General features: G+C 47.5%; 1 protein-coding gene and 1 pseudogene across 2 annotated transcripts; one reads left to right on the top strand and one right to left on the bottom strand.

Annotated features, from left to right (window-relative positions):
- The first annotated feature begins 31,643 nt into the window (after positions 1–31,643).
- On the top strand, positions 31,644–34,689 carry LOC125509375 (ethylene-responsive transcription factor 1-like). The gene is made up of 3 exons (XM_048674343.2): positions 31,644–32,046; positions 33,458–34,348; positions 34,457–34,689. The coding sequence occupies exons 1-2, from the start codon at positions 31,758–31,760 to the stop codon at positions 34,309–34,311; spliced, it is 1,143 nt and encodes a 380-aa protein (XP_048530300.1). The 5' UTR covers positions 31,644–31,757; the 3' UTR covers positions 34,312–34,348; positions 34,457–34,689.
- A 4,183-nt stretch (positions 34,690–38,872) lies between these two features.
- LOC125507072 (uncharacterized) lies at positions 38,873–40,883 on the bottom strand (annotated as a pseudogene). The gene is made up of 4 exons (XR_015603331.1): positions 40,446–40,883; positions 40,243–40,363; positions 39,983–40,141; positions 38,873–39,102 (listed from the first exon to the last, which is right to left on the bottom strand). The product of XR_015603331.1 is annotated as an uncharacterized LOC125507072 (transcript).
- Positions 40,884–72,089: the final 31,206 nt, after the last annotated feature.

The raw sequence follows: 72,089 nt of genomic DNA, 5'->3' as shown, positions 1-72,089 counted from the left end.
AACCCAACAGACACTTTCGGAGATACCTGTAGTGTACCTTTATAGTCACCCAGTTACGTTGTGACGTTTGGCACACCCAAAGCACTCCTATGGTATCCGGGAGTTGCACAATCTCATGGTCTAAGGAAATGATACTTGACATTCAGAAAAGCTACAACAAACGAACTACACGATCTTTGAGCTATGCTTAGGATTGGGTCTTGTCCATCACATCATTCTCCTAATGATGTGATCCCGTTATCAATGACATCCAATGTCCATAGTCAGGAAACCATGACTATCTTTTGATCAACGAGCTAGTCAACTAGAGGCTCACTAGGGACGTGTTGTGGTCTATGTATTCACACATGTATTATGATTTCCGGATAACACAATTATAGCATGAACAATAGACAATTATCATGAACAAAGAAATATAATAATAACCATTTTATTATTGCCTCTAGGGCATATTTCCAACAATGAAACCTTCGGGAACGCGATGTTCTCATCAGATAAGACCCATGAGACTTGGACCCTCCATCAAGAAAGCCACGAGGCGGTCACGAGGGTGGAGGGCGCCCCCCCTAGGGCGCGCCCCCTGCCTCATGGGCCCCTCAAAGCTCCACCGACGTACTTCTTCCTCCTATATATGTCCACGTACCCCCAAACAATCAGAACAGGAGCCAAAAACCTAATTCCACCGTCGCAACTTTCTGTATCCACGAGATCCCATCTTGGGGCCTGTTCCGGAGCTCCGTCGGAGGGGGCATCAATCACGGAGGGCTTCTACATCATCATCCAAGCCTCTCCGATGAAGTGTGAGTAGTTTACTTCTCTCTTTTTGGATCTCAATACAATGTTCTCCCCCTCTCTTGTGGAGATCTATTCGATGTAATCTTCTTTTTTTGCGGTGTGTTTGTTGAGACTGATGAATTGTGGGTTTATGATCCAGTCAATCTATGAATAATATTTGAATCTTCTCTGAATTCTTTTATGTATGATTGGTTATCTTTGCAAGTCTCTTCGAATTATCAGTTTGGTTTGGCCTACTAGATTGGTTGTTCTTGCCATGGGAGAAGTGCTTAGCTTTGGGTTCGATCTTGCGGTGTCCTTTCCCAGTGACAGAAGGGGCAGCAAGGCACGTATTGTATCGTTGCCATCGAGGATAACAAGATGGGTGTTTTATCATATTGCATGAAACTATCCCTCTACATCATGTCATCTTGCTTAAGGCGTTACTCTGTTTTTAACTTAATACTCTAGATGCATGCTAGATAGCGGTCGATGAGTGGAGTAATAGTAGTAGATGCAGAATCATTCCGGTCTAATTGTGACGTGATGCCTATATACATGATCATACCTAGATATTCTCATAACTATGCTCAATTCTGTCAATTGCTCAACAGTAATTTGTTCACCCACCGTAGAATACTTATGCTCTTGAGAGAAGCCACTAGTGAAACCTATGCCCCCCCGGGTCTCTTTATCATCATATTAATCTCCATCACTTTATCATTACTTTGCTTTTACTTTTTACTTTGCATCTATATACCAAAATACCAAAAATATTATTTATCATCTCTATCAGATCTCACTTTCGTAAGTGATCGTGAAGGGACTGACAACCCCTAAGCGCGTTGGTTGCGTTGAGCTATTGTTTTTGTGTAGGTACGAGGGACTCGAGCGTGGCCTCCTACTAGATTGATACCTTGGTTCTCAAAACTGAGGGAAATACTTACGCTACTTTGCTGCATCATCCCTTCCTCTTCGGGGAAATCCAACGCAGTGCTCAAGAGGTAGCAAGAAGAATTTCTGGCGCCGTTGCCGGGGAGTCTGCGCAAAAGTCAACATACCAAGTACCCATCACAATCCCTATCTCCCGCATTACACTATTTGCCATTTGCCTCTCATTTTCCTCTCCCCCACTTCACCCTTGCCATTTTATTCGCCCTCTCTCTCTATCCTCCCTCTCTATTTGCCTTTTTTGCCCGTTTGCTTTTTGTTTGCTTGTGTGTTAGTTTGTTTGCTTGTCATTATGGCTAGTCTCTTATCTTCTCCGTTGTCTCCCGAGAATGAAGTTCTAAATTTTAAATAAAAGGGAGGGAGAAAATCTAAAATATGCTTGGTATAGAATTTGCAATGCTCAAAATAGATCTACCAGGAAGCAATCTACTTCAGTTCTTCTCCGCAATTTTTATGTAGGTGCTAATCCTTGGTATGGATATATCCTTGATACCATTATCGGAGGTAATTTTTTGGGTAGCCATAATTTTGATTCTTATAATGCTATGTTAGATTTATTTGGCTCACCACCTCTTTTGGTTAATGGAACTATGTTAACTTTGGAGCATGTTATGCAAAGACTTGAAATTATTGAAAATAATGTTGCTACCATTGAATTAATTGAAAATCTAGATAAAAAGATCCACAATCAAATTACCCAATATGGATCTAAGGTAGGAATGACTTTGAAAAATATTAAGGAAAAGGAACCCATAGTTAATGAGAAAATAAATCTAGATTCCACTAGAATCGATAAGCTTGAGGGCATCATTACGAACTTGGGAACAACTTTTTCTTCCGTAAAGAATACTCCAAGTCCTCCTACTAAAATTTCCAAGCTTATGTATGTTCCTAAAAATAAGGGTGAATCATCTAGTAAGGAAACTGCGGATCTTAAATCTATAAGTATTCATCCCAATCTTTTTGCTATCATTAAGGTACCAATTGCTACTAATGAATTTTTTGATCTTGTGCCTAAGAGTTTGATAATAACTATAAAGAAAGAATTCCTAAGGTAGATAGATGCCTCATTGAAGAATTGCCTACCAAAGATGGCAATACCTAAATCTATTCTTGCTTGTTATGCCTAGCTAGGGGCGTTAAACGATGGCGCTTGTCGGGAGGCAACCCAATTTTATTTTTATTCCTTGCTTTTTGCTCCTGTTTAGTAATAAATAAATTATTTAGCCTCTGTTTTTGTTGTGTTTTTTGTGTTCAATTAGTGTTTGTGCCAAGTAGAACCGTTGGGAAGACTTGGGAAAAGTCTTGTTGAACTTGCTGTAAAAAACAGAAACTTTAGCGCTCACGAGAACTGCTGTCATTTTTATTTGAAAAGTGATATTTAGTTAATTCTTTTTGCAGATGATTAATAGATAAATTACTCATGTCCAGAATTTTATTTTAGAATTTTTGGGGTTCCAGATATTGCGCTAGCTACAGATTACTACAGACTGTTCTGGTTTTGACATATTCTGTTTTTCGTGTGTTGTTTGCTTATTTTGATGAATCTATGGCTAGTAAAATAGTTTATAATCCATAGAGAAGTTGGAATACAGTAGGTTTAACACCAATATAAATAAAGAATTAGTTCATTACAGTACCTTGAAGTGGTCTTTTGTTTTCTTTCGCTAACGGAGGTCACGAGTTTTCTTCTTTTAGTTTTGTGTTGTGAAGTTTTCAAGTTTTGGGTAAAGATTTGATGGATTATGGAACAAGGAGTGGCAAGAGCCAAAGCTTGGGTATGCCCCGGAAGGAATCCCCTCTTTTTCGTCTACTTCTATCGGTAACTTTACTTGGAGCTATATTTTTATTCACCACATGATATGTGTTTTGCTTGGAGCGTCTTTTATGATTTGAGTCTTTGCTTGTTAGTCTACCACAATCATCCTTGCTGTACACACCTTTTGAGAGAGCCATACATGATTTAGAATTTGATAGAATACTCTATGTGCTTCATTTATATCTTTTGAGCTTTATAATTTTGCTCTAGTGCTTCACTTATATCTTTTAGAGCACGGTGGTGGATTTGTTTTATAGAAACTATTGATCTCTCATGCTTCACTTAGATTATTTTGAGAGTCTTATTAGCATGGTAATTTGCTTAAAATCCTAATATGCTTGGTATGCAAGATTAATAATAAAACTTTCGTATGAGTGTGTTGAATACTAAGAAAAGTTTGATGCTTGATGATTGTTTTGAGATATGGAGGTAATAATATCAAAGTCATGCTAGTTGAGTAGTTGTGAAATTGAGAAATACTTGTGTTGAAGTTTGCAAGTCCCGTAGCATGCACGTATAGTAAACATTATGCAACAAATTTGAAACATGAGGTGTTATTTGATTGTCTTCCTTATGAGTGGCGGTCGGGGACGAGCGATGGTCTTTTCCTACCAATCTATCCCCCTAGGAGCATGCGCGTAGTGCCGAGGTTTTTGATGACTTGTAGATTTTTGCAATAAGTATGTTAGTTCTTTATGACTAATGTTGAGTCCATGGATTATACGCACTCTCAGCCTTCCATCCTTGCTAGCCTCTTCGGTACCGTGCATTGCCCTTTCTCACACTGAGAGTTGGCGCAAACTTCGCCGGTGCGTCCAAACCCCGTGATATGATACGATCTTTCACACATAAACCTCCTTATATCTTCATCAAAACAGCCACCATACCTACCTATTATGGCAATTCCATAGCCATTCTGAGATATATTGCCATGCAACTTTCCATCATTCCATTCATCATGACACATTCATCATTGTCATATTGCTTAGCATGATCATGTAGTTGACATATTATTTGTGGCAAAGCCACCGTTCATAATTCTTTCATACATGTCACTCTTGGTTCATTGCATATCCCAGTACACCGCCAGAGGCATTGATATAGAGTCATCTTTGTTCTAGTATCGAGTTGTAATCATTGAGTTGTAAATAAATAGAAGTGTGATGATCATCATTATTAGAGCATTGTCCCAAGTGAGGAATAAAAAAAAGAGAAAGGCCATTAAAAAAGGCCCAAAATGAGAGAAAAAGAGAGATGGGACAATGTTACTATCCTTTTACCACACTTGTTCTTCAAAGTAGCACCATGATCTTCATAGTAGAGAGTCTCTCATGTTATCACTTTCATATACTAGTGGGAATTTTTCATTATAAGAACTTGGCTTGTATATTCCAACAATGGGCCTCCTCAAGTGCCCTAGGTCTTCGTGAGCAAGCAAGTTGGATGCAGACCCACTAGTTCCTTTTGTTGAGCTTTCATACATTTATAGCTCTAGTGCATCCGTTGCATGGCAATCCCTACTCCTTGCATTAACATCAATCAGTGGGCATCTACATAGCCCATTGATTAGCCTCGTTGATGTGAGACTTTCTCCTTTTTTGTCTTCTCCACATAGCCCCCCTCATTATATTCTATTCCACCCATAGTGATATGTCCATGGCTCGCGCTCATATATTGCGTGAAAGTTTATAGGTTTGAGATTACTTAAGTATGAAACAATTGCTTGGCTTGTCATCGGGGTTGTGCATGATGAAAGCATTCTTGTGTGACGAAAATGAAACATGACTAAACTATATGATTTTGTAGGGATGAACTTTCTTTGGCCATGTTATTTTGAGAAGACATAATTGCTTAGTTAGTATGCTTGAAGTATTATCATTTTTATGCCAATATGAACTTTTGTCTTGAATCTTTCGGATCTGAATATTCATACCACAATTAAGAAGAATTACATTAAAATTTTGCCAAGTAGCACTCCTATAACGCCCTCGATGCGGCTATATCTCCCACGTGACGAAGCACGACTTAGAGGCATAACCGCATTGAAAGCAATGTCGCAAGTGAGGTAATCTTCACACAACCCATGTAATACATAAGGGAAAAAGATACATAGTTGGCTTACAATCGCCACTTCACACAATACATGAATAAATCATTACATCAACCAGATACAATCAAGGACCGACTACGGATCCAAAATCAAAGAAGACTACCCCAAAAGCTACACAGATCCCCGATTGTCCCGACTGGGCTCCACTACTGATCAACTAGAACGAACCAACACAAAGGACAAGATCTTCATCGAGCTCCTCCTTGAGCTTGGTTGCGTCACCTGCTCGGCACATCGGCACCTGCAAACTGGTTTTGGAAGTATCTGTGAGTCACAGGGACTCAGCAATCTCGCACCCTCGCGATCAAGACTATTTAAGCTTATAGGTAGGGGTAAAAGGTTTGAGGTGGAGCTGCAGCAAGCGACTAGCATATTTGGTGGCTAACATATACGCAAATGAGAGCGAGAAGAGAAGGCAAAAGCACGGTCGAGAAACTATGATCAAGAAGTGATCCTAGAACAACCTACGTCAAGCATAACTCCAACACCGTGTTCACTTCCCGGACCCCACCGAGAAGAGACCATCACGGCTACACACACGGTTGATGTATTTTAATTAAGATAAACTTCAGGTTTTCTACAACCGGACATTAACAAATTCTCATCTGCCCATAACCACGGGCACGACTTTCGAAAGTTTGAATCCCTGCAGGGGAGTCCCAACTTAGCCCATCACAAGCTCTCACGGTCAACGAAGGATATTCCTTCTCCCAAGACAATCTGATCAGGCTCGGCATCCAGGTTACAAGACATCCTCGACAATGGTAAAACAAGTCCAGCAAGACCGCCCGAATGTGCCGACAAATCCCGATAGGAGCTGCACATATCTCGTTCTCAGGGCACACTCAGATAGGTCAAGCTACGAGTAAAACCAACCCTCGAGTTGCCCCGAGGTGGCCTCGCAGGCTGCCCATTTCGGACCAACACTCAGAGGAGCACTGGCCCAGGGGGTTAAAATAAAGATGACCCTTGAGTCTGCAGAACCCAAGGGAAAAAGAGGCTAGGTGGCGAATGGTAAAACCAATGTTGAGCATTGCTGGAGGAGTTTTATTCAAGGTGAACTGTCAAGGGGTTCCCATTATAACCCAACCGCGTAAGGAACGCAAAATCCGAGAACATAACACCGATATGACGGAAACTAGGGCGACAAGAGTGGAACAAAACACCAGGCATAAGGCCGAGCCTTCCACCATTTACCAAGTATATAGATGCATTAATTAAATAAGAGATATTGTGATATCCCAACAAAATATCCATGTTCCAACATGGAACAAACTCCAATCTTCACCTGCAACTAGCAACGCTATAAGAGGGGCTGAGCAAAGCGGTAACATAGCCAAAAAACAGTTTGCTAGGACAAGGTGGGTTAGAGGCTTGGTTCAACAATATGGGAGGCATGATAAGCAAGTGGTAGGTATCGCAGCATAGGCTTAGCAAAAGAGCGAGCAACTAGCAAGCAAAGATAGAAGTGATTTCGAGGGTATGGTCATCTTGCCTGAGATCCCGCAAGGAAGAAGAACGAGTCCATGAAGAAGACAAACAGACGTAGTCGAACGAATCCTCACAACACGACGTTATCGGAACCAACCCGAAGAAGCAACACCGGAAAGAAGCAAACAATCATGGTAAACAACCATCACATAAGCATGACTTGATGCACAATCAAGTATGATGCATGTCCGGTTTAATGAGGCATGGCACGGCAAAGTGCACAAGCAATTCTACAAATTAAGTGGAGCTCAATATGCAACGAGTTACATATTGATGGAACACCACATTAATTATTTAGTTCGGTCTCGTTTATGTACCCAACAATATTAAATGTAGTTAAACATGGCAAGAGGAGAAGCATAAAGAAATTAAACCTCTATATAAACAAGTTTAAATAAGGCCGGAACAAACAACAATTCCGGTAAATCCCCATATGCATTTAGCAAATTAATGCAAACAACAATTTAAACATACTTGGTGTTGTTATCATGATGCGGATGACATATGCAAGTTTTAAGCAATTTTTATGAAAATGTTGATAAGAGCATATTATGAAGCATTAGTCATCGTGGCGAGGGGTGCCACGGCAACGAATCCGAAAATGGTGCCACGGCAACATATCGGTTCCGGTAGCTCATGGAGATACCGGTGCAAAGGAAGCAAGGGTGCGGATGTTCGGAACATGCTAGAGATGGTGGGGTGATCCCGGATTCCGGGTGTCCCACGAGTTGGCGACAAGGAAACGAGTGACAATTTGGACACGGTGCAAACACGAGCATCTCAAACATCGCAAGCGTTCGTTCACGGACGTCGTCTCGGGGTTATACCTTCGAAGTGTGCAAACGAGACGGTTCAGGTTCGATGGGACGTAGTGGTACTTTCGGTCCTCGGCGACGGAAGAGGTACAAACGTTCTCAAGGCACTTGTCGGTCCGGACTTGGTGTAGTTGTACATGGCAAACGTAGTGGTACTCGGAGTCTTGTCAAACCCAAGCGACGGTAGTCGTACACGACGCGTTGTGGAAGTAGTTGTACTCGCGGACTTCGGCGGCGGTAGTCGTTCAGGGTCTTGGCGGTTCATTGTGTAGCCGTACATGGTCGACGTGGTACACGGTTCGAAGGTCGTGCATGTCCCGAAGATGTTCAGGGTCACCGTGAGGAACTTGTCGAATCCAGGGTCTCAGTCGTCGGTAGTGGCACACGTTTCAAAGGTGAACTTGACGAACTCGACTTCCTTCGGGGTTGTCGTGGTATTTGGGGTCTTCGGATCCGCCGGTCTCCTTCTTGCGACAACAGTTGAACTTGAAGTTATTGGTTCATGGGTCTTTGGCGACGTAGTCGTTCCAGGCATGGACGTCGAGGTACTTGGCAACAACCGGGGTTTTTGACGATCCGGCGAGACGAAATGGTCCGGGGCAGTCTTGAACTTGATGGTCTCGATCTCCAAAGTGGCACAAGGAGAGATGCACGGTCGTGGTCATCTTCGGCCCTAGGGCTCAATGATGGCGCCGTGGTGGTCTTGTAGCAGCAGCCATGGCGTCGGGGAGGAGATGGTCGTGGCGAGGTGATCAGAGGCATGAGGAGGTGGTCCTGGTCACGTCAAGAGAGGCAGCGGGGCGACGCCCTTGCCGGACGGCGCTGGAGCAAGAGAACCCTGGCGAGGCCGAAGGTGCTTGCAGGAGGTGCCCACGGCTGGAGCAGAGGAGGGTTCAACGCCCGACGACGAGGTGCAGCGGCAGGAGCTTCGAGCTCTGCCGGCTGCGGCCATGGAGGACGGCGACGCGGAGGCGGGGCCCTTGAGGGCGCGGCGCTCTGGGTCATCGGTGTCCGGCAGGGTCGCGGTAGCGGCCTCCGGCGAGGGAGCCGAACGGAGGCGGGGCGATGGCGGCACTGGAGGGACGGGGAGAGGGAGCGAGGCGGCGGAGATGGTTGCGGGCGTGGGTGCCATGGGGAGGCGACAACACAGAGGAGGGGAGGCTGCAGGGGCAGCGATGGTCGACGACGAGGGCGACGGGGAGGTCGGGTGGCGCGGCACCAGGGGCAGCAAGGAGGAGGTCGGGCGCGGGGGTCTCGCGGTGGAGGCGGCGACGCGGACTGGAGGTGCGCGCAGGCTGTGAGGGAGGGAGAGGGGATCGAGCGGTTCTAGGTCTGCGGGGTTGGAGGGAAGGAGATGGAGGAGATGGGATCGAACGTGGCTCTCTGGCGGCGGGGTGGAGACGAGGGAGAGGGAGAGATCGACAGGAGGGGGTCGGGCTAGGTTTCGGCAGCATATGAGCCTAGTGGATGCGGCTACAGGAGGCCCAAGTGGCCTAGGGAGGCTGGCCTGGGAGGTTGCGGTAGTTGGGAGGCCCAGCTGGCTCATGGGCTTTCTTCCCCCTTTCTTCCTCTTTTCAAAACAGAAGATAAAGAGAAAGAAAAGGGAAGAAAACAAAAGGGTATAGAAAGAGTTTGGGCACGGGGATAATTTTCCCGGACTCGCAAAAATGCGCTGGTTCCAAGAAAATTGGAGTGGGCAAGATTGCAAGGTTAAATTCAAATTCATTTGAATACAATTCAAATGATTTTGAATTGGGACTAGGTTTTCGAAGTGCCCGAAAATATTGAGACTTTAAGAGGAGCCTCAAAAAAAAGATAAGAATTGTTGGCAAAGTTTGAGGCAAGGAATTGAGATAGAAAAAGCATGGAACTTAAACTGCAGGTGTGTTATGGTTGATTCCACCTCAATGGAATATTTAATAGTAGCTCCCTAAAATATTGGGAGAATATGTTTTAAAGAGAAATCACCATAGTGAATATCCCTCGATTTAAATGGACCGAAGATCCATGCAATTTAATTGGTTGAGTTTAAAAAAAATTAAATGACATGATGCAAAGATGAATGCAATCAAACCAACAACTCACACGACGAAACTCGGAAAACATGGAAGGCGTCTGAAGCTCCAGTCTTGGGGCGTCACAACACTCCACCACTACGAGAGGATCTCGTCCCGAGATCTAGAATGGCACCGGGGGAAAACGAAAGAGGAAGATAAGCGGTAAAACTAAGTTGCTTCTTTGACAAACAAGTGAAACCAAAGAACCTTGCGAGGTTAAACAATTGGAAAGAAGAATACAACGGAGATGAACAAAGTTGAAAACACTCCGCTAGAGTTGAGGAACAAAGAACATTACTAGAACGTTGTAGGTTGAAAGACATAAGAAAAGGTTGCAATGGACGAGAAGTACATGCAAGCACTCCGGTAGAAACGAGATGCAAGACTTGATAAGATGAAAAGAACTTGAGCAGAGGACACAACACTCCGGTTAAAACAAGGTAGAGAAGGAACAAGACTGATATAATTTGGGCAGCACTTGGGCTGTAAATGGAAGGAATTGAACATGAACTTGACAAAAATGGGATGATGGGTGAAGAGAGCAACATCACAAAGCCTCCGGAAGAAATGAAAGAATGAAATGGAATGAACGGAGGAGAAAACAAGATCTTGAGAGAGCACGCTTACAACATATGCTAAAATGAAGTTGCTGGATTAACAAGGAAAAGGATAAGCTTGTTGTGGGCTTATGGAAAACATCTCAAAACTATGAGGTGAAATTCTGCCGCTAACGAAAAATAATAGATTGGATTGATATGAACAAGGAGACGAGAAGCTTATCTCACCGGAAGGATAAATGAAGAACTTGAGTCATTTATAAGCACCATAATTAGCAACAATCCTTAGGGAAAGTTTTAGGTGAAGTATAACCCAAGATAAATCCAATGAAGAGGTTGATTTGTTGAAAAGATGTCTTGAGCGAAGAGAAAATGATGGATTTAGATATGTCACTCTTGAAAAACTTGTGATCCATGAAACACGAAGGGAAATTATCAACAATGACATAACACCACCTCAAAAGATGAGATATGAAAGAATTGCACTTCGAAATGCAAGATGAAGAAAACTTGATCTCCTCTGAAAAGAATCTCGATGAACACTTCGAGAAGGAATTAAATCCTTGATGAACCATCATGTAGAGTCTCCATGAAGAACTCCGGTAATAAAAGAATGATCAAACGAAAGGGAAAATTGAAAAGAACTCCGGGAGAAGCGTTGTAGTGACTTAGATGAAGCTCTAAAATGATATAACCGAGAAAACTTGGAACTCCGGAAAGAAAAGATAAAGCATCTCGAACCGAGAATGTGATATGATGAACTTCCGGAATAAGGAATTGAATTTACTCGATGAAACAAGAATAAGGAATTACATTATGCTTATCCTTCACCAATTTAAATTGATGACAAGCAACGGATTTGGCATACTACTTACTCTCGTTGATAAATATTAAGAGAGATATAACATAACTTGAGAAAGTCTTCAACGGAACACCGTTAGGATTTGAAAGAACGAATAAATTGATATGATAAAGAAGGAAGAGAAAACTCTTGAACGAACCACCGTAATAATTGAAAACGCATGAAGTAAAGGAATGAATCACCGGTAAGAATTAGCAAATGAACGAAGATACATAAGAGATTTTAGATACAAAAGAATGAAGAGATCAAGAACTGATTAGAGAATACTTGAACGGTGCACCGGTAAGATTGGAGAATGATAACCGAAAGCTGAGAATGAATAATTATGAGATGATGGGCTCCGGAGAATCAAAATGAAAATACCCTGAATTACTCTGGCTGGGTGAAAAGAATATCTCACAATCGAAAATAATTATGGAAGGATGGCAACAAGCTAGAATCACGAATCTTGAAGAGAATGGAGCAAGATTGAGAGAAAAATCTTCTTCGGTCTTCCAATCTGAGAATGACGACGAGAAACACCACCATGATTTATTGAGGTACTCCGGAATTAAAATTGGAAAGGTTGAGCCAATGATGAAAAGAATTTGAAAGATCTTGGAGAAAAACATTTGACTGATGACAGTTCATTCTTACGTCAAACTTTGGAGAGAATTTGAGAAGCTCCGATAAAATAAGAAGAGTCAGGTAATATCCTGGGAAAAGACCCGTGGGTTAGGGCCCACTCAAAAGAAACACCGTTGAAATGATTACTTGAAAAAGGAGAATGCACCGGTTGAATTAAATGACTTGAATGAGATAACAACCTCGAAACATCTTGAATGAATGCAGAGTGGAAAACATGAATCTTCGAGGTATCTTGAGCACTCCAGAACAATTAAATAGCGACAAGTGAATGAATTCGAGGTGCACCGGCATGAGAAGGTATTTGAAACGAGGAAAAAGGATATGATCAACACCAAAGCTTGATTTGAATACATTGGAGAAGAAAAGAATGAAGAATGATGAACTTGAGGTTCCGTTAGTATCTTCTTGAGAATCACCGGATAAGAACATTGACGGAAAAGGAGTAGAGAGGCTTCACACGAATAAGATGGATACTTGATTAAGAAATCTGAATCCTTGAAGAAAAAGGGGTGGGTGGGTGGGAAAAACAAAGTCAACTTGGAACGGATGAAGACAACACCGTTGAGAAGAACTAGTAATAGATCTTGCTGATGTTGAAATGATCAGATCCACTTGAAGAGAAACACACCGGTTGAAAAGAAATTTAGATGACAAGCTCGATGATCAAGAAGGATTTGTATTCACATCGGAGTATGAGAACACCGTTTAGGAAAGGTATGGAATCAACATTTGACTTTGAAGCAACTCGAATACCACAACTCAAAACAAAACAAAGGATTGGCTTGCAGAATAAGCCGGAAAAAACATATGGTAGAGATTTCGCCCGAAGTTTTTGTGGTGGGGCCTACACGGGCTCGATCATACAACAACATCATGTACAAGGCAGTGCACATGACATACGAAGCATCCCCGAGTCGGCATAGCCAAGGACTCTTTAAGACACAACGAGACCACTGTAAAACCAACTGTGGATAGGCGGACCACTAGACGTCGAACCCCAATTTCATATCATACATCGTTCGGAAAGATATTCTAAGAGCTACTTGAATTCCCACTTATAAACTCCTAAAATTTTCCGGTTATGCAATCAGGTGTTGGGGATACAGGGGAAGCATAATATCTCACCCAATTCTAGCAAATCCTACATCCAGCTGTATCCATCCTTCAACACATAACCAAGAAACCTTCGGAAATCGTTTACCTCAACCTTCAGAAAGCATCCGTTATACGAGTTATGGCAATACTCCCGAACTCCCGCCCCAGTACTGGGTGGCGTCGAGGTTATCTCACCAACAACTGCATAAAAGAGATTTTCGATGTCGGCGAAACTAAACTCAGGTATTCCAGAACTGCAACGATAAAATTGTGACGACAACACCTCGGAGCTCAACTCCCCAGGACACTGCCACAACCCCTAAATGTCAGGAGGCACCAAGAACAATGTTCTCGTCACAAAACCATCGGAACGACTCCAAGATACCCGCGTGATCCTAATTTTTTTTAGTGAAATTTGAGAAGAGAAAAGTCAAAACTCTATGTCAGGATGCCTCACTAGAGCGACGAAGGGACTGAGGAGTAAAAATAATTCCTAAATATCTGATATATATAATCCTAAATGACTCAAAACATTTTTCTAGACTCATCAACGCCAACGATTCGATCAAGCAGGGGGCTCCTAGGTCGGGGAAGGCTCTGATTACCAACATATAACGCCCTCGATGCGGCTATATCTCCCACGTGTCGAAGCACGACTTAGAGGCATAACCGCATTGAAAGCAATGTCGCAAGTGAGGTAATCTTCACACAACCCATGTAATACATAAGGGAAAGAGATACATAGTTGGCTTACAATCGCCACTTCACACAATACATGAATAAATCATTACATCAACCAGATACAATCAAGGACCGACTACGGATCCAAAATAAAAGAAGACTACCCCAAAAGCTACACAGATCCCCGATCGTCCCGACTGGGCTCCACTACTGATCAACTAGAACGAACCAACAAAAAATACAAGATCTTCATCGAGCTCCTCCTTGAGCTTGGTTGCGTCACCTGCTCGGAACATCGGCACCTGCAAACTGGTTTTGGAAGTATCTGTGAGTCACAGGGACTCAGCAATCTCGCACCCTCGCAATCAAGACTATTTAAGTTTATAGGTAGGGGTAAAAGGTATGAGGTGGAGCTGCAGCAAGCGACTAGCATATTTGGTGGCTAACATATACGCAAATGAGAGCGAGAAGAGAAGGCAAAAGAACGGTCGAGAAACTATGATCAAGAAGTGATCCTAGAACAGCCTACGCCAAGCATAACTCCAACACCGTGTTCACTTCCCGGACCCCGCCGAGAAGAGACCATCACGGCTACACACACGGTTGATGTATTTTAGTTAAGATAACATTAACAAATTCCCATCTGCCCATAACCGCGGGCATGGCTTTCGAAAGTTCAAATCCTTGCAGGGGAGTCCCAACTTAGCCCATCACAAGCTCTCATGGTCAACGAAGGATATTCCTTCTCCCAAGACAATCCGATCAGGCTCGGCATCCAGGTTACAAGACATCCTCAACAATGGTAAAACAAGTCCAGCAACACCGCTCGAATGTGCCGATAAATCCCGATAGGAGCTGCACATATCTCGTTCTCAGGGCACACTCAGATAGGTCAAGCTACGAGTAAAACCAACCCTCGAGTTGCCCCGAGGTGGCCCCGCAGGCTGCCCATTTCGGACCAACACTCAGAGGAGCACTGGCCCGGGGGGGGGTTAAAATAAAGATGACCCTTGAGTCTGCAGAACCCAAGGGAAAAAGAGGCTAGGTGGCGAATGGTAAAACCAATGTTGGGCATTGCTGGAGGAGTTTTATTCAAGGCGAACTGTCAAGGGGTTCCCATTATAACCCAACCGCGTAAGGAACGCAAAATCCGGGAACATAACACCGATATGACGGAAACTAGGGCGGCAAGAGTGGAACAAAACACCAGGCATAAGGCCGAGCCTTCCACCCTTTACCGAGTATATAGATGCATTAATTAAATAAGAGATATTGTGATATCCCAACAAAATATCCATGTTCCAACATGGAACAAACTCCAATCTTCACCTGCAACTAGCAACGCTATAAGAGGGGCTGAGCAAAGCGGTAACATAGCCAAACAACGGTTTGCTAGGACAAGGTGGGTTAGAGGCTTGGTTCAACAATATGGGAGGCATGATAAGCAAGTGGTAGGTATCGCAGCATAGGCTTAGCAAAAGAGCGAGCAACTAGCAAGCAAAGATAGAAGTGATTTCGAGGGTATGATCATCTTGCCTGAGATCCCGCAAGGAAGAAGAACGAGTCCATGAAGAAGACAAACAGACGTAGTCGAACGAATCCTCACAACACGACGTTATCGGAACCAACCCGAAGAAGCAACACCGGAAAGAAGCAAACAATCATGGTAAACAACCATCACATAAGCATGACTTGATGCACAATCAAGTATGATGCATGTCCGGTTTAATGAGGCATGGCATGGCAAAGTGCACAAGCAATTCTACAAATTAAGTGGAGCTCAATATGTAACGAGTTGCATATTGATGGAACACCACATTAATTATTTAGTTCGGTCTCGTTTATGTACCCAACAATATTAAATGTAGTTAAACATGGCAAGAGGAGAAGCATAAAGAAATTAAACCTCTATATAAACAAGTTTAAATGAGGCCGGAACAAACAACAATTCCGGTAAATCCCCATATGCATTTAGCAAATTAATGCAAACAATAATTTAAACATACTTGGTGTTGTTATCATGATGCGGATGACATATGCAAGTTTAAGCAATTTTTATGAAAATATTGATAAGAGCATATTATGAAGCATTAGTCATCGTGGCGGAAACGAAAGGGGTGCCACGGCAACGAATCCAAAAATGGTGCCACGACAACATATCGGTTCCGGTAGCTCATGGAGATACCGGTGCAAAGGAAGCAAGGGTGCGGATGTTCGGAACATGCTAGAGATGGTGGGGTGATCCCGGATTCCGGGTGTCCCACGAGTTGGCGACAAGGAAACGAGTGACAATTTGGACACGGTGCAAACACGAGCATCTCAAACATCGCAAGCATTCGTTCACGGACGTCGTCTCGGGGTTATACCTTCGAAGTGTGCAAACGAGATGGTTCAGGTTCGATGGGACGTAGTGGTACTTTCGGTCCTCGGCGACGGAAGAGGTACAAACGTTCTCAAGGCACTTGTCGGTCCGGACTTGGTGTAGTTGTACATGGAAAACGTAGTAGTACTCGGAGTCTCGTCAAACCCAAGCGACGGTAGTCGTACACGACGCGTTGTGGAAGTAGTTGTACTCGCGGACTTCGGCGGCGGTAGTCGTTCAGGGTCTTGGCGGTTCATCGTGTAGCCGTACATGGTCGACGTGGTACACGGTTCGAAGTCATGCATGTCCCGAAGATGTTCAGGGTCACCGTGAGGAACTTGTCGAATCCAGGGTCTCAGTCGTCGGTAGTGGTACATGTTTCGAAGGTGAACTTGACGAACTTGACTCCCTTCGAGGTTGTAGTGGTATTTGGGGTCTTCGGATCTGCCGGTCTCCTTCTTGCGACAACAGTTGAACTTGAAGTTATTGGTTCATGGGTCTTCGGCGACGGTAGTCTTTCCAGGCATGGGCGTCGAGGTACTTGGAAACAACCGGGGTTTTTGACGATCCGGCGAGACGACATGGTCCGGGGCAGTCTTGAACTTGATGGTCTCGATCTCCAAAGTGGCACAAGGAGAGATGCACGGTCATGGTCATCTTCGGCCCTAGGGCTCCATGATGGCGCTGTGGTGGTCTTGTAGCAGCAGCCAGGGCGTCGGGGAGGAGATGGTCGTGGCGAGGTGATCAGAGGCGTGAGGAGGTGGTCCTGGTCACGTCAAGAGAGGCAGCGGGGCGACGCCGTTGCCGGATGGCGCTGGAGCAAGAGAACCCTGGCGAGGCCAAAGGTGCTTGCAGGAGGTGCCCACGGCTGGAGCAGAGGAGGGGTCAACGCCTGATGACGAGGTGCAGCGGCAGGAGCTTCGAGCTCTGCCGGCTGCGGCCATGGAGGATGGCGACGCGGAGGCGGGGCCCTTGAGGGCGCGGCGCTCCGGGTCGTCGGTGTCCGGCAGGGTCGCGGTAGCAGCCTCCGGCGAGGGAGCCGAACGGAGGCGGGGCGATGGCGGCACTGGAGGGACGGGGAGAGGGAGCGAGGCGGCGGAGATGGTTGCGGGCGCGGGTGCCATGGGGAGGCGACAACACGGAGGAGGGTAGGCTGCAGGGGCAGCGATGGTCGACGACGAGAGCGACGGGGAGGTTCGGTGGCGCGGCACCAGGGGCAGCAAGGAGGAGGTCGGGCGCGGGGGTCTCGCGGTGGAGGCGGCGACGTGGACTGGAGGTGCGCGCAGGCTGCGAGGGAGGGAGAGGGGATCGAGCGGTTCTGGGTCTGCGGGGTTGGAGGGAAGGAGATGGAGGAGATGGGATCGAACGTGGCTCTCTGGCGGCGGGGTGGAAACGAGGGAGAGGGAGAGATCGACAGGAGGGGGTCGGGCTAGGTTTCGGCAGCATATGGGCCTAGTGGATGCGGCTGCAGGAGGCCCAAGTGGCGTAGGGAGGCTGGCCTGGGAGGTTGCAGTAGTTGGGAGGCCCAGCTGGCTCATGGGCTTTCTTCCCCCTCTCTTACTCTTTTCAAAACAGAAGATAAAGAGAAAGAAAAGGGAAGAAAAGAAAAGGGTATAGAAAGAGTTTGGGCACGGGGATAATTTTCCCGGACTCGCAAAAATGCGCTGGTTCCATGAAAATTGGAGTGAGTAAGATTGCAAGGTTAAATTCAAATTCATTTGAATACAATTCAAATGCTTTTGAATTGGGACTAGGTTTTCGAAGTGCCCAAAAATATTGAGACTTTAAGAGGAGCCTAAAAAAAAGATAAGAATTGTTGGCAAAGTTTGAGGCAAGGAATTGAGATAGAAAAAGCATGGAACTTAAACTGCAGGTGTGTTATGGTTGATTCCACCTCAATGGAATATTTAATAGTAGCTCCCTAAAATATTGGGAGAATATGTTTTAAAGAGAAATTACCATAGTGAATATCCCTCGATTTAAATGGACCGAAGATCCATGCAATTTAATTGGTTGAGTTTTAAAAAAATTAAATGACATGATGCAAAGCTCATGATGCAAAGATGGATGCAATCAAACCAACAACTCACACGACGAAACTCAGAAAACATGGAAGGCGTCTGAAGCTCCGGTCTTGGGGCGTCACAACTCCGCATCAAAAATTCTGCTTTTATCATTTACCTACTCGAGGACGAGCAGGAATTAAGCTTGGGGATGCTCGATACGTCTCCAACATATCTATAATTTTTGAATGCTCCATGCTATATTATCTACTGTTTTGGACTATATTGGGCTTTATTTTCCACTTTTATATTATTTTTGGGACTAACCTATTAACCGGAGGCCCATCCCAGAATTGTTGTTTTTTGCCTGTTTTAGGGTTTCGAAGAAAAGGAATATCAAACGGAGTCCAAACGGAATGAAACCTTTGGGAACGTGATTTTCTCATCAGATAAGACCTAGGAGACTTGGACCCTCCGTCAAGAAAGTCATGAGGCGGTCACGAGGGTGGAGGGAGCCCCCCTAGGGCGCCCCCCTGCCTCATGGGCCCCTCCAAGCTCCACCGACGTACTTCTTCCTCCTATATATATCCACGTACCCCCAAACGATCAGAACAGGAGCCAAAAACCTAATTCTGTCGCCGCAACTTTCTGTATCCACGAGATCCCATCTTGGGGCCTGTTCTGGAGCTCCGCCGGAGGGGGCATCAATCACGGAGGGCTTCTACATCATCATCCAAGCCTCTTCGATGAAGTGTGAGTATTTTACTTCAGACCTAGGGGTCCATAGCTAGTAGCTAGATGGCTTCTTCTCTCTTTTTGGATCTCAATACAATGTTCTCCCCCTCTCTTATGGAGATCTATTCGATGTAATCTTCTTTTTTGCGGTGTGTTTGTTGAGACCGATGAATTGTGGGTTTATGATCCAGTCTATCTATGAATAATATTTGAATCTTCTCTGAATTCTTTTATGTATGATTGGTTATCTTTGCAAGTCTCTTCGAATTATCAGTTTGGTTTGGCCTACTAGATTGGTTGTTCTTGCCATGGGAGAAGTGCTTAGCTTTGGGTTCGATCTTGCGGTGTCCTTTCCCAGTGACAGAAGGGGCAGCAAGGCACGTATTGTATCATTGCCATCGAGGATAACATGATGGTTTTTTTTTATCATATTGCATTAAACTATCCCTCTACATCATGCCATCTTGCTTAAGGCGTTACTCTATTTTTAACTTAATACTCTAGATGCATGCTGGATAGCGGTCGATGAGTGGAGTAATAGTAGTAGATGCAGAATTGTTTCGGTCTACTTGTCTCGGACGTGATGCCTATATACATGATCATACCTAGATATTCTCATAACTATGCTCAATTCTGCCAATTGCTCAACAGTAATTTGTTCACCCACCATAGAATACTTATGCTCTTGAGAGAAGCCACTAGTGAAACCTATGGCCCCCGGGTCTCTTTATCATCATATTAATCTCCATCACTTTATTATTACTTTGCTTTTACTTTTTACTTTGCATCTCTATACCAAAAATACCAAAAATATTATTTATCATCTCTATCAGATCTCACTTTCGTAAGTGACCGTGAAGGGACTGACAACCCTAAGCACGTTGGTTGCGTTGAGCTATTTTTTTTTGTAGGTACGAGGGACTCGAGCATGGCCTACTACTAGATTGATACATTGGTTCTCAAAAACTGAGGGAAATACTTACGGTACTTTGCTGCATCATCCCTTCCTCTTCGGGGAAATCCAACGCAGTGCTCAATAGGTAGCAGCCCCCACCCTCGTTGGCAGGCCGGGACTCTCCTGGTCCAACTCCGATACTCTGTGGGCTTCTTCTGGTCCAAAAATAAGTTCCGTGAAGTTTCAGGTCAATTGGACTATTTGATTTTCCTTTTCTGCGATACTGTAAAACAAGGAAAAAACAGAAACTGACACTAGGCTCTAGGTTAATAGGTTAGTCCCAAAAATCATATAAAATAGCATATAAATGCATATAAAACATCCAAGGTTGATAATATAATAGCATGGAACAATCAAAAATTATATATACGTTGGAGACGTATCATCTCTTTACTTGTTCCGTAACGCGTGATTCCGTGACCAACTCCTTAGTCACATTGAGCTCATTATGATGATGCATTACCGAGTGGGCCCAGATATACCTCTCCGTCATACGGAGTGACAAATCCCAGTCTCGATTCATGCCAACCCAACAGACACTTTCGGAGATACCTGTAGTGCACCTCTATAGCCACCCAGTTACGTTGTGATGTTTGGTACACCCAAAGCATTCCTACGGTATCCGGGAGTTGCACAATCTCATGGTCTAAGGAAATGATACTTGACATTAGAAAAGCTTTAGCAAACGAACTTCACGATCTTGTGCTACGCTTAAGATTGGGTCTTGTCCATCACATCATTCTCCTAATGATGTGATCCCGTTATCAATGACATCCAATGTCCATGGTCAGGAAACCATGACCATCTATTGATCAACGAGCTAGTCAACTAGAGGCTTACTAGGGACATGTTGTGGTCTATCTATTCACACATGTATTATGGTTTCCAGTTAATACAATTATAGCATGAACAATAGACAATTATCATGAACAAGGAAATATAATAATAACCATTTTATTATTGCCTCTAGGGTATATTTCCAACAGTCTCCCACTTGCACTAGAGTCAATAATCTAGTTCACATCTCCATGTGATCAACAATTATAGTTCACATTGCCATGTGACTAACACCCAAAGAGTTCACTAGAGTCAATAATCTAGTTCACATCACCATGTGATTAACACTCAATGAGTTCTAGGGTTTGATCATGTTATGCTTACGAGAGAGGTGTTAGTCAACGGGTCTGCAACATTCAGATTCGTGTGTTCTTAGCAAATCTCTGTTTCATATTGTAGGTGTTGCTACTATGCTCCACTTGGAGCTATTCCAAATGGTTGCTCCACTATACATATCCGGTTTGCTACTCACAGTCATCCGGATAGGTGTTAAAGCTTGCATCGACGTAACCCTTTACGCCGAACTCTTTATCACCTCCATAACCGAGAACATTTCCTCATTCCTAAGGACAATTTTGACCGATGTCCAATGATCCACTCCTGGATCACTCTTGTACCCCCCTTGCTAGACACGTGACAAGGCACACCATGGTACACAGCATGGCATATCGTATAGAGCCTATGGCTAAGGCATAGGGGACGACTTTCATCCTTTCTCTTTCTTCTGCCGTGGTCGAGCTTCAAGTCTTAACTTCACACCTCACAACTCAGGCAAGAACTCCTTCTTTGACTGATCCATCTTGAAATCCTTCAAGATCATGTCAAGGTATGTGCTCTGTGAAAGTCTTGTCAGGCGTGTTGATCTATCTCTATAGATCTTGATACCTAACATGTAAGCAGTTTTACACAGGTCTTCCTTTGAAAACTCCATTCAAACAACCCTTTATGCTTTCTAGAAATTCTACATCATTTCCGATCAACAATATGTCATCCATATATACCTATCAGAAATGTTGTAGTGCTCCCACTCACTTTCTTGCAAATACAAGTTCCTTGCAAACTTTGTATAAACCCAAATGCTTTGATCGCCTCGTCAAAGCATATGTTCCAACTCCGAGATGCTTGCTCCAGTCCATAGAAGGATCGCTGGAGTTTGCATACCTTTTAGCATCCTTAGGATTGACAAAAACCTTTTGGTTGTATCGCATACAACCTTTCCTCATGGAAACCGGCAAGGTAACTTTGTTTTGACATCCATCTGCCTGATTTCGTAAATGAAGCAGCAACTGCTAACATAGTTCTAACAGACTTTAGCATCGCTATGATTGAGAGAGTCTCATCATAGTCAACTCCTTGAACTTGTCGGAAACTTCTTTGAGACAAGTCGAGCTTCACAAATGGTGACATTACCATCAGCGTCTGTCTTCTTCTTAAATATCCATTTATTCTCAATGGCTCGCCGTTCATCGGGCAAGTCCACCAAAGTCCATACTTTGTTCTCATACATGGATCCTATCTCGGACTTCATGGCTTCCAGCCATTTGTTGGAATCCGGGCCCACCATCGCTTCTTCATAGCTCATAGGTTCATCGTTGTCCAACAACATGACCTTTAAGACAGGGTTACCACTGAGAAGTTGTACACACCCTTGTCGACCTACGAGGTTCGATAGTAATTTGATCTGAAGCTTCATGATCATCATTAGCTTTCTCTTCAACTGACGTAGTTGCCACAGAAACATCTTTCTGTGATGCGCTACTCTCTGGTTGAAGTGAAGGTTCAACAACCTCATCAAGTTCTATCTTCCTCCCACTCAATTCTTTCGAGAGAAACTCTTTCTCGAGAAAGGACCTATTCTTAGTGACAAACACTTTGCCCTCAGATATGAGATAGAAGGTATACCCAATCATCTAGTTTGGGTATTCTATGAAGACACAATTTTATGCTTTGGGTTCGAGCTTTTCCGACCGAAGCCTATTGACATAAGCATCATAGCCCCAAACCTTAAGAAACAACAACTTTGGTTTCTTGCCAAACCATAGTTCATACGGTGTCGTCTCCACGAACTTAGATGGTGCCCTATTTAAAGTGAATGTAATTGTCTTTAATGCATACCCCCCCCCCCCAAATAGCGGTAGATTGGTAACAGACATCATACACCATATCCAATAAGGTTCGATTACGACGTTCGGGCACACCATCATGCTATGGTGTTCCAGGCGGCGTCAACTGTGAAACGATTCCACCTTGTCTTTAGTGTTGCCAAACTCATAACTCAGATACTTTCCCTTTGATCAGATTGAAGGAACTTGATCTTCTTGTTACGATGATTCTCAACTTAACTCTGAAATTGCTTGAACTTTTCAAACATTTCAGACTTATGCTTCATTAAGTAAGTATACCCATATCTACTCAATTCACCGGTGAAGGTGAGAAAATAACGATATCCACCGCGCGCGTCAACACTCATCGGACCGCACACATCAGCATGTATGATTCCCAACAAGTCACTTGCCCGTTCCATTGTTCCAAAGAACAGGGTTTTAGTCATCTTGCCAAAGAGGCATGATTCGCATGTGTCAAGTGATTCAAAATCAAGTGACTTCAAAAGTCCATTAGCATGGACGTTCTTTCATCCGCTTTACATCAATATGACCTAAGCGGCAGTGCCACATGAAAGTGGTACTATCATTATCAACTCTACATCTTTTGGCATCAATGTTATGAACATGTGTATAACTACGACCGGGATTCAATAAACCATTCACATTGGGTGCATGACCATAGAAGGTATTATTCATGTAATCAGAATAACCATTATTCTCTGACTTAAATGAATAACCGTATTGCAATAAACATGGTCTAATCATGTTCATGCTCAACGCAGACACCAATGCAAACAACATTTATCTAGATTCAACACTAATCCCGAAGGTAGAGGGAGCGTGCGATGATGATCACATCAACCTTGGAAACACTTCCAACACACATCGTCACCTCGCCCTTAGCTAGTCTAATTCCATAGCTTTTGTTTCAAGTTACCAATATTAACAACTGAACTGGTATCTAATACCCAGGTGCTACTAGGAGTACTAGTAAGGTACACATCAATAACACACATAATCAAATATACTTTTGTTGAAGTTGACAACCTTCTTATCTACCAAGTATTTGAGATAGTTCCGCTACCAATGACCGTTCCCCTAATTGAAGCACTTTGTCTCGGGTTTGGGTTCTTGGGTTTCTTCACTGGAGTGGCAACTGGCTTGCCATTCAAGAAGTTTCCCTTCTTGCCCTTGCCCTTCTTTGAAACTAGTGCTCTTGTTAACCATCAACACTTGATGCTCCTTGATTTCTACCTTTACGGCCTTAAGCACGACGAACAGCTCTGGGATTATCTTCCCTTGCATGTTATAGTTCATCACGAAACTCTAGTAGCTTGGTGATAGCGACTGGAGAATTTTTTTCAATCACTCTCTTATCTGGAAGATTAACTCCCACTTGATTCAAGTGATTGAAGTACCCAGACATTCTGAGCACATGCTCACTGGCTGAGCTATTCTCCTCCATCTTGTAGGCAAAGGTCTTGTCAGAGGTCTCAACCTCTCAACACGGGCATGAGCCTGAAATACCAATTTCAGCTCTTCGAACATCTCATATGTTCTATGGCGTTCAAAACGCTTTTGGAGCCCCGATTCTAAGCCGTAAAGCATGGTGCACTAAACTATCAAGTAGTCATCAAAACGTGTCTACCAGATGTTCACAACATCCACAGACGACGCCAGAGGGGTTGGCACACCGAGCGGTGCATCAAGGACAGAAGCCTTCTGTGTAGCAGTGAGGACAATCCTCAGACTACGGCCCTAGTCCGCACAATTGCTTACAATATCTTTCAACTTTGTCTTTCTCTAGGAACGTATTAAAACAAAGAGCTAAAGCGCGAGCTATTAATCCACAACATAATTTGCAAAGACAATTTAGACTATGTTCATGATAATTAAGTTCATCTAATCAAATTATTCAATGAACTCCCATTCAGATAGACATCCCTCTAGTCATCTAAGTGATACATGATCCGAATCGACTAGCCGTGTCCGATCATCACGTGAGACGGACTAGTCATAAACGGTGAACATCTCCATGTTGATCGTATCTTCTATACAACTCATGTTCGACCTTTCGGTCTTTCGTGTTCTGAGGCCATGTCTGTACATGCTAGGCTCGTCAAGTCAACCTAAGTGTGTTGCGTGTGTAAATCTGGCTTACACCCATTGTATGCGAACGTTAGAATCTATCACACCCGATCATCACGTGGTGCTTCGAAACAACGAACCTTCGCAACGGTGCACAGTTAGGGGGAACACTTTCTTGAAATTTTAGTGAGGGATCATCTTATTTATGCTACCGTCGTTCTAAGCAAATAAGATGTAAACATGACAAACATCACATGCAAATCATAAAGTGACATGATATGGCCAATATCATCTTGCGCCTTTGATCTCCATCTTCGAGGCGCGGCATGAACACCATCTTCACCGGCAAGACACCATGATCTCCATCATCGTGTCTTCATGAAGTTGTCTCGTCAACTATTACTTCTACTACTATGGCTAACGGTTAGCAATAAAGTAAAGTAACTACATGGCGTTTTCATTGACACGCAGGTCATAAATAAATTAAGACAACTCCTATGGCTCCTGCCGGTTGTCATACTCATCGACATGCAAGTCGTGATTCCTATTACAAGAACATGATCAATCTCATACATCACATATATCATTCATCACATCCTTTTGGCCATATCACATCACATAGCATACCCTGCAAAACAAGTTAGACGTCCTCTAATGGTTGTTGCATGTTTTACGTGGCTGCTATGGGTTTCTAGCAAGAATGTTACTTACCTACGCAAAACCATAACGGTGATATGCCAATTGCTATTTACCCTTCATAAGGACCCTTTTCATCGAATCCGATCCGACTAAAGTGGGAGAGATAGACACCCGCCAGCCACCTTATGCATCAAGTGCATGTCCGTCGGTGGAAGCAGTCTCACGTAAGCATACGTGTAAGGTCGGTCCAGGCCGCTTCATCCCACAATGCCACCGGATCAAGATAAGACTAGTAACGGTAAGCAAATTGAACAAATCATCGCCCACAACTGCTTTGTGTTCTACTCGTGCATAGAATCTACGCATAGACCTAGCTCATGATGCCACTGTTGGGGAGCGTAGCAATAATTCAAAAAAATTTCCTACGTGTCACCAAGATCAATCTAGGAGATACTAGCAACGAGAGAGAGAGGGAGTGCATCTTCATACCCTTGAAGATCGCTAAGCGGAAGCGTTACAAGAACGCGGTTGGTGGAGTTGTACACGCAGCGATTCAGATCACGGTCGATTCCGATCTAAGCGCCGAACAACGGCGCCTCCGCATTCAACACACGTACAGCCCCGGGACGTCTCCTCCTTCTTGATCCAGCAAGGGGAGAGGAGAAGTTGAGGGAGAACTCTGACAGCACGATGGCGTGGTGGTGATGGAGCTCGTGGTTCTCCGGCAGGGCTTCGCCAAGCGCTACGGAGGAGGAGGAGGTGTAGGAGAGGGGGAGGGGCTGTGCCAGGGGAAGGGTGTGCGGCTGCCCTCTCTCTCCCTCACTATATATAGGGGGAAGGGGGTGGAGGAGGCGCCCTAGGGTTCCCTAGGGGAGGGGCGGCGGCCACTGGGAAACCCTAGATGGGTTTGGGCGCCCCCACCCCTAGGAAACTTGCCCCCAAGCCGGGAGGGGTGACTGCCCTAGGGGAGGCACCCCCACCTCTCCAAGTTACGTGAGATGGGGTGGGAGGGGCGCTCAGCCCTTAGTGGGCTGATGTGCCCCCTCCCCTTGGCCCATAAGGCCCCCCAACGCTTGCCGGGGCCTCCGAAACCCCTTTCGGACACGCTGGTCGTCACCCGGTACCCCGGAACAATTCCGAACTCCAATACCCTTCGTCCAATATATCGATCTTCACCTCCGGACCATTCCGGAACTCCGGGACTCCGAACAACCTTCCGTAACCACATACTATTTCCCATAACAACTCTAGCGTCACCGAACCTTAAGTGTGTGGACCCTACGGGTTCAGGAACCATGCAGACATGACCGAGACATCTCTCCGGCCAATAACCAATAGCGGGATCTGGATACCCATATTGGCTCCCACATGTTCCATGATGATCTCATCGGATGAACCAGAGTGAATTGCAAAAAACCTCCACATTTGGGGCATCGATTGCAGAAAACCACCTAGTCCCTAATTTTGTGTAAAAATCACCGCGTTTCCAGTAAACTTTTTGCAAAATGCACTGATTATGTGATTTAGCCCATTTAATCACTTTCTGACAGATGGGACCGGACTGTAAGAAGCTGACCTGGCAAAAAAATTACATACACATCCCTGGATCTAAAAACAAAAAGCAATCAACCCCCTGCTCCCCTGCTTCCGATCCGATCACGAGGAGGCAACCGCGCCCGCTCTCCCTCCTCCCGCAAGATGGGGACGAAGCCCGACATGCCCGACATGGTGGGGGGAGCCAGCTGGTCGGCGGCGCCGGCGGTGGAGTTCGGTCGGTACCCGAAGACCAGGTCGAGCGGCCGGGCTCGTCGTGGACGACGAGGGAGGCGCTCGTGGCCTGGGGTCGCTGTCGCGCCATTCCTGCTGGTGCTCGCCGGCGACAAAATGCCGGTGGATCCTCAAGATCCAGCCATGGCGGACGCCGTGCAGCAGTGCACGAGCCGATGCTGCTCCTCCGGTTTGCCTCCCACCGCGTGCTCCAGCGTGGCCTCGACCTCTAGGCACTGTCCATCCACACGGGCGACTCCGGCCCAGCGAACGCGGTGGCGAGTTGCGGCAGCAGGCCCCTGGCCAGGTCCAAGGAGGCAAGCCTGGTGCCTACCCCGTGCCCCAGTACGCTGTCGTGCTGCTGCGCGCTGCTGGGTGTCCCCTGGAGATGGCCGAAGCGCGGCCAATGCAGGGCCAGGGCGCCGCCGGTCTTCAAGGTCGCGAGCAGCAGTTGAGCTTTCGCTGCTGCCGGCGGATGGCACCGCGCTCCTGGGCGGCGAGTGGCCTGGGCGTGCCGTGGCGCGGCTGCTCCTCTTCCCGACTATCCCCCTGGCCCGACGGCGAGATCCAACAATGCGTAGCCGGCAGCCCGACGCGCAAGCACTCCGCCCAGCGTGTCGCTCCGGCGTCCCCGGCGAAGCAGCAGTGCGGAGGCCATGAACCCGACAGCCAGTGCGCCTCTGCCCGGGGGTGGGGGTCTGATTGCTTTTCTGTTTTAGATTAAGGGGTGTGTGTGTAAAATTTTTGCTCTTACAATCTGGCCCCACTTGTCAGAAAGTGGTTAAATGAGACAAATCACCTGATCAGTGCAATTTGCAAAAAGTTTACTGGAAACACGGTGATTTTTACACAAAATTAGGGACTAGGTGGTTTTCTGCAATCGATGCCCCAAATGTGGTGGTTTTTTGCAATTCACTCGATGAACCACGATGTCGGGGATTCAATCAATCTCGTATACAATTCCCTTTGTCTATCGGTATGTTACTTGCCCGAGATTCGATCGTCGGTATCCCCATACCTCGTTCAATCTCGTTACCGGCAAGTCTCTTTACTCGTTCCGTAATGCATGATCCCGTGACCAACTCCTTAGTCGCATTGAGCTCATTATAATGATGCATTACCGAGTGGGCCCAGAGATACCTCTCCATCATACGGAGTGATAAATCTCAATCTCGATTCATGCCAACCCAACAGGCACTTTCGGAGATACATGTAATGCACCTCTATAGCCACCCAGTTACGTTGTGACGTTTGGTACACCCAAAGCATTTCTATGGTATCCGGGAGTTGCACAATCTCATGGTCTAAGGAAATGATACTTGACATTAGAAAAGCTTTAGCAAACGAACTTCACGATCTTGTGCTACGCTTAAGATTGGGTCTTGTCCATCACATCATTCTCCTAATGATGTGATCCCGTTATCAATGACATCCAATGTCCATGGTCAGGAAACCATGACCATCTATTGATCAACGAGCTAGTCAACTAGAGGCTTACTAGGGACATGTTGTGGTCTATGTATTCACACATGTATTACGGTTTCCGGTTAATACAATTATAGCATGAACAATAGACAATTATCATGAACAAGGAAATATAATAATAACCATTTTATTATTGCCTCTAGGGCATATTTCCAACACAAACAGGGGTTCTCAGTCTACTCCCACGTGAAATTTCATGAAAAAAATACCAGGAAACGTATTTGTGGCGAAGGAAATATGTCCGAACAAAAATTCATCCTAATTTTTTCTCTATAGATAGGAAATTTTTGTGTTTTTCGCCATGAATACGTTTCTTCGTATTTTTTCACAAAATTTCACACGGGAGTAGATCGGGAACCTAGGTTTGATATCCCAAAATCTCAGATTTTTTTCAAACTTCTCGGTATTTTTTTGAATTTAATGTTTGTATAGGGGTGTAGAGCACCTAGGTGCTACAAATCCGCTTCCGTTCCAACAACCCATCATACAATAGTTCATAAACTTAGGGTTTGTTAATTTCTTTCACTCTAGCCACCCGTCCATGAACAAAGTAATCACACATTGATCTCCTTTAGTCCCTTAAAAGTTAAGTGATATGCAATGGACGTTCACACATCACTACTAGATGATTGCACCACAACATAATATCAAAACATTGAACACGATCAACTTCACAAGATTACTAGCATTAATGTTTATCCCATGTCCTCAAGAACGTCACGGGCTAATTACAACACATCGATTATATGAATAACAATCTGGACATTTAATCGCTCACCAATACTCCAAGGACATATTAATCTGAACTACAAGGAGTAACGAACTCCAGAAACTATACTCAGCAAAATACCCGAGGTAAAAAATTCATAGTTCGGAAAGCTAGGGTTGAGGGAGTTGATGGAGATGACAATGATGATGAAGATGTTGATGGAGATGATGATCCCAATGATGATCGGAGTATTGGTGAAGACGATGTCTTTGAATTCACCCTCCCAGAGGGATGAATCTTCGACAAAATCAACCTGTCGGAAGTCAAAAGTGCTCTGGCTCGTAGTGGCAGCGAAAAAATCCCGCAAATTCCCTATTGTAGTTTTAGATCAGAGGAAAAATATAGGTGGTGGGCATGGGCCCCACACGGCCAGGGGCCTGCGTGGCCATGACGCTTGGGAGCCCTATGGCCCCCTTCTGGCCCATCTTCGGGATCCTGGCTTCTTTTCTTATTTTCTGAAATTTTGGAGCTTTGGAAAATTTTCTTTTTATTCTAGTACTTTTTGTTTCCGATTTCATGTTGTATGGTAATTTCCGGACAATTTGCATGTGTTACATGCAAATTAAAGAAAAAATGCATTAGGACTGAGAAGTAATGTGTGAAAAATATAATTGATAATGAGTAAATTATAATAAGAAACAGTGATGCAAAATGAGCGTATCACGGCTAGGTTCGTCCGAGCCGCAATGAAAAGAACGGGTCGTATCCCCTCTCAAGGCCTTTGTGTTTGGAGCTGGGCATCGGCAATCGGGGTTGATGGAAGGTGGCGGTGTTGGCGTTGGGGCTTTTCCGGCAACATGACGAGGTTGGGTGTTGTCGTAGACACGACAATGGTTTTGGTAGTCGAAGGTGTATATGTGGGATTGCCTCGTTTTGTTTGATGTTGCAAAGTCGGAGACCCGATAACAGAGTCGCGGCTGCGACGATGAACAATGACAGATGGTCTATACGGTGGTCTTTCATGGCGCCATCCTTAAATAGTTCTTCTTCATAGCTGTCCGCCAGAGCCGAAGCTACGTTGTTCTCGCCGTGGGTCGCCGAGTTCCGGCGCGGATCTGGTGGCGTGGGCTAAGCGGCGAAGTCGATATCGCTTCCTCAGTGACAGATGAGGCCTGACTGCACGGAGATGTTTTACAACAAATGCGTATCATGAACCGTGACGCACACTGCAGATGAAGAAAAAAACACTGTAGAAAAACCGAGACACTAAATATAGCCGACATGGGCGTACAGTTGGACGCAGGGCGGCCGGAACGCCGGGTTAAATGCGTCAGAGCTGCCGGAGAGCCGGAGCGACGACGTACTGTAGTAGGAGTATACTTACTATGTGCCGCAAAACCACCCTCGACCCTGCCCGCCGCTTGCCACGCTACGCTACAGAGACGCCTCTGTCACGCGCCCCTGCGTTTCCTATCGCCCCAGAAAAAACTCGTAACGCGAGCACTTTTCTCGTTTGTCCCCTCGTATAACAAAAAACGGAAGCAAGGCGTGACGCTATCGTCGCCATGGACGGACGCAGCGCAGCGCATCGCGTTGGGCGCACGGACCCAACAGCAGCAGGAGCCTCGGTCGAGCACATGCCCGGCTCGCTCCAAAAGCAGCTTTGACGGCGCCCTCTAAAGCGCATTTCCAGCCGGACCTCACTCGCTCACTCATACTACGTGACACGAGCCCGTTCCCGGAACGGACCCCAAACGCAAACCGTGCTGTATCTTGTAGGGCTGGGCCCCAACCACTGGCTATCATCACTCACTCGGAGGCACGTACGTACGTGCCCTGCCGTGTCACGACCACGCACGCAGACCGGTCGCGAGTACTACTGCACACATGAATGATGAATCTACTGCTACCACTAGTAGTAGTAGTACGTGCAGGCACATTCACTCGGTCAGTCAGTCACTTTGGCGCGAAAGGGAGCGGCAGGCAGGGTGAGGATGACCAACTGATTGTTTACCTGGGGTGAAAAAGAGCAGGGATCCAGCCGCTTCCATCGTCGCCGTCGGGTAGCGCGTCAGCTGACACGGCTGTTATAAGTAGGGAGCACCGCCCGCCAGCTACTAGTACTACCGTCTCACCCGCTCCGCCCGCAGAGCTCCCGTCCTCCCTCCACTGTGCCGCCCGTGCTCCCGGCGCCGATCCGGCCCTCCCCCCCTCCCTTGATCCACACCTCGCCATGTGCGGCGGAGCCATCCTCGCGGGCTTCATCCCGCCGTCGGCGGCCGCCAAGGCGGCGGCGGCCAAGAAGAAGCAGCAGCAGCGCAGCGTGACGGCCGACTCGCTCTGGCCGGGCCTGCGGAAGAAGGCGGCGGACGAGGAGGACTTCGAGGCCGACTTCCGCGAATTCGAGCGGGACTCCAGCGACGACGACGCCGCGGTCGAGGAGGTCCCCCCGCCGCCGGCCGCGGCGGGGTTCGCCTTCGCCGCCGCCGCCGAGGTCGCGCCGCCGGCCCCTGCCCGCCTAGGTGAGACACGAGGACCACATTCAACTTGGCTTCCTCTTCCCTTCTTATTTTCCATTTATCTACGAGAGGGCAAAAGAAAGATGCCCCCGCCTGCTTTGCGTCGCCCTTGAGGAGAGACGATGTTCTACAAGTATCTGCCGAACCAATCGACTTCCGATGGCAAGGCCTGGTAGATTTAATCTTCATGCGAGGGATGGAGTCAGTACTTGGTACTGTAAATTCCGCTTGTTTACCCAAATCTGGTTAATTCTAGGGCATAAGATCCTACCTAGTGGGGATTTTGGTAGACAAACTCTGCCTTAGAGTCTGCAATTTATTTTCAGCCCTAAATCAATTTAGGATAGTAAGGTGGGGGATTGATGGGTTTCCAAGGTAGTTGAGCTCTCGTGGTTGTTGAGTGCATTTGTGCGTCTCCATAACTATTAACTAATCATGGGTTTTGGGTCCGTAAGCTTCTGCCTTGTATTATGATTTTCAGTTTTAAATGATTAACCTATCTCTGGTGATGCTCTTGTAACATGTCTACCTATGGTAAACAAAAATCACTGTCTTAATTTTTACATTTTCTTTTTAATTTTGATTGATGTATTGCCATCTTGAGATTTAGATGTATGCCCTATTGCCCTTCCAGGGATCTTGAAAATGATAATTTTGTACCTCATTTCAGTTTCTTTGATCCATTGAAATAAAACAATCTAGTGACTTCAAATTTACATCAGCTTAATTCCTTTCCCCCCCTGAGGAAGCACATCAGCCTAATTCTGATGTAAATGAAAACATATTCTTAACGGCATGCTAAGTTTTATACATCATAGATATCATTTTGCTGGATAAAACTTCAAACATGATAGCAGTGAGAAATGAAGAGAATTAGTAGTACTATCTTTTCCTAACCGTAGTCCGTAGAGCAACCAGTTAGTTCTATAAACTCAATGATGTTGTTCCTAGTAGCAGCTTGTCTGTGATTACTTATATAGTTATATATGTCTGCTATAGGCATTTCGTTCCCAAGGTTAATTGATGTTTCTACAAGAAATAAGTTTCTACAGTAGGGTATGGTCATACTCTATGTCAGAAGGAAACATAATTCTGGTCTCAACCTTTTCATTACCGGTTAATATTCTCCAGTTTAACTTTCTATATAACTGTTTATCTTAGAGATGTATTGTGGAACTGGAAATCATTTATTCTAAATCTGTAGGCCCCCCCCCCCCCCCCCCCAGTGTTTATGGGACATAAGGAAGAATTTCAGATCAAACGTATGACTTTGTCTCTTGCACAACTAGAGTAACAAATGTACTTCTCAATGATTTTATTCGGCAGTTCAGTTGCTAATGGGATTGTTGCGCCACCAGTTTCGTATTCAAATTATCTTGTTGGGACGTATTACTAAGTAAAAACTTCATTGTAGATGCTGTTCAACATGATGGACCTGCTGCCAAACCAGTAAAGCGCGCTCGGAAGAATCAGTACAGAGGGATCCGCCAGCGTCCCTGGGGGAAATGGGCAGCTGAAATCCGTGACCCTAGCAAGGGTGTCCGGGTTTGGCTCGGGACATACGACACTGCTGAGGAGGCAGCCAGGGCATATGATGCTGAAGCCCGCAAGATCCGTGGCAAGAAGGCCAAGGTCAATTTTCCTGAGGATGCTCCAACTGTTCAGAAGTCCACCCTGAAGCCAACTGCTGCTAAATCAGCAAAGCTGGCTCCACCCCCGAAGGTCTGTGAGGATGAGCCTTTCAATCATCTGAACAGAGGAGACAATGATTTGTTCGCGATGTTCGCCTTCAATGACAAGAAGGTTCCTGCAAAGCCAGCTGAAAGTGTGGATTCCCTTCTTCCGGTGAAACTGAAACCTCTTGTGCCTACTGAGACATTCGGGATGAACATGCTCTCTGATCAGAGCAGCAATTCATTTGGCTCCACTGACTTTGGGTGGGACGACGAGGCCATGACCCCAGACTACACATCCGTCTTCGTTCCGAATGCTGCTGCCATGCCGACATACGGCGAGCCCGCTTACCTGCAAGGCGGAGCTCCAAAGAGAATGAGGAACAACTTTGGCGTGGCCGTGCTTCCCCAGGGAAATGGTGCACAAGACATCCCTGCTTTTGACCATGAGATGAAGTACTCGTTGCCCTATGTCGAGAGCAGCTCGGACGGATCAATGGACAGCCTTCTGCTGAATGGTGCGATGCAGGACGGGGCAAGCAGCGGGGATCTCTGGAGCCTCGACGAGCTCTTCATGGCGGCCGGTGGTTACTGAGGGTTCTTTGTCAGTGTGGTCTGCGAATAGCACAAATGTAAGCCATCGATGCTGCATGGTTTCGTTCTCTTCCATGCATTTCTTGTGCAAAATACAACTGTTGTTCTTAAATGGCCTTAACTTTTGGTTTATTGCCATTTGCCAGGTCCCTTGCATGTGGCCAAGATGAAGAACTGGTGGTGCATGTGGCCGAGATGAAAGGACTGGTTGCATCTGCTATGTTTCGTAGCCGGATCAGACCCTAGCTATGGTAAAAGACTTCATGCTGCCAGCAGCGGAACCGTATGTCATGTTTATAAGTATTTTCTTGTTGTACATCGTCTCTATGATTGGGTGCATGTGGGAGACTGGAGTTTAATAAATAAAATACCTTGGTCATATGCCTGATGTAATGTGCGTGTTGAGTAACTCCTATATGATGATCGTGCTTATATTGTTAAGTATATTTGCTGAGTGTTTCGCTTTCGCTTTCGGTGCGGCATCTGAAATCGAGAGAGATCTATGACCAAATCAACAGCTTCATATGTTAAATGATCCCGCCTTGTCTTAACTCGGCTGTTTGCTGAGAGCGATTAGTGCCATGCCCCAGCATTAGTGTTTGATTGGTAGGTGGCCACACTCGTGGACGCTGAAGATTAAATACTGGTAGCACTGCAGCTGACTGTATCTGGGACGAGTGCGACCTGAAAAACTGGATCCAAAGAAGATCGGTTGCACACTGGATTTGGTCCCTGGTTTTGCTTTATTTATCATATTATCAGCGCTCCTTCAACCAACAATCAGCTTGCATCACCGTCTTCGAAAGTTTGATTTTCCTAGGGGGAAAGTCGGCATCAACTTTCTGATATACTACTACTGTTAGCGCATCCTTTTCATCGTACATGCTTGGCGATGCGGCTTCTTTGCAAGTAGCAATAATTTTGGGGAAAATGCAGGCCCCAGGCCGGGTCTTTCACCAAGATTTGCTTCCGCCACCGGTCGAGAAATCCGGGGCGCAAATTGGCCAACTTGGATCGGATACTTGGACGTGCTGTCATGGAATCATGTACATGGATGGTCCTTGGAATTATTCATCATGCATCGCCATGGGGAGTGTCAGTGACAGAGACCGCATGTCCAGTTCCATTGCGTTTCAAGGTTCCCACACAAGTGGGATCGCACAAAGTCAAGCAAGCTTTTATTATTAACCATGCATGATGAGCGCAATAATTTGTGCCACGGACCGCGCCTTAATGAAGAATTAAGCATGGAAATTGCGAGGTTCAGTTTCACCTGGACCCCAGAACAGGGCAGTTTCAGGGGTGTTTGTTTCCAGAGACTTTTTGTGTAGGGACTAGAAAAAGTCTCTCATAGAGACTTTTTTATCAAACGGGGGGAGGGGGGAGGGCTTTTTAAGGACTAAATTAGGCATTTGAGACTAAATAAAGAAGACTCTTAAGGAGAGTCTTTTTGAGACTTTTTAGGACTTTTCCATCAATGTCCCTTCATGTATCCATTGGCCCGCCATCTCATGGTGTTGTTTGATTGTTATTTTTCCATATACTAAGGGTAACATGGTCATTTAATAGCCTCTAGAAAAGAATTAGAAACTTTTTAGTCTTTGAAAACAAACATGAAGGGACTTTTTAGAAACTAGCAGCAACTGTGGTACGGCGATGAGCACATAAAGCGCGGCAAAGGACAGGATATGGTGTCGATGGGTTCGCTTTGGTGGACCGTGTCGCTTGTGATGCTGATGCCTACGTTACGTTACCTTGTTTTGGTTGCCGATTTGCCGTGCCATGGGTGATGATGATGGATCCCACTCGCCCGCCTCAGATTCAGTGCACTGAACTGAACCGAACCCCCCTGTAGAGTAGGTCTTCCTCTTCTGCCAACCCATCTCTTTTGACACTTCACGTACTCCTGTTCGGGTTACTTGATACATACAGTGGCCGGATTGAACTATTTAGGGATTTTTTTTTGCGGGGTTTGTTCTCGTTGGCCTATTTCTGAAAAATGAAGAGAAGAAGAAGAAGAAGAAGAAGAAGAAGAAGAAAAAGATGATGATGATGATGAAGAAGTGCTCTGCATGGTGTATGTCCACGACTCACGTCTGCTACCAACTTGGCCTCAGTATGTGGATCCGCCGTCGCTCCATATCGTTTTCATTTTGCGCGCGCGCATGCGGACATTGTGTCCACACCACACGAGCTATCTTATTGCAAGTGTCTTCCCTGCTGCACTGCTGCACGCCTCCTTGTCTTTAGTTAGCCCCATGCCCGCAGGCCGCAGGGCAGCAATGATCTGCTTGGCTTCTCGTCTCCACGCGCCACTCCTCCCTAAATGTCGTGTCCGACTCTGACCGACGTGCGTGACTGAGGGGCAACAGAAAGTCGTTCCCTGGCATTTCTATACGATCAAGAGGGAGTCTGCGCTCGTCACCGGCGCCGAGCTCAGCCGCCGGCGCTACGCCAGAGGAAGGCAGCAGATGCGTGGCCTGGTCCCGGCCGCGGCCCAGTTTGTGTGCAGTCTCCTGGTCCAAATGCCGCCCCAGACATGTAACACGGCAGCCATAGCTTTAGCCTGTACTCTACATGCGACGGCTCTCCTCCAGTCCTTATCCCGTCGGCCCTGTCTGTCGTACGTGATCCATCATATTCATCTCCACCAGGCACGAGCAGTTTTCCCGGCCGTGACGCCATGTAAATACCGCAGCGAGCTAGCGAAGAACAGGGACCCGTCGGCCCGTCGGCGCCGCTCCAGCGGCAGACGCGGTCACATGACGACGACGACACAGCGCAACTGCCGGAGGTAGAGCAGACGGGACGAGCTTGGTACGTGAGACGTCCACGTCCAAGCGCGGACTCGCCCGGCGCAAGTAGCTAGCCGCGTGCGTGCTTGCGTGCGCGCCCTGCCTGCAACTGACCAGAGCGCGCGCACGTACAGACGTGCTGTATGTGTAGGTAGGTAGGTGAGGTGCATGAGCGGTCCACCGCTCCGTCGATCCGCCGCCGTCTGGTCCATGTCCTGATGTCCATCTGCTCGCCGCCGAGGAGCGCATTGCGGATCTAATCCATCTACCACGGTGCACGCATGCGTGGCTGTGCGCGCGCGTCTCCGGGCGGCGAGGGTGGACTTGGGGACGGGGTCGTTACATTAGCTTGGAGCTTTGATTGAATTATTAGTAGCGAAGGGCGGCAACTGCATGCAAGTAGATGTCTTCTCTCTCTCGTTGAGAGTGACTGGTCGGCGCGTAAGGCCAGGAGGGTGCAAATGTGCTCAATGGTGTGGCCAGGTCCTAGTCGGCTGAGCGAGAATTAGTGATATCTCAGTTGGCCTATTATCCGCTAGCTACGATCAACTACTAAGGGCCAGTTCTTTTCGCGCAGGGTTCTGCACAATCAAGACTCTGGAAAACTCGTCCAATTCTTTTCTGAGATTGCAGTTTGAGATTGTGGATTGAGTTGTATGCATCCCTGATTTGTTTGTGGATTGTGGGCTCATGTTTGTGTCCGTGTTTGACTTGGCGGGGTTGGATTTTTTTTTCATGAGTGTCTTTTTTTTGCTTATTTATCATTTTTTGTTTCCTTCATCCATTTTCTTCATTTTCCATTTTATGGGACTCCCTCTGTAAACATACAGTATTTTTCATTTTTCGAAGAATACATAGATGATTTTGCTGGAGATACATAAACATTGTTTTGTTTACTCATTTAGCGTTCACGTGTGTTTAAATAATGTTCAAAATTAGTCATCGTCTACTTTGTCCAATCATTAAATATTCACAGTGTAGTTCAAAAACAATCATTTGTGTATTTTAAATAAAAAGAGGTCATTGTGAATATTGATGAGTGTATTTTTGCACACATTAATTTCTATCCTTGTTTACACTAGATTGTCCCGAATTCTCGGAGGTAATCACTTCGATATGTATTATATGCATCTAGAAGCGGCATGAGTATTAGATGCTTCCCCGAGTGGTCAGATTCTGAGCCAACAGCCAAGGAAATCAGAGGCACCACCACCACGTCCATTCCTAGTATTGCGTGAGGTCAGACGAAGCATCCACCCTGGCCTGATTCTCCTTGCTCATCTCGACACAGATCTGCTCGAGGTCGAACGCCATCTCCTTGCGGACGGCGCCAACCCTCACCGTCATGAGGCCATAGAGCGTAGCAGTATCCACCTCGAGAAACTTTGTCATGGATTTGAGGAGCATCTCACTTAAGTTTCTCATCCAGGTCATTGGCGAAGTCAGTGTGGAGGAGCTTGTAGACACCGCACCCCTCGGGCGACAGACCCTCCATGGCCACCGCTCGCCGCCGATCTTAAAGTCGGGTATCGTGGTGGTGCCGTGGGATTTCCACGAGACCACGACTCAGTGCCTCTGATACCAACTGTAAGCTACATAGATCTTGCTCGCTAGATGGCTCACAAATTGAAATCACAGAGATGAAATCGATCAAGAAGAAGATTAACTAGCCGATTAATCCACCGACACAACAAGTGTTTACGATCGGCCTTAGCCGCCCATTTCTTGTCCGCCAAGTACATCAATGGCTAAAGGGGGCTATTTAAACTAAGTAGCCGTTACACGGGTCAATTGACCCAATCTGAACCTGAATACCCCCCGGGCGGGCCTGCCTTGCGCTTGGGACGAGCAGTCGGTCCAGCTGGGATCTGAACTCCACTCGCGTTTGATGTCATTGCCGGATTAGCTACAGGAGCATCAGCTGTTGTCGTTGCTGTATCTTCAACTTCAGGTTCAGGGACGTCGACATTGCTCCCTTCCTCTTCAGCAAACGTGAGCTGAAAGAATCACATCAAATAGTTTTAGAAGAATCAGCAATGAACGAGCCAGAGGCGCGCTACGGCATATGAATGGAAACTCAAACGTGAGCTGAACCAGAGGCGCGCTACGTGAGTTTGAACAAGTTGTATATGCTATTAAGTGTAGATATTCGTTTTTCTCTCAAAAAAATTGTAAATATTCGTCAGTTAAAAAAAGTGCAGAAATTCGTGCAACTGCGTCAGAGAAAAGCCAATAATGTGTACTCTGTGCTACTCATCAATAACAAATCATTGTGAGATTTTAGCAAGAAGGGCCTGATATTAGTACTTGCATGCTGATCCTATATGCTCAGGCAAGAGGATCGTCCTCAAAGTTAACGCCTTCAGAACATTCATATAGCTGTACCAACAGCCAAATCCGATTGGCAAACATGTTTCTTTCTTGCAATAGAACAGCAGTGAAGCTAAAAAAAGTTTCAGGAAAACATGAAATGGGGAAGGTGTTGTATCTTTCAGGATATTGTACTACTTATAGCATTATTGAAGAAGATTGCCTAGTACAGCCATTCTAAAACCATCTACTTGTATCAGCATCCAGCAGTAAAGAATTTGCTTGCAACAGTCTCTCACTAACTAGTGGAGTAAGTAGTAACAGGAAACAATGCAACAACTTTGCTCTTCCCAAAGTTGCATCTCAGGCTTCAAGCCGATAAGCCGCCTACCCGTTCCACACAGCGCGAGCATGAAGTGGGCAACCATTGCTGCAAATTTGGGCTAGCATTGCACTCCTATAGTTAAGTTATACAGAGCAAACACATCAAGCAATGTTTCTACCCTAGTTCATAGCCTGCATATGGGAGTATTGAGACTGCAGTGACACTAAGGCAGGTAAACTCACCAGCCTCTTTGCCTTTGGCTCACTCTGTTCCTGTTGCAGCTTGGCTTTCTTTTGCTCCCACAGGTATTTCTGGTAGCTCCACTCCATTTGACTAGTCCCCTTTGGTAGACGGCCTCTTGCATACGCCTCAAGATGGGAAATCTCCCACTCCTTAGTCTCCTGCAAATGCAATGGCGAGTTCACAATGTCAGTAACCTGGACATATTTCCCAAGGGTCGTTCACAGCTTCTGAAACCTCTCTCAGATGTTCAGAACAAAACCTGCGGCTTCGACACTTGCTCGCCACCGCCGGCGCCATCCTTCTTCCTGCGCCGCAGCCCGCGCCCACAGTTGATCCTTCTTTGGTGGCTTGCCTCTTGCACACGCCCACTTCTTGGTCCCCTGCAAATGTCAGTAACCGCCGCTGAAACCTCCCCTGTTTAAGCTACAGTTTCTGAAACCCTTCAGATGTTCAGAAGCAGACCTGCGGCTTCGACGCTTGCTCGCCGCCGCCGGCGCCATCCTTCTTCCCGTCGAGATCGCCGTTCTCTTTGGGGCGGTCGTCGGACGGCTTAGCGGGCTGGGGTTTGTGGCGCTCGCCGTGGTACACCCACACCGTGTACCCTGGCGCGAACCCGTTCTTGAACAGATGCAGCTGAATCTCGTCCTTCGGTCTGTACAGCCTGAACTCGCAGCGAGCGCAGGGGCACAGCACGATGGCCGGGCGCCCCGGCGGGAGGATGCGGAAGGCGCGCTCCAAGAACTCGGTCATCTTCTCCAGCCACTCGGGGGTGAACTTCTTCCTGCTCTGGCGGCCCGTGTACATCCAGCTTCGGTCTTCCGCCATCGTCGCCGAGCCGACCCTCCCTGCGCCGCAGTCCGCACGCACACACATGATGTCAAAGCTCAGAAACCGAACCATTGCGGGAGTACGAGCAGATCTGCCGCTCCGAGCAGCGCAAATGCAGCGAACTGACCTGAGTGCCGGCCGGTTTCTCTTCTTCAAACGTGCGATGCGAGCGCGACCTTCCTAAACGGCAGGCTCGGACGCGGGACGAGCGGCGGCGCGAGTGGAAGAGGGCGGAGAGGATGGAGGCGCAAGTGGGGGGATGGGAGGGGTAAGCCGCGCTGTGTAGGGTTTGGGGGGCATTGCAGATTGTAGCCGGGGTTTGCCGATGGCGCGGTGGCGGGAGGCCGTCGGCATAGAGCCAGCAAAGAGCCTTTGCCGAGCGAGAGACGCCTTGGCGTATTGCTCCAGTACGTATTCCCCCCGAAAGGCCTGAGCGCAGGGGCTTTATTTGCTTGTAGCTGGGCCTATCTACAAGAGTAGCAGCAAAATCAGCAAATGGGCCCGGGAAACCCGGGAAGATGAATTTCTCTCCTCTCTGCACCTGTTCCACTCACTGTGGGAAACTAAACTGCGATGCCAGACAGCAGTGCTCATCAAGGATGGCTGTGACATTATGGGCAATATGGTATGCGAGACGAAAAACAATCCATGAGAATATTTTCCAGAGCCCGCAACACATAAATGCCTTTGTCAATTCTTTTCTTCAGGAGCTAAAAATGTTACCCAGGACAGAGAAGCAGTACAAGACCACTGCAGTGCCTTCAGCAGCGCCAAAACGACCGGCTATAGGGATCGCGAAGATCAACGTGGATGGTGCAGTGCTTCGCTACGGGCGTGGAGGCCTGGCAGCAGCCATTTGCCGCGACCACAACGGCGCTTATTTAGGCTCTTCAGCGGTTGTTTTTCAAGGCATGATAGACCCAACGATTCTTGAAACATATGCATGCAGGGAAGCGACAATGTTGGCAGAGGACCTTAATCTTCAGGACCTATGTGTTGCAAGCGATTGCCAAGGGGTCGTGAAGGACATCCTCATGGGAACTAGTGGAGCACATGCAGCCATCGTACATGAAATAATAGAACGCAAGAGTAGTTTTCGTACTTGCAGTTTTGTTTTTGAACATAGGAACTTCAACTTTGAAGCCCATAATCTCGCCAAGTATATTTGTAATTTATCTTTAGGTCGATATGTTTGGTTGGGCATGCCCCATGATCCGAACCTTGTACCGATGACCATTCTTTTGAATCAATAAAGTTTGGCGAGATTCCTCAAAAAAAAAAAAAAGACAGCGGTGCTCATCTTTTTTTTTCTTTGCGCTAAAATGGGGCGCAGCTATGTCTCACTTCGCGTGAGACAGTAGCTCGGCTTGCCTACAGGACCTGGTAGTGGCCTGGCCAAGTAGCCTCCATCAGGCTGGCGTCATGATGATGTCACTCACTTTTCTTTTACTTTTGTATGTTTTGAAAAACACTAAATACATATATTTCGAAAAAATAATTTAGTTATTTAAAAAATCCATGCAGTGTAAACAGTTATGTTCGCTCAATTTTTAGAAAATGTTGTACCATTAGAAAAAATAAGTATGTGACATTCTAGGAATGATCATGTGTTTCAAAAGCATTTTCGGACAACTTTTTTTTAAAAAACATTACAAGTAAAAACAGTATGCCACATTTAAAAATATGTTTGTAACATTTAAAAATATACTCCCTCTGTTCCTAAATATAACTCTTTTTAGACATTTCAAATGGACTACAACATACGTGTCGGCGTTCTGGAAACGGGGGTCCCCAGACTTGTCTGTCTGCGGCCCGCGGCGTGGCTCAAAGGGGGCCCAGCACGGCCCATATTCATCAACACAAGACTCAAGACCCTCGCGAGGGACCAAGCCTCGCGGGGCGGATGACAAGGAGCTTCCTCAGGCGCAGCCTCGTCAGGCTAGCTCACGAGGAGGAGGAGAGATCAAGGCAGGGTACCTCGCGAGGTGCCCGTGACGCAAGCCATGACGACTCAGGGTGCCAGGCGGGTGCCAGCCCGCGCAGCGTCCTCCTTTCCTCTTTGGTGCAAAGGGGGCAAGCGCAGCCGCGGAGTACCGAGGCATCAGGCAAAGGTTGCCATTTCGGTGCAACAAGACCAAGACCAGAAGGACTACGAGACGGAGGTCACCATGGAGCCCAAGACGGCGTCATCACCAGAGCTTTGCGCAGGCGAAGACTGCTTTTGTCAGGATAGCTGATACTTGTTGTCCCCCTTCAAATTAGCCCGCCATTGTTGGCTTCCTTCCCGCTTGATATTTGGGAAGAGGACCAGGGCCTCTATAAATAGGACCAGCCGCCCACAGAGCAAGGGGTTGGAAGAAAGGGAGAGGATCAGATCGAAGGCAGAGAGAGAGAGAGAAGGGTGACTGAACTCCCACTAGCAGTTCATCGCCCCAGCCAAGAACAGACCCTCGCGAGGCTGTTCTTCCTTGTATTGTTCATCATCATCAGCCCCAAGAGGCAATCCATCCATCACACACTGGAGTAGGGTATTACACCACAACGGTGGCCCGAACCAGTATAAACTTTGTGTCCCTTGTGCAGTCCTTTCAGTAATTTAGATCTTTGCGAGACGGTGAGGTAGAGGGTGTAATCTCCGCGCGCACCCCAGAGTTCGAACCTTAAGGGTCTGCCGGAACCCGAAATCCAACATTTGGCGCGCCAGGTAGGGGTGCGCCGGAATTCATCTTCCACCGCCCCGTTCTCCTCCGACCGTCGCATCCATGTCCGACGCTCGTCGGGCCCGCGCCGAGCGCCGGGCTGCCATCGCTTCCCGCGTCGCCCAGACGGCGCCCATCGGCAGACGTCCTCGTCGTTCCCCGTCACCCGCCATCAACGCCGCCACCGGCCCGGCGGGGGGCGAGCAGCAAGCGTCGTCTCAGCATCCATCCGTGCGGCAGGACGACCGTACCGCTACTCCATCACTCACACCAGCTAGTTCTTCGTCCCGCGCGTTCCGCGCACCCTTGGAGGCTCAAGCTGCGCTCATCGCGGCAAACGAGCTCCTGCGCTACCGTCCCGTCGACGACGTCTATGAAGAGTGGCTCGACCGCGTCGCCGAGCTCGTCCGCGCCGCAGGGGGCTCTCCCGCGCCGTCCGCTCCGCTGCGTCGCACCCCGCCCCGCGCGGGCAACGAAGCTCCGGGGGCATACCAGCCGCCTCCTCTCCAAGAAGACGCCATGGCTCCAAGGCGCGTGGCCCCTGGGCGGAACCCGCTCCGCCAGGTGCCAGCGCAGCAAGAATAAAGCTGCCAAGAAGTCCCTCGCCCGCAAGGCGCTGCCCGGGCGCTCCCCGCTCCGGCACGCCGCGACCCTGCTCCCTGCTCCGGCACGCCAAGACCCCGCGTTGTTCCTAGCTGCAGCGCGTGAGGACCCTCAAGACCGAGCTCTCCACCAACCGAAGCCTTTCGTGGCCACCGCAGGCTGCCATGCCTACACCACCGAGCTGCGTAGCGTCGCGTGGCCCGGCAAGTTCAAGCCAGACCTGCCTCCACGTTATGACGGCACGACAGCCCCTGCAGAGTTCCTCCAGCTCTATGAGCTGGGCATCGAAGCTGCCAGCGGGGACGAGAAGTTCATGGCGAACTGGTTCCCCATGGCGCTCAAGGAAGGAGCTTGCACCTGGCTCCTGAATCTGGCTCCAGGCATGATCTCTTCCTGGGACCAGATGCGCACCCGCTTCATCGCCAACTTCCAAGGTACTCGCGACCGGCCACCCGCCGTGAGCGACATGCGCCGCATCAAGCAACAACCTGAAGAAACCCTGTAAAAGTACATTCAACGCTTCAACAACGCGCGCCTCAAGATCCCCAAGGTGTCCGAGGAGGCCATCATCTCGGCCTTCTCCGATGATGTGCGTGACGTCAAGATGAAGGAGGAGCTGGCGATGCACGAAGACCTGTGCACCTCCCTGGAGCTGTTCAACTTGGCAACCAAGTGCGCCAGGGCCGAGGAGGGACGCCTCTCCCTCCTTGAGCTGCCTGCCGCAGACCCAGAAGAGAAGAAGTCCAAGGCCAAGGACGTGAAGCCCAAGGGGGCTGCCGTGCTCGCGGCAGAACCAGACACCAAGCGGGGCAAAGATCTGCCTGAGTCCCCCATGGGCAGCCGGTACTGTGTGTACCACGACCTCCACACCCACAACACCAACGAATGCCAAGAACTCCGTGCCGTGCGAGAAGGAAGGATCGGCCGTCGTCTCGACCGTGCCGATCGGGGCTACGGCCGAGGAGGAGGAAGAAACGCAGGACGCTGGGAAGACCGCGGCCCGCGCCAAGGGTGGCGCGATCAACCTCGCGAGGATCACTGGCGAGACCTGCCTCACGAGGGGGACTGGAGGGATCAGCCTCGTGAGGATCGCCCACAGGGCCACGCAGGCCTCCCTCCATTGCCGCCGCAGCCAAGGAGGAACGAGGACCACCATCAAGACGAAGGGGCTGGGGGCTTCCAGGAGCCACGCGCAATCGCCTGCATCCTGGGCGGAGCTCAAGCCCCAGCCTCCCAACGCATCTTCAAGCAGTTTGCCCACGAGGTGAACACAGTCCTCCCCAAGCTTGAAGCAACGCGCCCTCTGAGGTGGTCGACATGCGCCATCACATTCAGCTCAGCGGACCAACTCAAGTGTGCGGCCACAGCAGGAGTCCTCCCGATGCTTTGCTCCCTAGTCATCAACAATGTACTGGTCACCAAGACCCTCATCGATGGTGGGGCAGGGCTCAACGTCCTGTCCGTGGAAACGTTCAACAATCTTCAGGTGCCCTACGACCAGCTTCAGCCAACCAAGCCCTTCTCCGAAGTCACCGACGGCTCCACAGTCCCGATTGGGCAGGTCCGCCTCCCTGTCACCTTCGGGGCACGCAACAACTACCGCACCGAGCTCATCGACTTCGACGTCGCCCACATCCGCCTGCCGTACAACGCCATCCTCGGGTACCCAGCGCTGGCCAAGTTCATGGCTGTGACTCACCATGGCTACAACGTCCTCAAGATGCCAGGAAGTGGTCATCACGGTGCCCTGTGAAGAGAAGGATGCAGTGTGTTCCCTAGAGCGGGCCTTTCAGGCCGCATCACTGGAAGACCCGGATCGCGGAAGCAGGAGGCTTCCCGAGACCACCCCCAAGAAGAAGAAGACATCGTCTGGACCGGCCCCTCGGGAGGCGGGCCCCTCAGGACCCGCATCTGCCCAGGGGGAACCTCCTTCCATCACATAGGAAAGCGCGCCCGGCGCCCTCCTCAGGCAGGGCTCGGGGGCTCTCCCCTGGAGGGCCACCGACCTGGCCAGGGTCACGAGGGAGGCGCTTGGGCACCACGTGGAGGCGTGTTTCGAAGCACGTTTCCCTCAAGAAGGAGCAAGGCAAGGAAGGTCAGACCCGCAGGAGTTCGTCGACAAGGCCATTCAAGAACTACAGGAATCAAGAATCATGAGAGGTTGCCACCGTCCACCGGCTGTGGCTCCCCATCCAGGCGAGGATGGTGGGCTGCGCGTCTGCATCGACGTACCAGGGCTCAACCAAGTCGCTACGATGGAGCGCCTCTGGCCCTCGCGAGTGGGGCGCTGCGGGGGTCCGCCCCATAGTTACGTTCACGTGTCTTACGGCTTGCCGAGCGCGGTTGCCAGCGCCTCATGAGGGGCATCATGGATGCTCAAGAGGACAGGCGTTCCGCAGCCTTGGCGGAGATGGAGACGATTCGCGAAGAGCTACCAGTGCCTCCGGAGCCTCCCGAGGCCCCTGGGCCTGGGGGCTCGTGAGGATCGGCTTCCGCAGCCCACCGAGTCTGCTGCACCAACACCCCTTCGCCCTCGACGCCCTCAGGTGACATCTTGCCAGTTTCATTTCCAGCTGGGAGCGCCCTCCCAGGGCTGCATCGTTCCCAGGCCGCGTGGGTCCATCCCTGCGGTGTGTATCCCCTTTTTATTTCATGCCGTTAGCTTGCTTTGTTGGGGGCGCCCCTCGGGCTACATCATCCCCAAGTCGCTCGGGCCCGGCCCAGCGAGGCCCCTGGGCCTGGGGGCTCGTGAGGATCGGCTTCCGCAGCCCACCGAGTCTGCTGCACCAACACCCCTTCGCCCTCGACGCCCTCAGGTGACATCTTGCCAGTTTCATTTCCAGCTGGGAGCGCCCTCCCAGGGCTGCATCGTTCCCAGGCCGCGTGGGTCCATCCCTGCGGTGTGTATCCCCTTTTTATTTCATGCCGTTAGCTTGCTTTGTTGGGGGCGCCCCTCGGGCTACATCATCCCCAAGTCGCTCGGGCCCGGCCCAGCGATGTCTACCTTCCCAGCATCTGTTTGAATGAATCCCCTCCTTCGCGACTAACATGTTTGATCTAGTTGCCTGCTCAACTGACGCCAGCAAACGGAATTGCTCCCATAATGGCACGACGCTTGCGCATGGGTCCGTCCCTGCAACGCCGACAAACCTGAATGGCTGAGCTCTGGCCGCGGCAGCCCCGCATAGCGCCACCTCGTCAAGCCTCCAGTGCCTCACCTCCCCTCGGAAGCAACTAACGGCAGACTGATAATTGTCATGGCAACCTTTTCTCCCTTCTATGATGAGTTTAGAGGATCCCCTAAGGGAGTTGCGCCAGGCAAGGCCCTCGCGGCGTTCCTTTCACCCTTATCCACGCGAACCGCTTGCACGTTAAAGGGGGGTGCCTGAGCATCGCGACTCAGGGCTCCTACTGGCTCTCCAGCCCTCACCCTCTGGCCTTGACCACGGCATCGCGACCTGGCATACCAGCGACGGCTGAGACTAGCTTGAGGGCCGGGACCCGAGGACGTAGAGCAGAAAGGGGAGCAAAGGCGGGGGAGAAGGGGCTCGCGAGGACCTCGCCAAGCGATTCCGTTCCTGCCGACGCGCGGACCCGACGACACACCAGGAATACTCCCCGACTCTCGAGATAAGTCACCGCCCGAAAGCACCGGCTATCGTAGCACTACCCCCGCACCTAATGCAATTCCGTGTCAGCGACGCCGCTCTCCTTTCTCGCCGAGCGACGGCTGCTTGGGCGCCAAAGGGGACCTCCTGAGCATCGCGACTCAGGGGCTCTTACCGGACCCCGGGTCGCTCACCTCCTGGCCTTGACCACGGCATCGCGACCTGGCATACCAGCGACAGCTGACGCCGCCTTGGGACTGGGACCTGTCGGCGCAGAGCACCAAGCCCTCGCGAGGTTTGAAAGGGAAAACTGAGCTAAGACGGAATCCGCAACTCGCACAGCTCTGCAGCAAGGGTTATGTATTAACAAGCAGGATTACAGGCACCTTACAAGCCCCCATGGGGCGCATTTTGATTCCTCGCAGGGAACGGACCCTAAGGGATGCTAACTACACGCGCTCCGGCAGAAGATGCCATCATCAACAGTGGGCCGTCAAGCGCCGGCGCCAACCCCATCCAGATCAGAGTCGGCGACGGCCAGACGAGCCCGCCCTGCTCCAGGAGCGGCGCCGGCTCGGGGGCTCGTAGCTGTCGTCACTCGTCTCCGGAGTCGCTGGACCCTCCGGCGCCTCCGGGGCCTGCCGAGCCGCCAAGGGGGCGATCGACGGGCCTAGCCCTCACCATGGTGAGGTCCTGGCCACCGCTCCCGGGGCAGCACTCTAGCCGGCGCTTGTTCGCGTCAAAGACCTTGAAGGACATCACCGAAGCGCCGTCGTACTCCAAGTGGACCACGAAGACGCCCCTCACCTTGCAAACCCGGGCGATCTCCCTCCAGCCACGAGTCATGTAGACCTCGCTCGGGGCAACGACCGCGACCTCTGCCCCGGTCGCGAGGGTGCCACAGCCGGCGTGCTGCAGCCAGAGCTCCAGGGGCTCCCCCGGCGGGATGATGGAGACGAAGAAGGGAGGCAGGCGGATCCAAGACTGGAGAGGAATGGCGACGTGGAGCACGAACTTTTGGGAAGAGCCCTCGGCATGGACCCCAGGAGGAACAACCCACACCTTCGTGACCCGTCGGCGCCGACGACGGCGCTGACCGCGGGGAACGGCATCGGCCCCTTTGAGGCCCTCGACGTCGGCATACAAGGGAAGCGGGAACCCCGGCGGAGCCCGCTCGCACCAAGGCCTCGACACCACTTGACGGTCTTCCTCGTCCCGACTGCAAAGGGCGAGCCGTTTCTTCGGCGGGAGCGGGTCCGGTCCCTCTCGAGGGGCCTTTCCCTTCTCCGCTGCAGAGAACCGGCGAATCGGAGCCATCGCGGCAAGACGGAGCAAGGATCGGGAAGAAGAAGAAGCAAGGAGGGATGGACTGGAAGGGCACGCGCGGTTCCGTACTTATAGCCGGCGAAGGCCAACCGCCGGCCTCCACAATCGCAGGTAATCATGACACGATTTGCATGCAGGGACTTGTCCGACTCGCGTGATCACCAAGGCGTCGTGGGGAAGCGGAGACGCCCACGTCCAATCAACCGCCACGCGGCGCCCAAGACCGCAGGCTGTTAGGGCCCGCGGCGCTTCGCCCTTGCCCTTTCGCCTCTCAGCACGGCCAAGTCCGGGCGCGCCTTGGGCCCGGGGGCTACTGTCGGCGTTCTGGGAACGGGGGTCCCCAGACTTGCCTGCCTGCGGCCCGCGGTGTGGCTCAAAGGGGGCCCAGCATGGCCCATCTTCATCAACACAAGACTCAAGACCCTCGCGAGGGGCCAAGCCTCGCGGGGCGGACGACAAGGAGCTTCCTCAGGCGCGGCCTCGTCAGGCTAGCTCACGAGGAGAAGGAGAGATCAAGGCAGGGTACCTCGCGAGGTGCCCGTGACGCAAGCCATGACGACTCAGGGTGCCAGGCGGGTGCCAGCCCGCGCAGCGTCCTCCTTTCCTCTTTGGTGCAAAGGGGGCAAGCGCAGCCGCGGAGTACCGAGGCATCAGGCAAAGGTTGCCATTTCGGTGCAACAAGACCAAGACCAGGAGGACTACGAGACGGAGGTCGCCGTGGAGCCCAAGACGGCGTCATCACCAGAGCTTTGCGCAGGCGAAGACTGCTTTTGTCAGGATAGCTGATACTTGTTGTCCCCCTTCAAATTAGCCCGCCATTGTTGGCTCCCTTCCCGCTCGATATTTGGGAAGAGGACCAGGGCCTCTATAAATAGGACCAGCCACCCACAGAGCAAGGGGTTGGAAGAAAGGGAGAGGATCAGATCGAAGGCAGAGAGAGAGAGAGAGAGAGAGAAGGGTGACTGAACTCCCACTAGCAGTTCATCGCCCCAGCCAAGAACAGACCCTCGCGAGGCTGTTCTTCCTTGTATTGTTCATCATCATCAGCCCCAAGAGGCAATCTACCCACCACACACTGGAGTAGGGTATTACACCACAACGGTGGCCCGAACCAGTATAAACTTTGTGTCCCTTGTGCAGTCCTTTCAGTAGTTTAGATCTTTGCGAGACGGTGAGGTAGAGGGTGTAATCTCCGCGCGCACCCCAGAGTTCGAACCTTAAGGGTCTGCCGGAACCCGAAATCCGACAATACGGATGTATGTAGACATATTTTAGTGTGTAGATTCACTCATTTTGCTCCATATGTAGTCACTTGTTGAAATCTCTAGAAAAAATTATATTTGAGAACGAAGGGAGTATTTGTACCATGTAAAAACGTTCACATAGTTCAAATAAGTTCCATGTCAAAAAATATATTTTAAATGTGCTTTTGTAAAATGTTTAACAAATATTCTAAAACAGTTGAAAAACATACATCTGAAAAAAGTGTTAATCATATATTTGGAAAATATTACATACAATGTGTATGAAAACAAGTAAACGTCAAAACATATATTTAAATAAATGTTAGTCATGTATTTGAAAATGTTAAACATGTATGCAAAATATTTCTAACGTGTACAAAAATGTATAATGTATATGAAAAAAATCAGATATGTGTAACAAAAGAAAAAAAAGGAGAAAAAGAAAATTCTGAAGAAAATCGGTGAAAATCGAATAGAGAAACATCAGCTGAAGAAAAAAATTAAAAACGAAAACCCCCTGAATAAAACCTTAGAAACCCTGAAGAAAGCCGATAAAAAACTATGAAAAACAACAGACACACTAAATCGTGTGCAACTACAATATTGGGCCGGCCCAAATACTGTCGCACTGTAGGCAAGACATAAAATGAATTAGTACGGGCGACACATAAATCTACCAGATAACTTGTTCACCTTTCTCTCTCTGCAAGCTACCATGTAATATCATAATCCACGACAACCGGAAGCACAGTACATCTGTATCTGTACTATTAAACGGGAATGCGTATGTAGTCGTCGTTGAGATGCAATCACTAACTAGTAGAATGCATGTGCGTTTGCAACGGGCTGCATTAGAGACTTCTTCTTTTATCGTTTAAGCGCTCTCCTTTTCTTCCTTCCCTCAACTATTTTTTTTTTCTCAAAGTGATATGTGAATGGATCAATTTACAACCATACTAAAATATCAAGAGCTAAAGACATATTTATCGAAGAACATTACTACACATTTGAAATGAAAGTTATGGTGTCTGACAGATTAGGAATAAACACAATGATGACTTACCACCAAATCCCATTTATATTTGAAAAAGTGTTTGTTCTACCAACGTGCACATGCAAGATTTCTCTCCCCTCCCTCCCTCGATCTTCCTCCCCTCTCCACCCTCTCTCTCCCCCACTTTCTCAATCTCTATTAATCTCGAGTGTGTTGCCATCTCAGGAAGGCTCCAATGTTCTAGTAGCCGTCTCATGAGCTGGTCATCATTCTTGCTGTTGGTGGCGGCGACGGCGATGAGGAGGAACGTTGCAAGAGATTGTTGATCGTCTTGGTCTCTTCCCCGTGGTCACCGTCGCCTCTGCATGCGGTGTAGTTCATCAAGGGGCCTTCAATCAAGAACCATAATTTGGTTGACTACCCACAAAAGTCAGAACTTGTCGTGGAATTGTCACGGCAGATGTCCTAGAGCAAGGACTTAGTCATAGGGCCATCGCACTAGGAAGCTTAAAGGGGTTAATCGGGACAAAGGACACGAGAGGGTTTTATACTAGTTCGGCCCCTTACGATGAAGGTAAAAACCTACGTCTAGTTGGGATTGATATTGCTGGGGTTTCGATCACCAAGAGGCTCAACTCGCCGGCTTGGTTATCGACTTGTTGTTTCTTCCCCTAAGCCGCCACTGGGTCGTCCCCTTATATACATGGGTTGACGCCTGGTGGCCTACAGAGTCCCGGCCAGCTCATAATTGTGTCCGGCTCGGTGACTTCCTTTACATGCCTTTCTTTACAAGTCTTTCCTTACATACGGGGGTTCACAATATCAGGCCTTAAACCGCCTTCAAGCCTTTGGGCCTTCTATAAGATTTAATAAACTATAATCTTGAATGTTTACTGGGCTTCTTGTGTAACCCGCCATTGGGGCTGACCCGGCCCCTCCTAGGCGGGTCATAACTGATAGTAATATCCCCAACATTAGGCCCCAGGTTGACTTTGAACTTCGTTCTTTGTCAATTTTCAATACTTAGACAAAAATCCATCTTCTTATCTTCGCTGAAATTTTCTTGTAACCCGCCGTGACATCATCTCTTGAAAACGCAAAAAACTTTCATGACGTCATCTTCCAACAGATCTTTTATCTTTAATGTTTCCCGAGAATCGAGGCGCCTCTATAGCTGGATAACCATTATTCGGCTCTCCCTTGATTTTCGTGCCTGTCTGTTCGCATCTTTTCCTTATAAATAAGCATGCCTCGGCCTTCTCATTCTCCTCTCTCGCTCCGTCTTCTTCCTCTCGCAGACCCCCTGCTGCTCGAGCTTCGCCACCGCCGCGCTTCACCTCCGTCTCCGTCGACGTTGGATGCTGCATCAACCCGAACCGATCCAGAGAACAGCGGCGACCTCCGCAGGAGATCCGCAATCGTAAGTGTCTCCCTTTTTACTTCTCAGATCCTCATTCTAGGGTTTCCAAACTCCTGCGTGTTCTTCATAGTTCATTATAGTTCATCGTAGTTCTTCCACCGCCAGCCTTTTCTGATCCAAAAAGTTATATATATGCTCGCGCGGTAGTGTTTTTGTACCTCTTCTTGATCCACAGATCCCTTTCTCTGATTAAAAGGCTGCTTCAGAACATACCGACTCCTCTGTACTGAACTTTTTAGGTCTAGAATTGTTTTCTTTTTTGAATAACCATTTGATCTGGAATAATACCAAGCAATGTAGGAAACTTGTTTGTCTCAATACTTAGCTGAATTTGCCTTCTTCAAATATCTGTAGTCATGGCGGCTTATCATGCTGGCTTAATTTTCCTTGTATGTCATTAGCCCTTAACTAAGCCGCCATTACTTGTTTGCATCTTCATCACTTAACTGTCAATCTCACCATTAAACTGAACCGGCATGTTGCTTTTCTTTTCAGTTCTTTGCACATCATGCCGTCCAAAACACCAACCATCTGTAACTGGGTTCCCTCAACCATAACTGAGGAGCCTTTAAAAGAGTTCTTCACCATAGGATTTCTGCCAACGAAAACCTTCATGTCTTACCGTGCCCCTGACCCAGAAGAAGAACGGCCCAATCCAAGAGACGGTGAGGTGATCGTTTTTACTGACCACATGAACCGTGGCTTCTCACCGCCCGGCTCAAAGTTCTTCAGAGAGGTCCTCCACTTTTTCAAGCTCCACCCTCAAGATATCGGGCCCGACTCCATATCTAACATCTGTAACTTCCAAGTGCTATGTGAGGTATATCTTCAACAAGAGCTGACCGTGGAGTTGTTTAGAGAATACTTTTATCTAAACCGGCAGAACGAGTGCACCAACGGCCTTAGCTTAGAGCTTGGAGGCATATCAATTCAGCGCCGGCAGGGTGCCGTCTTCCCCCTCATTGTCTTACCAAGTCACCCAAAGGACTGGAACCAGACTTGGTTCTACTGCCAGGACACTTCACCAGCAAATGAGAAGCCACTGCCGAGTTATCGCCCCGATCGTCTTGACTCCAAGTTCGCGCTTCCTGATAAGCTTACCGTCGTTGAACGCAAGAGGCTGATACCATCTATCAAAAGGATCAATTCTCTGTTGGGGAACGGGTTAACTGGAGTTGATCTGACCCGCTGCTGGATCTCATGGCGGGTCATCCCTTTGAGCCGCCGGTCAAAGCTTATGTATGAGTATGGTGGAGGCCCGGATGACTCTCTTCGTCAAAGCCCCATTCAATTGATAGAAGAAGATATTGTCTCAATGTCAACTCTTCTGGTGAACGGGAAATACGAAGATTGCAGTGTCGTCGGGTTAAACCCCTTCTGCCAGCTTAACCCGGTGCCAGAAGTAAGGATGTCATTATTTCTCTCTTTTGTATTTTCCCAGCCGTATTGTTTTAATACTTGCCTGACTCTTTATCTTGTTTTTTACCTGTCTGCAGGCCAACTCTGACTTCTGGAAAGTTAAGTATGACCAGGAGGCTGCCAAGAAAGCGAAAGCCGCCGCCATAAACGCCAAGAAAACGACCTGGAGGTCGAAATAGAAGAAAGAGAGCACTGCTGAAGATTTGATGAAGCTTGATGATGAAGGAAATATGTCCTAGAGGCAATAATAAAGTTATTATTTATTTCCTTATATCATGATAAATGTTTATTATTCATGCTAGAATTGTATTAACCGGAAACATAATACATGTGTGAATACATAGACAAACAGAGTGTCACTAGTATGCCTCTACTTGACTAGCTCGTTGATCAAAGATGGTTATGTTTCCTAACCATAGACATGAGTTGTCATTTGATTAACGGGATCACATAATTAGGAGAATGATGTGATTGACTTGACCCATTCCGTTAGCATAGCACTTGATCGTTTAGTTTGTTGCTATTGCTTTCTTCATGACTTATATATGTTCCTATGACTATGCGATTATGCAACTCCCATTTACCGGAGGAACACTTTGTGTGCTACCAAATGTCACAACGTAAATGGGTGATTATAAAGGCGCTCTACAGGTGTCTCTGAAGGTACTTGTTGGGTTGGCGTATTTCGAGATTAGGATTTGTCACTCCGATTGTCGGAGAGGTATCTCTAGGCCCTCTCGGTAATGCACATCACATAAGCCTTGCAAGCATTACAACTAATAAGTTAGCTGCGGGATGATGTATTACGGAACGAGTAAAGAGACTTGCCGGTAACGAGATTGAACTAGGTATTGAGATACCCACGATCAAATCTCGGGCAAGTAACATACCGATGACAAAGGGAACAGCGTATGTTGTTATGCGGTCTGACCGATAAAAGATCTTCGTAGAATATGTAGGAGCCAATATGGGCATCCAGGTCCCGCTATTGGTTATTGACCGGAGACGTGTCTCGGTCATGTCTACATTATTCTCGAACCCGTAGGGTCCGCACGCTTAACGTTACGATGACAGTTTCATTATGAGTTTATATATTTTGATGTACCGAAGATTGTTCAGAGTCTCGGATATGATCACGGACATGACGAGGAGTCTCGAAATGGTCGAGACATAAAGATCGATATATTGGACGGCTATATTCGGACACCGGAAGTGTTTCGGGTGATTTCGGAGAAAACCGGAGTGCCGGAAGGGTTACCGGAACCTCCCGGGGAAGTATTGGGCCTTAGTGGGCCTGAGGGGAGAGAGAGGGCAGCAGCCCAGGAGGTGGTGCGCCCCCTCCCATGGGGAGTCTGAATTGGACTAGGGGAGGGGGGGCCCTCTTTCCCTCTCCCTCTCCCTCTCTTTCCTCCCCCCTTCTCTCTTGCTAGTTGGACTAGGAAAGGGGAGTCCTACTCCTACTAGGAGGAGGACTCCCCCTCCTTGGCGCGCCCCAAGGGCCGACCGGCCTCTCCCCCTTGCTCCTTTATATACAGGGGCAGGGGGCACCTCTAGACACACAAGTTGATCTTCATGATCGTTCTCTTAGCCGTGTGCGGTGCCCCCTCCACCATAATCCTCGATAATATTGTAGCGGTGCTTAGGCGAAGCCCTGCGACGATAGAACATCAAGATCGTCACCATGTCATCGTGCTGACGAAACTCTTCCCCGACACTTTGCTGGATCGGAGTCCGGGGATCGTCATCGAGCTGAACGTGTGCTAGAACTCGGAGGTGCCGTAGTTTCGGTGCTTGATCGGTCGGGCCGTGAAGACGTACGACTACATCAACCGCGTTGTGCTAACGCTTCCGCTTCCGGTCTACAAGGGTACGTAGACAACACTCTCCCCTCTCGTTGCTATGCATCACCATGATCTTGCGTGTGCATAGGAAATTTTTTGAAATTACTACGTTACCCAACAGTGGCATCCGAGTCTAGGTTTTATGCGTTGATGTTGTGCACGAGTAGAACTCAAGTGAGTTTTGGCGATATAAGTCATATTGCTTACCAGCATGTCATACTTTGGTTTGGCGGTATTGTTGGATGAAGCGGCCCGGACCGACATTACGCGTATGCTTACGCGAGACTGGTTCTACCGACGTGCTTTGCACACAGGTGGCTAGCGGGTGTCAGTTTCTCCAACTTTAGTTGAACCGAGTGTGGCTACGCCCGGTCCTTGAGAAGGTTAAAACAACACTAACTTGACAAACTATCGTTGTGGTTTTCAATGCGTAGGTAAGAACGGTTCTTGCTAAGCCCGTAGCAAACACGTAAAATTTGCAACAACAAAGTAGAGGACGTCTAACTTGTTTTTGCAGGGCATGTTGTGATGTGATATGGTCAAGACGTGATGAGATATAAGTTGTTGTATAAGATGATCATGTTTTGTTGAAGTTATCAGCAACTGGCAGAAGCATGAGCAGTAGTTGCATGAGCAGTAGTTGCATGAGCCAAATAATTGCTTTACTTTATTGCTATGCGATAGCAATAGTTGCATGAGCAGTAGTTGGCGAGGCGACCATGTGACGACACATTGATATAGATCAAGATGATGGAGATCATGGTGTCATGCCGGTGACGATGGAAATCATGACGATACTTCGGAGATGGAGATCAAAGGCACAAGATGATGATGGCCATATCATGTCACATATTTTGATTGCATGTGATGTTTATCTTTTATACATCTTATTTTGCTTAGTTCAACGGTAGCTTTATAAGATGATCTCTCACTAATTATCAAGGTACAAGTGTTCTCCCTGAGTATGCACCATTGCGAAAGTTCTTCGTGCTGAGACACCACGTGATGATCGGGTGTGATAGGCTCTACGTTCAAATACAACGGGTGCAAAACAGTTGCACACGCGGAATACTCAGGTTAAACTTGACGAGCCTAGCATATAACAGATATGGCCTCGGAACACGGAGACCGAAAGGTCGAGCGTGAATCATATAGTAGATATGATCAACATAGTGATGTTCACCATTGAAACTACTCCATCTCACGTGATGATAAAACATGGTTTAGTTGATTTGGATCACGTGATCACTTAGAGGATTAGAGGGATGTCTATCTAAGTGGGACTTCTTAAGTAATATGATTAATTGAACTTTAAATTATCATGAACTTAGTCCTGGTAGTATTAGCGTATCTATGTTGTAGATCAATAGCTCGCGTTTAGCTCCCCTGTTTTATTTTTGATATGTTCCTAGAGAAAACTAAGTTGAAAGATGTTAGTAGCAATGATGCGGATTGGATCCGTGATCTGAGGTTTATCCTCATTGCTGCACAGAAGAATTATGTTTTTGATGCACCACTAGGTGACAAACCTATTGCAGGAGCAGATGCAGATGTTATGAACATTTGGCTAGCTCAATATGATGACTACTTGATAGTTTAGTGCACCATGCTTAAACGGCTTAGAATCGGGACTTCAAAGACGTTTTGAACGTCATGGACCATATGAGATGTTCCAGGAGTTGAAGTTAATATTTCAAGCAAATACCCGAGTTGAGAGATATGAAGTCTCCAACAAGTTCTATAGCTAAAAGATGGAGGAGAATAGCTCAAGCAGTGAGCATGTGCTCAGATTGTCTGGGTACTACAATCGCTTGAATCAAGTGGGAGTTAATCTTCCATATAAAATAGTGATTGACAGAATTCTCTAGTCACCACCACCAAGTTAGTAGAACTTCGTGATGAACTATGATATGCAAGGGATAACGGAAACGATTCCCAAGCTCTTCGTAATGCTGAAATCGACGAAGGTAGAAATCAAGAAAAATATCAAGTGTTGATGGTAGACAAGACCACTAGTTTCGAGAAAAGGGCAAAGGGAAGAAGGGGAACTACAAGAAGAACGACAAGCAAGTTGCTGCTCAAGTGAAGAAGCCCAAGTTTGGTCCTAAGCCTGAGACTAAGTGCTTCTACTACAAAGGGACTGGTCACTGGAAGCGAAACTGCCCCAAGTATTTGGCGGATAAGAAGGATGGCCAAGTGAACAAAGGTATATTTGATATATAGATTATTGATGTGTATTTTACTAGTGTTTGTAGCAACCCCTCGGTATTTGATACTGGTTCAGTTGCTAAGAGTAGTAACTCGAAACGGGAGTTGCAGAATGAACATAGACTAGTTAAGGGTGAAGTGACGATGTGTGTTGGAAGTGGTTCCAAGATTGATATGATCATCATCGCACACTCCCTATACTTTTTGGATTAGTGTTGAACCTAAATAAGTGTTATTTGGTGTTTGCATTGAGCATGAATATGATTTGATCATGTTTATTGCAATACGGTTATTCATTTAAGTAAGAGAATAAATTGTTATTCTGTTTACATGAATAAAACCTTATATGGTTACACACCCAATGAAAATGGTTCGTTGGATCTAGATCGTAGTGATACACATATTCATAATATTGAAACCAAAAGATGAAAAGTTAATAATGATAGTGCAACTTATTTGTGGCACTACCGTTTAGGTCATATTGGTGTAAAGCGCATGAAGAAACTCCATGCTGATGGGCTTTTGGAATCACTTGATTATGAATCAGTTGATGCTTGCGAACCATGCCTCATGGGCAAGATGACTAAGACTCCGTTCTCCGGAACAATGGAGAGAGCAACAGATTTGTTGGAAATCATACATACTGATGTATGTGGTCCGATGAATATTGAGGCTCGCGGTAGGTATCATTATTTTCTGATCTTCACAGATGATTTGAGCAGATATGAGTATATCTACTTGATGAAACACAAGTATGAAACATTTGAAAAGTTCAAAGAATTTCAGAGTGAAGTGGAGAATCATCGTAACAAAAATAAAAGTTTCTACTATATGATCGCAGAAGTAAAATATTTGAGTTACGAGTTTGGCCTTCAATTAAAAACAATGTGAAATAGTTTCACTACTCACGCCACTTGGAACACCACAGTGTAATGGTGTGTCCGAACGTCATAACCATACTTTATTAGATATGGTACGATCTATGATGTCTCTTACCGATCTACCACTATCGTTTTGGGGTTATGCATTAGAGATAGCTGCATTCACGTTAACTAGGGCACCATCTAAATCTGTTGAGACGACACCGTATGAACTATGGTTTGGCAAGAAACCTAAGCTGTCGTTTCTTAAAGTTTGAGGTTGCAATGCTTATGTGAAAAAGTTTCAACCTGATAAGCTCTAACCCAAATCGGAGAAGTGCGTCTTCATAGGCCCAAAAGAAAATGTTGGGTACACCTTCTATCACAGATCCGAAGGCAATATATTCGTTGCTTTGAATGGATCCTTTCTAGAAAAAGAGTTTCTCTCGAAAGAAGTGAGTGGGAGGAAAGTAGAACTTGATGAGGTAACTGTACCTGCTCCATTCTTGGAAAGTAGTTCATCACAGAAATCTGTTCCTGTGACTACTACACCGATTAGTGAGGAAGCTAATGATGATGATCATGTAACTTCAGATCAAGTTACTACCGAACCTCGTAGGTAAACCAAGTGAGATCCGCACCAGAGTGGTACGGTAATCCTGTTCTGGAGGTCATGTTACTTGACCATAACGAGCCTACGAACTATGAGGAAGCGATGATGAGCCCAGATTCCACGAAATGGCTCGAGGCCATGAAATCTGAGATGAGATCCATGTATTTGAACAAAGTATGGACTTTGATTGACTTGCCCGATGATCGGCGAGCCATTGAGGTTAAATGGATCTTCAAGAGGAAGACAGACGCTGATAGTAGTGTTACTATCAACAAAGCTAGAATTGTCGCAAAAAAAAGGTTTTCGACAAGTTCAAGGTGTTGACTATGATGAGAGTTTCTCACTCGTATCTATGCTTAAGTCTGTCCGAATCATGTTAGCAATTGCCGCATTTTATGAAATCTGGCAAATGGATAAACAAAACTGCATTCCTTAATGGATTTATTAAAGAAGAGTTGTATATGATGCAACCAGAAGGTTTTGTCAATCCTAAAGGTACTAACAAAATATGCAAGCTCCAGCGATCCATCTATGGACTGGTGCAAGCATCTCGGAGTTGGAATATACGCTTTGATAAGTTGATCAAAGCATATAGTTTTATACAGACTTGCGGTGAAGCCTGTATTTACAAGAAAGTGAGTGGGAGCACTACAACATTTCTGATAAGTATATGTGAAAGACATATTGTTGATCGGAGATAATGTAGAATTATTCTGCAAAGCATAAAGGAATGTTTGAAAGGAGTTTTTTCAAAGAAAGACCTCGGTGAAGCTGCTTACATATTGAGCATCAAGATCTATAGAGATAGATCAAGACGCTTGATAAGTTTTTCAATGAGTACATACCTTGACAAGATTTTGAAGTAGTTCAAAATGGAACAGTCAAAGAAGGAGTTCTTGCCTGTGTTACAAAGGTGTGAAGTTGAGTAAGACTCAAAACCCGACCACGACAGAAGATAGATAGAGAATGAAAGTCATTCCCTATGCCTCAGCCATAGGTTCTATAAAGTATGCCATGCTGTGTACCAGACCTATTGTATACCCTGCCCTGAGTTTGGCAAGGGAGTACAATAGTGATCTAGGAGTAGATCACTGGATATTGGTCAAAATTATCCTTAGTGGAATAAGGATATGTTTCTCGATTATGGAGGTGAAAAAAGGTTCGTCGTAAAGGGTTACGTCGATGCAAGATTTGACACTAATCCAGATGACTCTAAGTCTCAATCTGGATACACATTGAAAGTGGGAGCAATTAGCTAGAGTAGCTCCATGCAGAGCATTGTTGACATAGAAATTTGCAAAATGCTTACGGATCTGAATGTGGCAGACCCGTTGACTAAACTTCTCTCACAAGCAAAACATGATCACACCTAAGTACTCTTTGGGTGTTAATCACATAGCAATGTGAACTAGATTATTGACTCTAGTAAACCCTTTGGGTGTTGGTCACATGTCGATGTGAACTATGGGTGTTAATCACATGGTGATGTGAACTATTGATGTTAAATCACATGGCGATTGAACTAGATTATTGACTCTAGTGCAAGTGGGAGACTGAAGGAAATATGCCCTAGAGGCAATAATAAAGTTATTATCTATTTCCTTATATCATGATAAATGTTTATTATTCATGCTAGAATTATATTAACCGGAAACATAATACATGTGTGAATACATAGACAAACAGAGTGTCACTAGTATGCCTCTACTTGACTAGCTCGTTGATCAAAGGTGGTTATGTTTCCTAACCATAGACATGATTTGTCATTTGGTTAACGGGATCACATAATTAGGAGAATGATGTGATTGACTTGACCCATTCTGTTAGCATAGCACTTGATCATTTAGTTTGTTCTTATTGCTTTCTTCATGACTTATATATGTTCCTATGACTATGAGATTATGCAACTCCCGTTTACCGGAGGAACACTTTGTGTGCTACCAAACGTCACAACGTAAATGGGTGATTATAAAGGTGCTCTACAGGTGTCTCCGAAGGTACTTGTTGGGTTGGCGTATTTCGAGATTAGGATTTGTCACTTCGATTGTCGGAGAGGTATCTCTGGGCCCTCTCGGTAATGCACATCACATAAGCCTTGCAAGCATTGCAACTAATAAGTTAGCTGCGGGATGATGTATTACGGAATGAGTAAGGAGACTTGTCGGTAATGAGATTGAACTAGGTATTGAGATACCGACGATCAAATCTCGGGAAAGTAACATACCGATGACAAAGGGAACAACGTATGTTGTTATGCGGTCTGACCGATAAAAGTTCTTCGTAGAATATGTAGGAGCCAATATGAGCATCCAGGTTCCGCTATTGGTTATTGACCGGAGACGTTTCTCGGTCATGTCTACATTATTCTCGAACCCGTAGGGTCCGCACGCTTAACGTTACGATGACAGTTTCATTATGAGTTTATATATTTTGATGTACCGAAGATTGTTCGGAGTCTCGGATATGATCACGGACATGACGAGGAGTCTCGAAATGGTCGAGACATAAAGATCGATATATTGGATGTCTATATTTGGACACGGGAAGTGTTTCGGGTGATTTCGGAGAAAACCGGAGTGCCGGAAGGGTTACCGGAACCCCCCGGGGAAGTAATGGGCCTTAGTGGGCCTGAGGGGAGAGAGAGGGCAGCGGCCCAGGAGGTGGCGCGCCCCCTCCCATGGGGAGTCCGAATTGGACTAGGGGAGGGGGGCACGGCCCCTCTTTCCCTCTCCCTCTCCCTCTCTTTCCTTCCCCCTTCTCTCTTCCTAGTTGGACTAGGAAAGGGGAGTCCTACTCCTACTAGGAGGAGGACTCCCCCCTCCTTGGCGTGCCCCAAGGGCCGGCCGGCCTCTCCCCCTTGCTCCTTTATATACAGGGGCAGGGGGCACCTCTAGACACACAAGTTGATCTTCGTGATCGTTCTCTTAGCCGTGTGCGGTGCCCCCCCTCCACCATAATCCTCAATAATATTGTAGCGGTGCTTAGGCGAAGCCCTGCGACGATAGAACATCAAGATCGTCACCACGCCGTCGTGCTGACGGAACTCTTCCCCGACACTTTGCTGGATCGGAGTCCGGGGATCATCATCGAGCTGAACGTGTGCTAGAACTCGGAGGTGCCGTAGTTTCGGTGCTTGATCAGTCGGGCCATGAAGACGTACGACTACATCAACCGCGTTGTGCTAACGCTTCCGCTTCCGGTCTACGAGGGTACATAGACAACACTCTCCCTTCTCGTTGCTATGCATCACCATGATCTTGCGTGTGCGTAGGAATTTTTTTGAAATTACTACGTTACCCAGCAGATGATACATCTGACTCGGAGGTAGCCCTTGATTCCCTTGGCCAATTTTTTAACAATCTTATTGACACTGATCATTACCAGGATGACACTGGGGACAGTCAGGCTATGGAAGCAGAGATAACTATCATTTCCTCCGACTCAGAGCCCTTGCCAAGACAAAAAGTTCGACGAGTGATCCGTAAAGTAAGGTTTTCTAGCCCTTTAGCTCACTTGGATCCCAACTTTCGTTTAAAAGAGCAGCAACATGAAAGCCGCCGTCAAGCTTGGACTGAAGATGAGCCGGTTGTCGTTCTTCAACAAACTCCTCAGAAGCGTCCGAATGTGGTTTACTTCTTTCTGTCTTTAACTCTTTTTAATTGATCCCTCCCCTTGTATTACTTTTAACTCTATTTTATCCTTTCAGGAGGTGTCTCGCTCTTCTGGTGACTCATCGCAGATGCAATTTCCGGCCTTCAAGACTGCCCCTGGGTAATGAAAAAATCCTCATATTTCCGGGTTGCTCAAATTGTATCTTTATATTGATGATCTTGCAACATTTTTCTTAGTGGCCAAGCTAAATCCAAGAAAGCGAAGGTAGCTAAACCGGTGGAAGACCCGCCAGTGCTTGCATCTGACCTGCCCAGGCCATCTTCTCCATTAACCGACACTCCAGCAAACCCGCCTATTGATGTAGAAGCAAATCCTCCTGAGCCGTCGTTTGATGAGACCACTGTGAACCCTTCTGCTACTGGACCATCAAGCTGAGCCAACCCGCCATCACCGTCTGCACAAGAAGTTCAGATCACCGGGAGCCGCTTTATTGAACCAGGGAATCCAACCGTGCTGGCTCGGTGTACTGCGAAACAAGAGGCATTGGAGAGGCAGAAAGTTTGCTTTGACGTTGCCAACTATGACCATCTAAATGCCAATGATATTTTATCTGGCTATCTTAGCCATGTACACTCCAGTCGCGTCTCTGAGATTGAAATGGTCAAATAGCTGCAGTTGAAATACGAGGTACGTTCTTCCGACTTATCTATGTTCCTTCAGCCCCCAAGTCTTCAGATTATGAGAGAACTAGAATGATCTGTAGACTTCAAAATATAGGCCGAGACCTTTACTTTTGAAACTTTTCTTGAATTCAATAGAACAAAGCTTCACCTGTAGTCCCCAAGGGCCGGTTCATTTTGATCATAAATTAGCCAGTACTTTAAATTGTTTGGTACCATATTCAAAGGAATTAATACTCTGGCTTAACCTTGAGAAACTTGCTGAACTGCATACATTAGCCCCCAAGTGCCAAGTGTTGTTACTTTGTAAGGTACTTGGGACTTAAAGTATGTCTTTAGAGTCATAAAAAATTGATTTGGCATACATTAGCCCCCAAGTGTCAAGTGGTTTTTTGTAAAGTACTTGAGACTTGAATCTTGATTTTTGAACTTGAAGCAAAATCTTGACTCATCTGAATGTTTTGCAGAATGCCTTATCTGAATTGAACTCGCAATTGACTGATGCGAAGACCCGGCTAGCGAGTCAGGAGGCAGAAATCAAATCTGCTAACTCCAAATTGCAAATAAGTCTCTCTGAGACCGAAAATTTAAAGACCAGCTTCGCTGCCAAGAAGAAAACTTGGGAAGAAGAAAAAACGCTTCTGACCCAACGTGCTGAGAAGGCCGAAACAACCCTTGAAGAGATTTCAACAGAGCTGAACGGTTGAAAGGTCCGGGTGTCTCAAATGGTGGCTGCCATCTTTGGTAAGTCGTCCAACTTTAATTTTGTGTGCTTTTTGCTGATACGGAGTATAAGCCGCCAGCTGACTTTGTGTATAAAATATGTGCAGGCCCTCGAAGCAAAAATCTGAGCCAAGACCCTTTGATTAAAATGAAGGCAGTGTATACTTTGGTAGAACAACTGTATATTGGCACACAACGGGCTCTTGCCGCCATCTCTCCTGCCAATCAAGGACCCAACCGGCTCAGCGACGTCCTGAAGAAACTATCAATCCTGCCTGCGAGGTTTCAAGAAGTGAAACGCTCCTGCGCGCGAGCTGGAGCTTTGACTGCCCCGAGCCGCTCCAAGGCTTGGGTGCCAGACCTAGACCCGGCGGACGTGGCCAGAGGCTATCCCACCGTGAAGGAAGATGGTTCTCCTTTTGAGCAGGATGACTTCATGGCCTGCGTGCGCGGAGTCCGACCTCAGGCAACTACCCTGGAGACGACACCAATATTGACAAATATCAGCCGGGTTTTGATGCTGAAAATAAGAACATGGCGACCCCCTCGTACAAGGTGAGGGATTTGATCCCACCTGTAAAAGAAAACACATTTGCCCCGGAGGTTAACCCGGCAGGCCTGATCGATGATGAAGCAGAATTCGTCGCCGTGAATGGTTTTGACTGGTCAAAACCCAACTTTCAGCCAACAGAGGGCGGTGAACCGGCGAGGGAGGAATAATAACCATCTTCATTTGGCTTATAAAAAGCCGTGTAATAGCTTAGCTGTGAAAACACTGAATGCCTTGCTTATGCCATCGTGCATAAAACATTGTATGTGACTCCGTGTTTCCTGATGGCAATATATGCATTATATTTGATGATCGTTTCTGCAACACTTTAAATCTGTTCCCTGTAGAGACAAGAAAATACTGGCTTGGCGGCTTAGAACTGAACGGGTTAAAACACCCAGCTTATATCCAATATGTTTATTATAATAGAAAACAGAAAGAAGATATGAATAGAGGACAAGGGCTAAAACTAACTCTTTAGTTAAAGCAGCAGGCAATTATATATAAATAATAGCCACACTTGTACCTGATCCTTAGGCCACCGGCTTGATTAACCCAGGTAATGAAGCCGATAACTCAATCTTTCTGAGAAATCAATACCTTTGAATACTTCAATGATCGTCATACCTTGGTAGCCATGTTGTCAAATAGACAAACCGGCGAAGAAGATCATGCTAATTATTTGCAACAAGAAACTCAAAGGCAAATAAAAGTTAACAAGTATGATTTAACCTTATATTTAAAGGTTGGTGGCTTATGATTCGAATACGATCAGTAAACCGGACCAAAGGGGTTAAGCTAAGGTCCGAATACGACCATATAGCCCCCAGTGGCTGTGGCGTTGTGCCGATCAAGAGGGTACCGACAGCTATGTTCTCTTTGGTTCGAATACGACCTATGTTTGAACAGGAAGCCCCCAAATGACCTTGAGAGGTTTTTAACTACCCTGATTCGAATACGATCCAAGTCAGACCCAAAAGGGGTTAAGCTATGATTCGAATACGATCAAGAAGCCCCCTAGTGAGTTTGGCCTTGAGCCGATCAAGAGGGTTACGACAACTATGTTCTCTTTGGTTCGAATACGACTTATGTTTGAACAAGAAGCCCCCAAGTGACCATGATAATTGCAGCTAGATTCAAATACGATCATAAGCCGGACCAAAAAAAAGGTTAGACTTGATTCAAATATGACCAACTCCTTAATAGTCATTTGAGAATAAGAAATAACAAAGATGCATAATCTTTGAAAAGAAAAGAGACTGATGGTCTTACTTTATTACTTATCATGGTATATACAATGTTAAAGTATGTACATGATGAGAGCCGGTAGCTCAGGTGTAGTATGGCCGAAGTTGAGCAATGTTCCATGGCCGGCGGGTCTCCTCCTCCGACTTACGTGAATCTTTGTGTTCTCAAACGTCAATGAGGTAATATGACCCATTGTTTAAATTCTTGCTGACCACAAAGGGTCCTTCCCAAGGTGGGGATAGCTTGTGCGCATCTGACAGATCCTGGATGAGCCAGAGCACCAGGTCGCCTTCTTGAAAAGTCCTGGATTTGACCCAGCGGCTGTGATAACGGCGCAGGTCCTGTTGATAAATTGCTGACCGAGCTTTTACTAAGTCTCTTTCTTCATCCAACAAGTCAAGTGCATCCTGTCTGGCTTGTTCATTATTAGCTTCAACATAAGCCGCCACCATGGGCGAGTCATGACGGATGTCACTAGGCAACACTGCTTCTGCTCCATAAACCATGAAGAAAGGTGTGTAACCTGTAGACCTGTTAGGTGTGGTGTTGATACTCCACAACACCGAGGGTAATTCCTCTACCCAACAACCCGACGTTCGCTGTAAAGGAACCATAAGCCGGGGTTTGAGACCTTTCAAAATTTCCTGATTGGCTCTCTCAGCTTGACCATTGGATTGAGGATGAGCTACAGAAGAAACATCAAGCCAGATGTGCTCTCGTTGACAAAACTCCTCCATAGCCCCTTGGGACAGATTAGTGCCATTGTCAGTGATAATGCTGTGTGGAAAACCAAAACGGAAGATCACCTTTTTCATGAACTGAACCGCCGTGGCCGCGTCACACTTACTCACAGGCTCCGCCTCAACCCACTTAGTGAATTTATCAACTGCCACCAAGAGATGTGTCTTTTTATCCTTAGACCTTTTGAAAGGTCCCACCATGTCAAGACCCTAGACTGCAAACGGCCAAGTGATTGGAATCATCCGGAGCTCTTGAGCCAGCACATGCGCTCGTCGTGCAAACTTTTGACATCCATCACATCTGCTGATCAGATCCTCTGCATCAGCGTGAGCGGTTAACCAGTAAAAACCGTGACGAAAAGCCTTGGCCACCAGAGATTTTGACCTGGCGTGATGACCACAATCGCCTTCATGGATCTCACGAAGTATTTCTTGACCTTCTTCGAGGGAAACACACTGCTGAAAAGCTTCGGAGACACTACGATGGTATAATTCTCCATCCAAAATCGTCATTGACTTAGACCGCCGGGTTATCTGTCGAGCCAGGGTCTCATCCGCAGGCAACTCTCCCCGGGTCATGTAAGCCAAGAACGGTACTGTCCAATCTGGGATGACATGAAGAGCCGTCACCAACTGTGCCTCCGGGTCGGGAACAGCTAAATCTTCTTCTGTGGGCAACTTGACAGACAGGTTATGTAAAACATCCAAAAAGGTGTTAGGTGGTACCGGCTTACACTGAGACCCCAACCGGCTTAAAGCATCAGCCGCTTCGTTCTTTCGACAGTCAATGTGCTCCACCTGATAACCTTTAAAATGCCCTGCAACAGCATCAACCTCCCGGCGATAAGCTGCCATAAGAGGGTCTTTGGAATCCCACTTGCCTGATACCTGTTGAGCCACTAGATCTGAGTCGCCAAGACATCTGACCCGGCTCAAACTCATCTCTTTTGCCACTCGAAGACCATGGATCAAGGCTTCATACTCTGCTGCGTTATTAGTGCAAGGAAACATCAACCGTAACACATAACAAAATTTGTCACCTTGCAGAGAGGTTAACACAACTCCAGCCCCCGAGCCTTCCAACTGTCTGGACCCATCAAAATGAATAGTCCAATACGTGTTGTCTGGTTTTTCTTCTGGCATCTGCATCTCTGTCCAGTCATTAATGAAGTCAACCAGTGCTTGAGATTTGATCGCGGTACGTGGCACATACTTCAACCCATGAGACCCAAGCTCAATTTCCCACTTGGCGACTCGCCAAGTGGCTTCTCTGTTTTGAATGATGCCTCCCAAAGGAGCAGAGCTAACCATGGTGATTGGATGTCCCTGAAAATAATGCTTAAGCTTCTGACTTGCCATGAACGCCCCATATACGAGCTTCTGCCAATGTGGATATCGTTGCTTGGATTCAATTAACACCTCACTGACGTAGTAAACCGGCCGTTGAACCGGATGCTCCTTGCCAGCCTCCTTGCGCTCTACCACAATAGCCATGCTAACAGCCCATGAGTTAGCGGCCACGTATAACAGCAACGGCTCTTTCTCAACTGGAGCAGCCAGGACCGGCGGCTCAGCAAGCTGTGTCTTCAAATCTTCAAAAGCAGAGTTTGTAGCATCGCTCCAAACAAAATCATCTGTTTTCTTCATCATTTGATACAGAGGCATTGCCTTCTCCCCTAACCGGCTTATGAACCGGCTCAAAGTAGCAACACGGCCCGCCAGTCATTGAATGTCATTGATGCATGTTGGCTTGGTCAGGGATGTAATTGCCTTGATTTTCTTCGGGTTAGCCTCGATACCTCGGTTAGACACCAAAAAACCCAAGAGCTTGCCGACTGGGACTCCAAAAACACACTTGGCCGGGTTAAGCATCATTTTGTAGACCCAGAGATTATCAAAAGTCTCTTTCAGATCTGTAACCAAGGTTTCCTCTTTCCTGGATTTTACCACTATATCATCCACATAAGCATGAACATTACGCCCAATTTGATCGTGAAGACAATTCTGCACACACCGTTGGTAAGTCGTCTGGGCACTCTTAAGCCCAAAGGCATAGACACATAGCAGAAAGCTCCAAAAGGAGTGATAAAGGCCATCTTCTCCTGATCCTTGACTGCCATCTTGATCTGATGATAACCGGAATAAGCATCCAAGAAACTCAAACGTGCGCAACCCGCCATGGCATCAATGATCTGATCGATACGGGGGAGGGCAAAAGGATCAGCCGGACAATCCTTGTTCAGATCGGTGTAATCCACGCACATACGCCAGGTGCTATTCTTTTTTAGTACAAACACCAGGTTGGCTAACCACTTTGGGTGAAAGACTTCTACAATGAACCCAGCTGCCAAAAGCCGGGCCACCTCTTCTCCAATGGCCTTGCGCCTTTCTTCATTGAACCGTCGGAGAAATTGTTTGACAGGTTTAAACTTTGGATCAATATTGAGAGTGCGCTCAGCGAGTTCCCTTGGGACACCCGGCATGTCTGAAGGTTTCCATGCGAAGATGTCCCGGTTCTCATGGTTGAACTCGATGAGCGCACTTTCCTATTTTGGATCCAAGTTAGCACTGATGATGAACTGCTTGGATGAGTCGCCAGGCACGAAGTCAACCATCTTGGTGTCATCAGCTGATTTGAACTTCAACACCGGCTCATGCTCTGTTGTTGGTTTCTTTAATGACGTCATGTCTGCCGGGTCAACATGATCTTTGTAAAAATTTAACTCCTCTGTTGCACAGACAGATTCAGCATAGGCAGCATCACCTTCTTCACACTCCAAGGCTATTTTCCGGCTCCCGTGTACTGTGATGGTGCCCTTATAACCCGGCATCTTAAGCTGCAAATACACATAACACGGCCGAGCCATGAATTTGGCATAAGCCGGCCGTCCAAACAGAGCATGATACGGGATTTTGATCTTAACCACCTCAAAGGTTAATTTTTCTGCTCTGGAGTCATACTCATCCCCAAAGGCTACTTCCAGTTCAATCTTACCCACTGGGTATGCCGACTTGCCAGGAACCACACCGTGAAAAACAGTGTTGGATTGTTTAAGACTCTTATCATTCAATCCCATCCGGCGGAACGTCTCATAATAGAGGATGTTGATGCTGCTGCCTCCATCCATGAGTACTTTAGTGAATTTGTATCCACCAACCTGAGGTGCCACCACCAAAGCCAAGTGACCTGGATTATCGACCCAAGGTGGGTGATCCTCTCTTCTCCACACAATAGGCTGCTCTGACCAACATAAGTAACGTGGAACCGCCGGCTCAACGGCATTGGCGGCCCTCTTGTGAAGTTTCTGGTCTCTCTTACATAAGCTAGTGGTGAATACATGGTATTGCCCACTATTCAGCTGTTTCGGATTGCTCTGATATCCGGACTGCTGCTGCTGATTACCTTGGCCGGGTTGCAGATTATACCCTCCTTGGTTACCAGGATGGCCCTGACCGTGGAATCCTCCTCCACCTAAGCCGGCGCCCGGGCCTTGGAAACCGCCTCCACCTGAGTCGCCACCTGGGCCGCGACCTCCATCAAACGCATTTGAATTTTTAAACGCCTTCATGATCGTACAATCTTTCCACAGGTGGGTGGCTGGCTTCTCCCGGGTACCATGTTTTGGACAAGGCTCATTCAATAATTGCTCAAGGGTGGGACCTGACCCGCCCGACCGAGGGGGCTGTCGGCCCTTGCGCTGTTGATTTCCGCCTTGTGTATTGGTGTTAGCAACAAACTCATCAGCCTTATGTTTATTACCTCCTTGATTCGCCGGGTTATGCTGGTGACCCTTGCCGTTGCCGTTCTTCTTTCCCTTCGTTGCCTTTTCTTCGTCATACACCGGGTCCTCGGTAGTGTCAGAATCAGCATACTTGACGAGATCCACCATCAACGTTCCCATGTCATTACAGTCACGCTTGAGCCGCCCCAGCTTCTGCTTCAGAGGTTCAAAACGGCAATTTTTCTCCAACATTAAGACTGCTGAGCCGGCATCCATCTTATCAGATGAATGTATTATCTCCTTGACCCGGCGCACCCAATGGGTTGTGGATTCACCATCCTCTTGCTTGCAATTGGTCAGGTCCACAATCGACATAGGCTGCTTACACGTGTCTTTAAAGTTCTGGATGAATCGGGCCTTCAACTCCGCCCATGAGCCGATAGAATTGGGTGGCAATCCCTTCAATCAAGTACGAGTTGTTCCATCTAACATCATAGTGAAATACTTGGCCATTGCTGCATCGCTAACCTCCAATAACTCCATAGCCATCTCATAACTCTCAATCCAAGCACCGGGCTGTAAGTCAGCTGTGTAATTAGGCACCTTACGAGGCCCCTTAAAGTCCTTTGGCAAACGCTCATTACGTATGGCCGGCACCAAGCAAGGAACGCCTACGGTTCTTGTGGCCACTCCTGCCTCGACTGAGGTTGCTGGATAAGCCAGAAAAGTTTGATGAGCCGCCTGATCCGCTGCCATTTGAGCTGCTCGTTCCTCCTCTTGACGAATCCACTCCTGATCCGCCAAGTTGAGGGCCCCAGCCCGCACCGGCTCATACCTGTATGGCCGGTTGCGGCGTTGAGCATTGCTTGACATATCTGCAGATTCCATATGCCTACTGTAACTCGGGCTCCGGCTTGGGCGAGGAGTTGAATGGATCCTGTCTCGACTGTAGGAGTATGCATCCTGCTGCATCAGAGCTGTTTGAAGAAGTTCTCTTACCCTCCATGTTTCAATTGCCGCCGGTGAGTCACCTTCCATCGGAAGAGCCGCCAGACGAGCCGATGCTGCGATGAGGTTTTCCAAAGGGTTGGAGAAGTGACCTGGCGGCGTGGGGACGTAATGAGGCGGAGCGGTAATTATACGAGGTGGATCCATGGCGCGCGGCTGG

The sequence above is a fragment of the Triticum urartu genome, chromosome 5A, assembly GCF_056163025.1.
Source record: "Triticum urartu cultivar PI428250 chromosome 5A, HENAU_Tu73, whole genome shotgun sequence".
Taxonomy (NCBI): Eukaryota; Viridiplantae; Streptophyta; class Magnoliopsida; order Poales; family Poaceae; genus Triticum; species Triticum urartu.
This window is presented reverse-complemented; position numbering and strand designations above follow the sequence as displayed.

What these genes read in the sequence shown, in the direction of transcription:
- LOC125509375 (XM_048674343.2), top strand. Translation starts at nt 31,758, where the DNA reads ATGTGCGGCGGAGCCATCCTCGCGGGCTTCATCCCGCCGTCGGCGGCC. An exon ending in GCCGGCCCCTGCCCGCCTAG is followed by an intron (nt 32,047 to 33,457) that starts GTGAGACACGAG and finishes ACTTCATTGTAG; the next exon opens with ATGCTGTTCAACATGATGGA.